Here is a 72,089-nt window from a genome sequence, read left to right as displayed (position 1 = left end):
GATTGGTTTGGAAATTGAAAGTTCTAGTTCCGTTTTCAAGAGTCGAAAGTGATCAAAGGGCAACTAGCCTCCCGCGCCCTCTAAATCCGTCCGATCGAAATTTTGAAATCGCGTTTTGTTCAAAATGGTCCGAAAATTATGTAACAATACCTTCAGGGCTGATAAAACCCACCAAAGCCTGAGGGCAAGGGTTGTAAATTATGCCCCAGGGTGCAAAAGGTTTATACGGAACAGGCGGTCGCATATACTTTGGGGGATTCTTATTTGATTGGAAATTAGAATTTCTAGTTTGCTTTTCAAGAGTCAAAAGGGATCGGAAGGCAACTAGTCCTCTCCCTCTTTTCCGCAAATGCGTCCGACAGAAATTTGAGACAGCCAGTTTTGCAAAATAGTCTAAAGATCATTGAATAATGTCTTCAGGGTAAATGCAATCTCCCAGAGCCCGTAGGCAAGGGTTGTACGTTATGCCCTGGGGGCATATAAGTTTCTTTTTTTATTGAAAGCTCTAGTGCCCATTCTAAGGGTAAAAACTAATTGGAGAGATACAAGCCCTCCCCCCCCCCCATGCCAATCATTTCCCAAAACACATCCAATCAAAATTTTGACAAAGATCTTTTGTTCAGCATAGTTAAAAAGTTTAGTAATAATGTCTTTGGGGATGTCAATCACCCCCCCCCAAAGCCCTCAGGGCAAGGAATGAATGTTAGGCAATATGTCCATTGTTTACATATATTACATGTTTTTGAGAAAAGATGGGCATGTTTGACCATTACTTTCCGAAAAGACGAAGGACATTCAGGTGAGTCTTTCAGAGATTGTCCAGGTAAGTGTTGGACTAAATCAAAGCACATTATGTGCATATGGGTTGTGAAAAGAGCGTAACTCAGGAATAACTGAGTAGCCTACATTACTTTGGAATTTTCGGGAAAGTATAAGGGACATGATCAATTGACCAAAAAGGCAATATTTGCACGCTACTGCAGTAGGGATCTAGGTATTATCGCGGATAGGACTGTGTGCTGCCATTTATAATCGAGTCTAACGGGACAGGGTCAATGATAAGTTTTTCAAGGTCAATCAGGGGATGTTTCTAGGCCTTTTGACGCGGAACGAAGTTTGCACATGCGCACTGAATACTAGCGGTACAATGTTATTGATCAAATAAGGGGACATAATTTATGCATGTTTCTGCTCTGTTTGTTGATGGTTATTTGATGTTTTTTTATGGTTTGATGTTGTTTATTTGATGTTTTTTTCATGGTTTGATGGTTATTTGATGTTTTTTTCATGGTTATATGATGGTTTCTGTTCTGTTTGTTGATGGTTGTTTGATGATTATGAGTGTTGGTGAATTTGTTTGTTGTTTTCTTGGATGTAGACATAAATCCAACAACAATTTCTGGATGTAGACATAAGTCCAACAACAATTGCTGGATGTTTCTTTGATGTCAACATAAGTTCAACAACAATTGCTGGATTATCGATTCTAACGGGAACAGGATCACGTGTCTCTTTCTAGGTCAATCAGGGAGTTAAGTAATGTTTCTATTACATCACAACTCGGCCTTGAGATTTTTTTTATAATGAAAGAATCATGGTTAGTCTAGAGTCAGCAGTGAGAGTGATAGGATTGAAAAATAAATAAATTTGAGAAAGAGAGCATTAGATCGAATCTTGTGATTATGGAAAAACATTTGATTCTGGATGAAGATTTTCTCGACTTATCCGTTCAACGGAAGATATTCTCACAGGGGACACCTGACAATATAATGAAAACTGATTCTCCCCCATTGGACTATTGTATGAAGCTTTTACGATGTGACTCAAATACTTTTACTCAATTTATTGATATATTAATTGAAACAAAGCAGAACAATATTGTTAAAATACTTTTGAAAACATTGCAATAGATTCAATATAGATGGCTCCCCCTTCGAAAGAGGTAATGTCACAGAGTTACTCCTCTCCCATTCCCCTCTGAATTTATCAAATGAGGATCAGTTTCTTTTTAGCTGTGAAAGAGTTTACAACAGAAACCAAAAGAAAATGTTCTATACATGTCCACTGTACATGTACACTCTTGGCAATTGGTTATCATGTGAGAATTGTACAATTATTGATGAATATAATGAAAAGTACAAATTATGCAATCCCTGTAAATTACATAGAGGATATGCAGTACAAATTAAAGGTTGCAATTCATGTCTTGAAGAGATTTGTGACTCTCACCCTAGAGGACATCTATGCTCCAATTCCCACTATGACAAATGTGATCAGTGGGGGAATACTTATCCTGGTATGAATGGAAAGTACCCAAACGTGATTTTAGTTTATTTCTACGAGATTTGTATCGTCGTGGATTCAAATTATTTTTGGAGGAAGAATCAGGACTATGATGCAACTGTTGGGGTAACAAGACAATTTGGTTTCTACGTCATCGTTGTGACGACACTGCATATTATGACTATAAACCTATTGATTTTTATTTGGCAGTTACCGAAGGTGATTCGCCATTTGAAAACACTGTATGTGATATTGCTTCAAATAGACAGATTGAAACACGTGAATTTTACAATATGAATGTAAATAGTATCATTGACTATACAAACAGATATGACAAAAATGAAGTTATATTATACTATAGAAAATGTGACCCTGACTTTGCAGCCAATCAAGATCCATATACAGTGAATTCAAATGATCTACCAGCATTGTTGGTTCACGACAGTTGCCTATACACCGAAGAAGAAGAAATCTAAAGTGAAGAATAAAGACATTGTTATTGAGTATATACATTTTTCATTTATTAATAAACAAATTCAAATACATTTTTTAAGCACTTTAATCGTAGGAAACTAAAATCAATATTATACAGATATAAGAGGATATTTTCCACCATAAAGTCGTTCAGACGTGGATTGTCTACATAAATGTTGAAGAACTGCTTGTAAGTATAGACGCGACAAATGAACACGAAATATAGTAGTGCATGAAAGCCACATTTCTTAGTCGTCAAATCCTGCACTCTCTTCCGATTTTAAATAATAGTTTTCCCACTGCTCTCAATATAGTTGCTGATGTGTGGAGTGTAGAATGTATAGGGTAGGCCAAGAGGATCAAAAAATTCAATCGTCTTCATTGTTTGAAAGATGCACAACCAATGGCCAGTATTCACAGTCGACAGACTGCTATTAACAATGATTAGGGTATTGTTGAAACTTTGAATTTTTCCAAGAAAGTCCGAGGGCAGACAATAGGATCTGTATTTGGACATGTAGGGGTCCATTTGACTGGTGTTCATGGTGCAAGGTTTAGTAGAACACTGCCTTCGGGAGTGATTTCCAAAAAGGTTTCAAATTGATTTAGCGAGATTAATGCGATACTCTCAGGTAATGGGTCGGTAGATGTACACTCTAATCACACACTCCCCGTTCGTAATATACTCATATCCTGGGCGCCAGACAAATCCAATTTAATGATACCATGTGTTTTAGCAAACATTTCTTTGGTTATACCATTTTCAAATAGTTATAAATCATGATTTAGGGTTCGCATGGTCAACTCATACAATTTACAGTACGATTTAGCGGTAGCTAAATATTAGGGTGGGTTTCTATGTATATTGCAGAAAAGAAACAAAAGTTCAAACAGCACAATTTCATTTGAGTATCAAACCCCCAATCCTAATAGGCTTGCACATTTTGGAAACGCCAGGGCCTATTTCGATAGAATTTCGCCATTGATAAAGAATGAGTCGGTGAAGGTAGTCGGTGCTTGACCCTGTGGCAATATGACGTTGATTGGTGATTGTATGAGGAACAAGTACTTTAATATTATTTCCACTGGCTCTCAGTTTTTCACTGCCAAAGCAGCAGAACTCATAACCTGCTGTTTGCGTACATGTAGTATTGCCGAGGTGAGGGAGAGAGTTACATCAGGATTGGCAGGAAGTTCCTTTCGTAAAATGAAATTGGATGGAGCAAGCGTCAATTTTATATCCAATTTAATATTGGGTGGGAACCAATGGGGTATATTAAGTATTTCATGGTATATTTTTCCAACTAGACGTAATTCACTAGTTGTAGCATTTTTAAGTGCATCTGTACTATCGGTATATTAAATATTTCATGATATATTTTTCCAATTGGATATAATTCACTAGTTGTAGCATTTGTAAGTGCATCTGTATTATCAGTATTAGTAATATATACTTATCCATTGGAGGTGCCTCTCAATTTCTTGTATGACTTGGGTGTCATCAGCATGAATTACACATAGCTTGTATAATTTGAGAGATTGTTGCTTGTGCTCACCAGTGTGCTATTTATGTAGACACTGATTTGACCAAATAAATTATATAATATACAATTTTCATAGGATATTCCATCGGCAAGAATTGGAAATGTATTATTGGATTTCCGGACTTTCATTCGTAAATCTATAAATGTCGAAGACATGTCCATAACGTAGTCTTCATTGGAATAAATTTGAAAGTGGATATTATCGTAGAGCGGTTGTTGCGGATAGAATTGTTCATAGTAACCATGTTTTACACTCACATCAATATTTTCTGCATTGAAGAGATTTAAAGATGAAGTGATTGAAGGTTGAGAAACCTTATGCGGTAGATATATAATCTTAGGAAAAGAAATCTAGTTTTGATCTAACAATTCTCTTCATGGGGCTTCTTCTTCTGTTTACTGTACGTGTCGTCTTTTTCTTTCTTTTCTTTTACATGAGTAATGTCTTTCGTTTCTTACCTGAGTTGAGACTGATGAGTGGTGCACTGTTTCTCAACCTTTTTAAAGCTTTTCTATTTTGATGAGATTTCAATTGCTCACCAAGGGTTCGCGTACTGGACCTAAGATCTTCCAAAGCACTTTTTTGAAAATCCTTGCCAGAGCTCCAATCGTAGAGTGTAGAGGATTTAAAATCTATCGTAACCGGTGAAAAATATTTTTTAGCCAGAGGTAGTGCAGAGCGAAACAGCTTAGCCAACCAAATGCCATGACAATAGCTAGACATCGACGAGAGGCCTTTTAATAGTCCATTCCATTGCCCTGTTGTCTTGGGCCAAGAGTATTAACATAGCAGTCAATATCAGAACAAATGAATACCACTTTTCTATTAGACACCTTGCTGTTGAATGGGTCGAAAATGGCATGTAATCACAGCCTAACCTTTTGTTATTGCTAGGGGATCACCTAATTCAGTTCTTAGTGTTAACTGACAGAGTTCCGAATGGGAAGTGTTTACGGGGATATACTGAAGATGATTTATATTTTAGTGCTGAATATGTTCTTGATTAGTTTTTCGTTCAAGAACTCATAGGAGAGGAACATTGCTATTGCCAACCCGGGATGTTTCAACAAATAGAGCGTAGATAAATATACATGTGTCCATGGAGAAGGCAGGCGGGTTGTCAGTAAAAATAAAATTAGTGTTTCCAGCACTTTTACCATTGATTATTTTGAGCTTAAAGCCAAAACATCTTTTAGATTATCATTAAGAATATCCTTTTCATCGGCAATGGGTGAACTAATGTAGATCTTGCCCTCCTCCTCTGAATAGTTGAAATGAAAGGCTCCGTTTTTACGAGCGGAAATTCTTTTATTGATAGAACGACATAAATCATTCATACAAGTGAGTTTTTCGTAGGGTAATTAAATATATGGATAATTCATCCAATTGATCTTATGAATCTGTTCTCGATCACCTGGGGGTGGAGGCCAATCATAGGGTCTAATTTTATATCATATTTGCGATCGTTTATCAGGATGTCAGATGTATGTTTGAGAATACAGTCGACAAGAGCCACTTCATACTTTCCATCGTCGAATTTTATGATGGGGGAGATTTCGTCCAGAAATCAGTTGTTCTATTCAAATCATTGTAGAGAGGATCGGAAACATTGGACATGAATGTCACATAGAAATCATTGGGCATTGTTAATGTCTTTAACTGCATTCCAAGAATCAAAATTAGAGTTGTATCCTAGCCAGCGAATAAGCAACTGTCTCTTAACCCTGCGAGTACGACTCTTTAATATCTTTTCAATTTAATAAATTTTACTAGTGTTTCTACCTTTTTGTAGTTCATATTCATAAAAACCACAGAGAATCTCATCATCTTTGGTGTCTCGCAGTCGATATTTCATGGGTTCAGTGTCTAGAATTTTGGACACTTTAAAAAGTTCAGTGCTCCATAAATAATTCCCCTTTTCAAAAATATTGGTGGTTCTATTAATTCGAACAGTATCACCAACATTGAATTTCTTCTTCACAATTTTTTCTTTTTCACTGGAATATTGCTTTAGAAAAGCATCAAATTAGAAAAGCGTCTAAAGTTAAAATATCAGTTTGCATTATATGCAGAGGGAAAAAGGCTTTAGTTTGTCGATATTGTTCGCCACGAAGCCTGCGATTCCGATGAAGTGTATAACTCGGTTCATTTTCTAGATATTCTTTTGCTCTTTTTAATGTGCTACCATCTATGTTAGAGGCAACTTTAGAATGCTTTTTGGTAGAACTTAGACTTCCCTTTCACCAATATTTTCATAGACATGTTTTAAAACTTCATCCATTTTGAACGAAAACACGTAGTGTAATGTCCACTCCCCTTTTACACGCTGGAGTGTGAATCAAAACGTCTTCGCTTTTGTCTAGCATCCACCGTTGTTGGTGTTATAAAATCATTGCTGCTGCTGCTGCTAGGTATTTTCCAAGATTGAATCTTCTTCTTCTTTTTTTTTAAATGGTGTTGGTGTTGTTTGAGGACTATATTCTCTTAAACTTCTTTAGAATTTGCTTATTGCCAATAAGACTTCTGGGGAAGTTTAATATGTTTAAAAAGGTGTATAGATTATTGTCAAATTATAAAAGTCCTGTACGATTCGTAACCATATCGCAAATTAAATCAACTAGATTATAACTTTTTCCCTGAATTATAATTCGTTTCCCTGTGCTATCGACTTGAACTTGACGACCATAATCACCATCAGTTTCCAACATGAGATATGTTAATACTCTTTTACTCTATTCTCGATCGGTCACTGGCCATAGGTTTCCAATTGATGTCACTATGGAATTCAATTCCTTCTCCTTTGATTGCAATGCTGAATCTTGAATAAATATTTCCTGTTTAGAGAGATCTCCGATGATGACGGTGGGTCTCTTACGATAAGGTCTATGCTTGTGCACACGTCGCAATGCACCTTGAAATAAAACTAGCTTTTTGTCATCGGCAATAATTTTATCATTAGTGAATTTGCTTAGATTGTCTTCAAAATAATCCAAGGGTGAGAGGACAAGTTCAAATGGCGTCAATTTATAGGCTTTAGCCATCTAGAGAAAACTGTTTACAAGTCCTGCAATTATTGGTAGTAAAATTGTGAAAAAGGTACCGCCCGCTTGAAGGGGACGTTTTCTTTTAAAAAATTTTTCCTTTGTTTTAGCGAGCCAAGGCACGTACAGTGGAACGATGTTGCTTTGTCTGTTGTCCAACACCTTCTGGCAAGTGTACATTGCCCTCAGTTAAATTTAAACAAAGTTCATGTATTAGATTAATGAAATCATTGTCAACACCATGTTTGAGTATGGCCTTCCTGAGTGGGGGTTTTGAAGTGCCTAAAACGGAAAATAAATGCCGTTGTTCGTGTAGTTTCTTCAGTGTCATGATGGCAACTAATTGCCTATTCTACTGTTCACTGGAAGATATACATTAATTTTTTTGTCAAAAATATATGTGACTACACGTAGATCCTCGGGTGTATTCTGATCAATATCTAGCAAAATGTACCCGTAGGGCTTATTTGTCGCCTAAGTGTACGCTGACAGCAGAAATTTTGGTGCACCTGGATATATTTGCTTTTTGAGAGGTTATTAACGAGCTAGAATCACGAACAACTCGGTAGATAATATAGATGGTGCAATTCAAAGCAAAGGTTAGCATACATTTGCTATGACTAAACAAATTGTGTAGAACTAGGGTTATGGAAATGTGTTCATGATGAGAGTGAACTTTAAACATTTGTAGCATTTTTTGTGAGAACTGTTCAATTGATTCATCTAAATCATCAATAATCAGCCATGAGTTTGGTTCAATAGTATTGAAAACATAAAGTCCCCGTATGAATTGTATTGGTATAGATGTGGCAATAGCTTTTACTTGATCGTAGGCCTCATGCCAAATACTATAGTAATAATAAATATTCTTTGGATTTTCCAAAAACATTTTATTACAATTTTGAATTATTTTAGCTAAAAGTTTCGTTTTCCCAGAAATTGATGGACCACACAGAAAAGATCTGAAGGGTGTTTTAAATTGATACATACTGCTGTTGACAACAGTTGGACTACAACTAACTGTAAACCATACTTGTCCAATGAATAAATAATAATTTTCCCTTAGATCTATCTAGTACAAGAACAACAAAAATAATATTTCATTCATTTATTAACATTACCACTTTTCTCTACATCAAGAGTAGCACACACTATTTGTTCAACAAGAACAATAGCAACAATATTTCTTTCATTTATTAACAACAACACTTTTCTGTACAGCAAGAACAGTACACACTGTTTGTGCAATAAGAACAATAGGAACAATATTTCTTTCATTTATTAACAAAAACACTTTTTTGTACAGCAAGAACAACAATATTTACTAACAACAGCACTATTGTACAGCAATAGCATTTTTCATTTATTGACAAAAACACTTTTTAGTAAAGCAAGAACAACAATAGTACATTCATTTATTAACAACAGCACTAATGTAAAAAAAAAAAACATTTTTCCTTTATTGACAAAAACACTTTTATGGTACAGCAAGAACAATAATAGTACACACTATTTGCTCAACAACATCAACAACAACATTTTTCATTTATTGAAATCATATTTTGTACAACTTAAAATACAGCACAAATAGCAGTAGCACGCACTATTTGTACAACACTAGCATGAAGAACAACATTTGTTCACTTATTAACATAAAAAAAACAACTTACAACACGAACAATAGCACAGTTGAACACTAAGAAAATATGAGAAACCTGACAATTGACAACTATTAAAAGATGCCCCCCAAGGGCCCCCCACCCCCTCCCGACCGCGGGCCGGCCGCGGGAATGACCACCCCCCGGGGTCGAAGGCCGGTGGAAACAAACTCTATATACAATAGCCGCTGCAGCTTCTGCAGGTTAGGCTAGGTTAGGTTGTACTTTTTGCGCATTTAAGTTAATTTATCAGGTTAGGTTAGGTTGTACTATTTGAGCATTTAAGTTAATTTATCAGGTTAGGTTATATTAGGTTGTACTATTTGAGCATTGAGTTAATTTATCAGATTAGGTTAGGTTAATTTATCCAGACAGAGTTGGTTGTGATATTCTACACATTCAACCCGGTTTGAAATTCGATAGTGGCCGTGGGGGAGCACTTTTACACCATTATGGAGCACAAAGACCTTGTCAGATATACATGACATGGCATTTTTTTCCACTCTAAGAGTATAGTTTCTATACTGCAGTGAGCGAATGTCTAGTGCCAAGAGCACTTGTGCTCTTGGCACTAGACAACTATCTACACAGTTTCTGTAGACACTCATATAGAAATTATTTTTTACAAAATGAGTAGGCACCCCTTCGCACGCTTGCTTTACATCCTTGTCATGTGTTTCTACACAATAAACCTTAGGACCGGGGAACACCCCATTGGATATTAAATCACTCCCCGTCTCTGATTTTAACATTAATAGTTGATTGGGAGCTTGACATTTCACCATCTCGGGGAGTATAATGGGTGGAAAGTATAAGGGAGATGATCAATTGACCAAAAAAGGCAATATTTGCACGCTACTGCAGTAGGGATCTAGGCATTACCGTGGACGGGCCCGTGTGCTGCCATCTATAATCGAGTCTAACGGGACAGGATTAATGACACATTTTTCAAAGTCAATCAGGGTATGTTTCTAAGCTCATTGACGCGGAACAAATTTTGCACATGCGCACTGAATACTAAAGGTACAATGTTATTGATCTACGAAGGGGACATAATTTATGCATGTTTCTTTTCTGTTTGTTGATGGTTATTTGATGGTTTTTTTTCATGGTTTAATGTTGGTTATTTGATGTTTTTTTCATGGTTTGATGGTTATTTGATGTTTTTTTCATGGTTATATGATGGTTTCTGTTCTGTTTGTTGATGGTTGTCTGATGATTATGAGTGTTAGTGAATTTATTTGTCGTTTTCTTGGATGTAGACATAACTCCAACAACAATTGCTGGATGTAGACATAAGTTCAACAACAATTGCTGGATGTTTCTTGGATGTCACCATAAGTTCAACAACAATTGCTGGATTATCGATTCTAAAGGGACCAGGATCACGTGTCTCTTTCAAGGTCAATCAGGGAGTTACGTAAGGTTTCTATTACATCAAAATTCGGCCTTGAGATTTTGTTTATAATGAACGAATCATGGTTAGTCTAAAGTCAGCAGTGAGAGTGATAGGATTGAAAAATAAATCAATTTGAGAAAGAGAGAATTAGATCGAATCTTGTGATTATGAAAAAACATTTGATTCTGGATGAAAATTTTCTCGACTTATCCGTTCAACGGAAGATATTCTCACAGGGGACACTTGACAATATAATGAAAAGTGATTCTCCCCCATGGGACTATTTTATGAAGCTATTACGATGTGACTCAGATGCTTATACTCAATTTATTGAATGTTCTATACATGTCCACTATGCATGTACACTCTTGGCAGTTGGTCATCATATGAGAATTGTACAATTATTGATGATTATAATGAAAAGTGCAAATTATGCAATCCCTGTAAATTACATAGAGGATATGCAGTACAAATTAAAGGCTGCAATTCATGTCTTGAAGAAATTTGTGACTCTCACCCTAGAGGACACCTATGCTCCAATTCCCACTATGACAAATGTGATCAGTGGGAGAATACTTATCCTGGTATGAATGGAAAGTACCCAAACGTGATTTTAGTTTATTTCTACGAGATTTGTATCGTCGTGGATTCAAATTATTTTTGGAGGAAGAATCAGGTCTACGATACAACTGTTGGGGTAACAAGACAATTTGGTTTCTACGTCATCGTTGTGATGACACTGCATATTATGACTATAAACCTATTGATTTTTATTTGGCAGTTACCGAAGGTGATTCGCCATTTGAAAACACTGTATGTGATATTGCTTCAAATAGACAGATTGAAACACGTGAATTTCACAATATGAATATAAATAGTATCATTGACTATACAAAGAGAGATGACAAGAGTGAAGTTACATTATACTGTAGAAAATGTGACCCTGACTTTGCAGCCAATCAAGATCCATATACAGTGAATTCAAATGATCTACCAACATTAGTGGTTAACGATAGTTGCCTATACACCGAAGAAGAAGAAATCTAAAGTGAAGAATAAATACATTGTCATTGTGTATATACATTTTTCATGTATTAATAAACAAATTCACATACATTTAAGCACTTTACTCGTAGGACACTAAAATCAATATTATACAGGTCTGAGAGGATATTTTCCACCATAAAGTCGTTCAGACGTGGATTGTCTACATAAATGTTGAGAAACTGCTTGTAAGTATAGACGCGACAACTGAACACGAAATATAGTAGTGCATGGAAGCCACATTTTTTAGTCGTCAAATCCTGCACTCTCTTCCGATTTTTAATAATAGTTTTCCCACTGCTCTCAATATAGTTGCTGATGTGTGGAGTGTAGAATGTATAGGGTAGGCCAAGAGGATTAAAAATTCAATCGTCTTCATTGTTTGAAGATGCACAACCAATGGCCAGTATTCACAGTCGACGAACTGCTATTAACAATGATTAGGGTATTGTTGACACTTTGAATTTTTCCAAGAAAGTCCGAGGGCAGACAATAGGATCTGTATTTGGACATGTAGTGGTCCATATTAAATACATTGATTATTTGACTGGTGTTCATGGTGCAAGGTCTAGTAGAACACTACCTTCGGGAGTGATTTCCCAATAGGTTTCAAATTGATTTAGCGATATTAGTGCAATACTCTCAGCTAATGGGTCGGCAAACTTACATTCTAAACGCACACTCCCCGTTCGTACTATACTCATATCCTGGGTGCCAGACAAATCCAATGCAATGATACCATGTGTTTTAGCAAACATTTCTTCGGTTGTACCATTTTTAAATAGTTGTGAATCATGATCTAGGGTTTGCATGGTCAAGTCATACAATGTCCTATAGGATTTATCAAAAGATAGATTGTAGAGTGGGATTCAATTTACTTTGCAGACAAGAGATGAAAGCCCAAACATCTCAGATTTATGTTACTTTTTTACTTATGTTACTTTGTTACTTATGTTACTGTAATGTAATTCATGTCTTGAAGAGATTTGTGACTCTCACACTAGAGGATATCTATGCTCCAATTGCCACTATGACAAATGTGATCAGTGGGAGAATACTTATCCTGGTATTATTGGAAAGTACCCCAAACGTGATTTCAGTTTAATTCTACGAGACTTGTATCGTCGTGGTTTTAAATTATTTTGGGAGAAAGAATCAGGTTTACGATTCAACTGTTGGGGTAACAAGACAATTTAGTTTCTACATCATCTTTGTGACGACAGTGCCTATTATGACTATAAACCTAGTTATTTTTATTTGGAAGTTACCGAATGTGATTCACCATTTGAAAACACTGTATGTGATATTGCTTCAAATAGACAGATTGAAACACAGGAATTTCACAATATGAATATAAATAGCATCATTGACTATACAAAGAGAGATGACAAGAATGAAGTTACATTATACTATAGAAAATGTGACCCTGACTTTGCAGCCAATCAAGATCCATATACAGTGAATTCAAATGATCTACCAACATTAGTGGTTCACGACAGTTGCCTATACACCGAAGAAGAAGAAATCTAAAGTGAAGAATAAATACATTGTCATTGTGTATATACATTTTTCATGTATTAATAAACAAATTCACATACATTTAAGCACTTTACTCGTAGGACACTAAAGTCAATATTATACAGGTCTGAGAGGATAATTTCCACCATAAAAATGTTAAGACGTGGATTGTCTACATAAATGTTGAGAATCTGCTTGTAAGTATAGCCGCGACAACTGAACATGAAATATAGTAGTGCATGAAAGCCACATTTCTTAGTCGTCAGATCCTGCACGCTCTTCCGATTTTTAATAATAGTTTTCCCACTGCTCTCAATATAGTTGCTGATATGTGGAGTGTAGAATGTATAGGGAGAGGCCGGGAGGATCAAAAAATTCAATCGTCTTCATTGTTTGAATGATACAAAACAAACGGCGAGTATTCACAGTCGAAGCACTGCTATTTGTAGGGATTAGGGTATTGCTGGAACTTTGAATTTTTCCAAGAAAGTCCGAGGGAAGACAATAGAATCTGTATTTGGACATGTAGGGGTCCATATTTAATACATTGATTATTTGATTGCTGTTCATGGTGCAAGGTCTAGTAGAACACTGCCTTCGGGAGTGATTTCCCAATAGGTTTTAAATTGATTTAGCGAGGTTAGTGCAATACTCTCAGCTAATGGGTCGGCAAATGTACACTCTAAACGCAAACTCTCGGTTCGTACTAAGCTCATATCCTGGGTGCCAGACAAATCCAATACAATGATACCATGTGTTTTAGCAAACATTTCTTCGGTTATACCATTTTTAAATCATGATCTAGGGTTTGCATGGTCAACTCATACAATGTCCTATAGGATTTATCAAAAGATAGATTGTAGAGTGGGATTCCATTTACTTTGCAGACAAGAGATAAAAGCCCAAACATCTCATATTTATGTGGGCATCCAGTCCACGATCCTATTGCACTAGCGCTTTTTACAAATGCCAATGCTAATTTTGACGAAATTTCGCCAATGATAAAGAATGAGTCGGTGAAGGTAGTCGGTGTGTGACCCTGTGGCAATATGACGTTGATTGGTGATTGTATGAGGAACAATTAGTTTAATATTATATCCACTGGCTCTCAGTCTTTCACTGCCAAAGCAACAGAACTCATAAACTGCTGTTGGCGTACATGTAGTATTGCTGAGGTGATGAAGAGGGTTACATCAGCATTAGCAGGAAGTTCTTTTTGTAAAATGAAGTTGGATGGAGTAAGCTTCAATTTTATATCCACTTTAATATTTGGTGGTAGCCATTGGGGTATATTAAATATATCATGATATATTTTTCCAACTAGATGTAATTCACTAGCAGTAGCAATTTTAAGTGCATCTGTACTATCAGTATTAGTAATATATACATATCCATTGGAGGTGCCTCTCAATTCCTTGTATGACTTGGGTGTCATCAGAATGAATTGCATATAGCTTGTATAATTCGAGAGATTGTTGCTTTTGCTCACCAGTGTGCTATTTATGTAGACACTGATTTGACGAAATATATTATGTAATATACAATTTTCATAGGCTATTCCATCGGCAAGAATTGGCAATGTATTATCGGATTTCCGGACTTTCATTTGTAAATCTATAAATGTTGAAGACATTTCCATAAAGTAGTCTTCATTGGAATAAATTTGAAAGTGGATACTATCGGAGAGAGGTTGTTGTGGATAAAATTGTTCATATTAACCATGTTTTACACTCACATCAATATTTTCTGCATTGAATAGATTTAATGATGAAGTGATTGAAGGTTGGGAATCCTTATGCGGTAGATATTACATCTTAGGAAAAGAAATCAAGTTTAGATCTAACAATTCTCTTCCTGGGGCTTATTCTTCTACTGTTTACTGTAAGTGTCTACTTTTTCCTTCTTTTGTTTGACAGGGGTGATGTCTTTCGTTTCTGACCTGAGTAGAGACTGATGAGTGGTGCACTGTTTCTCGACCCTTTTAAACCTTTTCCATTCTCATGAGATTTCAATTGTTCGCTAAGGGTTCGCACACTGGACCTAAGATTTTCCGAAGCACTTTTTTTATAATCCTTGCCAGAGCCCCAATCGTATAGTGTAAAGGATGCGAAATCTTTCGCAGTCGGTTGAATATATTTTCTAGTCAAAGGTAGTGCGGAGCAAAACTGCTTAACATACCAGCAGCCAAGACCATTGCCAGACATTGACGAGCGACCTTTGTTATAGTCCATTCCATTGCCCTGTTGTCTTGGGCAAAGAGTATTAACATAGCATTCAATATCAGGAAAAATGAATACCACTTTTCTATTAGACATCTTGTTGTTGAATGGGTCGAAAATGGCATGTAATCAGAGCCAAAACTTGTGTTATTGCTAGGGGATCACCTAATTCAGTTCTTAGTGTTAACTGACAGAGTTCAAAATGGGAAGTGTTTAAGGGGATATACTGAAGATGCTTTATATTGTAGTGCTGAATATGATCTTGATTAGTTTTTTGTTCAAGAACTCATAGGAGAGGAACATTACTATTGCCAACCCGGGATGTTTCAAAAAATGGAGCGTAGAGAAATATACATGTGTCCATGGAGAAGGCAGGTGGGTTGTCAGCAAAAATAAAAATAGTGTTTCCGGCACTTTTACCATTGATTATATTGAGCTTAAAGCCAAGAACATGTTTTAGATTATCATTGAGAATAACCTTTTCATCGGCAATAGGTGAATTAATGTAGATTTTGCTCTCTTTCTTTAAATAGTTGAAATGAAAAGCCCCTTTTTTACGAGCAATAATTCGTTTATTGATAGAACGACATAAATCATTCTTACAGGTGAGTTCTTCGTAGGGTAATTCAATATATGGATAATTCATCCAATTGATCTTTTGAATTTGTTCTTGATCACCTGGGGGTGGCGGCCAATCATAGGGTCTAAATTTTTTTTATCATATTTGCGATCTTTTTTCAGGATTTCATATGTATTTTTGAGAATACAGTCGACAAGAGCCATTTCATACTTTCCATCGTCGAATTTGATGGTGAGAGAGAGTTTCGTTCAAAAATTACTTGTTCTATTCAAATCATTGTAGAGAGGATCGGAAACATTGGACATGAATGTCACATAGAAATCATTAGGAATTGTTAATGTCTTCAACTGCAACCCAAGAATCAAAATCAGAGTTTTATCCTCGCCAGCAAACAAGCAACTGTCTCTTAACCCTGCGAGTACGACTCTTTAATATCTTTTCAATTTTTTAAATTTCACTAGTGTTTCTAACTTTTTCTAGTTCATATTCATAAAAACCACCAAGTATCTCTTCATCTTTGGTATCTCAAAGTCGATATTTCGTGGGTTCAGTGTCTAGGATTTTGGACACTTTAAAAAGTTCAGTGCTCCATAGAAAATTCCCCTTTTCAGAAATATTGTTGGTTCTATTAATTTGAACAGTATCACCAACATTGAATTTCTTTTTCACAATTTTTTCTTTTTCACTGGAATATTGCTTTAGAAAAGCATCAAATGTATTTTCACTGCAATGAACAACCTGAGGGCTAACATTGGACAGGGATCGATGTGGTCGTTGGTTATATATTTGCATGATTTTATCTAAATCATGAATAAAAACAGCATTATTTTTCAGCGTGCAATATCTTGAAATTAACAGACGAATCGTTCTTATCAATCGTTCAGCCTATGCAGCCTTTATCGGACCGTGACTGTGATACAGCTTTGTATTATATTTCAGTAGAACCTTTTGCACATGAGGATTAACAAATTCACTACCACGATCCGATTGAATTTTTCTATAGCTATCCTGTTCAAGAATACTTTCTAAAGCATGAGCAACTGCAACACCTCTCTTCGATTGCAATGGAAGGGCATAGGCATAGCGACTAAAGACACTGATTTCCACTAGAATATATTTGTAGGGTGTATTGTGACGCCGTTGAATCGCGTCTGAAGTTAAAAGATCAGTTTACATTATATGCAGAGGGAAAAAGGCTTTAGTTTGTCGTTATTGTTTGCCACGAAGCCTGCAATTCCGAGGAAGTGTGTAACTTCAGTTTCGTTTTCTAGATACTCTTTTGCATTTTTTATTGTGTTACCATCTATGTCAAAGGCAATGTTAGAAAGCGTTGTGGGGGAACTTAGACTTCCCTTTCATCAATATTTTCATAGACATGTTTTAAGACTTCATCCATTTTGAACGGAAACATGTAGTGTAATGTCTACTCCGCTTTTGCACGCTGGAGGGTGAATCAATACGTCTTCGTATTTGTTTAGCAGCCACCGTCGTTGGTGTTATAAAATCATTGCTGCTGCTGCTGCTGCTGCTGCTAGGTATTTTCAAAGATTGAATCTTCTTCTTCTTTTTTTTAAATGGTGTTGACGTTGTTGGAGGACTGTATTCTCTTAAACTTCTTTAGAATTTGCTTATTGCCAATAAGACTTTTGGGGAAGTTTAATATGTTTAAAAAGGTGTATAGATTATTGTCAAATGATAAAAGTTCTTTACGATTCGTAACTATATCGCAAATTAAATCAACTAGATTATAACCTTTTCCCTGAATTATAATTCTTTTCCCTGTGCTATCGACATGAACTTGATGATCACCATCAGTTTCCAACATGAGATATGTTAATACTCTTTTACTCTGTTCTCGATAGGTCACTGGCAATAGGTTTCCAATTGATGTCACTATGGAATTCAATTCCTTCTCCTTTGATTGCACTCCTGAATCTTGAGGAGATGTTTTCTGTTTAGGGGGATCTGTGACGGTGACGGCGGGTCTCTCACGATAAGGTCTATGTTTGTCCACACGTCGCAATGCATCTTGAAGTAAAACTAACTTTTTATCATCGGCAATATTTTTGTCATTAATGAATTTGCTTAGATTGTCTTCAAAATATTCCACGGGTGAGAAGACAAGTTCAAATGGCGTCAATTTATAGGGTTTAGCCATCTAGAGGAAACTGTTTACAAGTCCTGCAATTATTGGTAGTAAAAGTGTACAAAACTACCGCCCGCTTGAAGGAGACGTTTTCTTTTTAAAATGTTTCCTTTGTTTTTGCAAGACAAGGCACGTGCAGTGGAACGATGTTGCGTTGTCTGTTGTCTAACACCTTCTGGCAAGTGTACATTGCCCTTAGTTAAATTTAAACAAAGTTCAGATATTAGATTAATAAATTCACTGTCAACACCATGTTTGGGTATGGCCTTCCTGAGTGGGGGTTTTGAAGTGCCTAAAACGGAAAATAAATGCCGTTATTCGTGTAGTATCTTCAGTGTCATGATGGCAACTAATAGGTTTTTCTATTGTTCACTTGAAGATATACAGTAATTTCTCTGTAGAAAATATCTGTGACTACACTTAGATCCTCGGGTGTATTCTGATTAAGATCTAACAAAATGTACCCGTAGGGCTTATTTGTCACCTGAATGTACGCTGACAGCAGAAATTTTGGTGCATCTGGATATATTTGCTTATTGGGAGTTATTAACGAGCTAGAATCCCGAACAACTCGGTAGATAATATAGATGGTGCAATTCAAAGCAAGGGTTCGCATACATTTGCTCTGATGAAACAGATTGCGTAAAACTAAGGATATAGAAATGTGTTGATTATGAGAGCAAACAGTAAACAGGTGTAGCATTTCCTGAGAGAACTGTTCAATCGATTCATCCAAATCATCAATAATCAGCCATGAGTTTGGTTCAATACTATTGAAAACATCAAATCCCCGTATGAATTGTATTGGCATGGATGTGGCAATAACTTTTATTTGATCTTAGGCCTCCTGCCAAATACTATAGTAATAATAAATATTCTTTGGATTTTTCGAAAAATATTTTAATACCATTTTTAATTATTTTAGCTAAGAGTGTCGTTTTCCCAAACATTGATGGACCACACAGAAACGATCTGAATGGTGTTTTAAATTGATTCATACTGCTGTTGACAACAGTCAGACTACGACTAACTGTAACCCATACTTGTCCAATGAATAAATAATAATTTTCCCATAGATCCATCTAGTACGAGAACAACAAAAACAATATTTCTTTCATTTATTAACATCAACACTTTTTTGTACAGCAACAATAGCACACACTATTTGTGCAACAAGAACAATAGCAACAATATTTCTTTCATTTATTAACATCAACACTTTTCTGTACAGCATTAATAGCACACACTATTTATTCAACAAGAACAATAGTAACAATTTTTCTTTCATTTATTGACAAAAACACTTTTTTGTAAAGCAAGAACAACAATAGTACATTCATTTATTAAAAATAGCACTGATGTACAACAACAACATTTTTCATTTATTGACTTCATATTTTGTACAACTTAAAATAAAGCACGAATAGCAATAGCAAACTATTTGTACAACAATAGCATGAAGAACAAAATTTTTTCTCTTATTGACAAAACTTAAAATAGCACACACTATTTGTTCAATAATAATAGCATGAAGAACAACATTTTTCACTTATTGAAATAAAAAAAACTTACAACACGAACGATAGCACAGTTGAACACTAAGAAAATATGAAAAACCTGACAATTAAAAACATTTAAAAGATTCCCCCCCCAAGGGCCCTCCAACCCCTCTGGACCGTTGGCCGTTCCGGCCGCGGGCATGACCAACCCCATCCCCCGGGGTCAAATGCCAGTGGAAAAAAAACTCTATATACAATAGCCGCTGCTGCTGCGGCAGGTTAGGTTAGGTTAGGTTGTACTATTTGAGCATTTAAGTTAATTTATCAGACTAGGTTAGGTTAGGTTGTACTATTTGAGCATTTAAGTTAATTTATCAGGTTAGGTTAGGTTGTACTATTTGAGTATTTAAGTGATTTTATCAGGTTAGGTTAGGTTAATTTATCCAGACCGAGTTGGTTGCGATAGTCTACATATTCAACCCGGTCTGAAATTCGATAATGGCCTTGGGGGAGTGCATTTACACCATTCTCGAACACAAAGACCTTGTCAGATATACATGACATGGCATTTTTTCCACTCTAAGAGTATATTTTCTATACTACAGAGAGCGAATTGCTAGTACTTGTGCTCTTCGCGCTAGACAACTATCTACACAGTTTCTGGAGACACTCATGTTGAAATTATTTTTTTTAAATGTGTAGGCACCCCTTTACATGACTGCTTTACATCTTTGTCGTGTTTTTCTACACAATAAACTTTAGGACCGGGGAACACCCCATTGGATATTACATCACTCCCCATCTCTGATTTTAATATTAGTAGTTGATTGGGAACTTGACATTTCAGCAACTCGGGGTAGAGGGCCGCATTACAGTTAGTGAAATCCGTCCGCGTGCTGATGTGCACCCATTTTCCAAATCACTTAATAAATCCCCGGTTTTAAATTTTAACAGCAGAGAATCTGTGTCCCCATAATAAACTTGAACCTCCCCCTCCCTTGGCCATTGTACCTTGCACACATTGTAAAAAAACGACAACATGAGCTTTTTGGAAATTTCCAGTACTGAACTACCTCCCGCTATATTCTTGTTCAGTGCAACATTTCTTTTCTATCTGTGTAGAAGAACTATATTCGGCTCTATGCTCGTAAATATTGTAAAATTAGGGTCGGTTATAATTCGTGCACATTCTTGGGGCATGGTATGCCGTCACAACGGGGCCTGTTTCGTACGCTTTCACACATTTTGCCAAACGCTGAATTTAAAATGAGCTTGTACATTTCCTTTTAAACTTTACTTTTTGCCATTGAGCGTTTAGCGACAAAGGTATCGATAAACGTGTTCAAGTATGGTTTCTGACTGAATTGCAGGGTCATGTGTATTTTTGTGATCTTGAAACCATTGTTCACCATCCAACGCAAAAGCACATGGGGGACAACAATATTCTGTTTAGGTTCTAGATCTGCAATCAGTTTCTGCTTGGAGGGGATCCAGTGCATGCCCATATCATCAACCTAAGATCGATTGTATGGGCTCAGCGAGTCTTAGGTAACAGATCTATTGACACAGGAGACTACAAAATACTGGACGGAATCGTGAAGTTCCAATGGTATGTGCCCGTCAATTTCAAAGAACCATCCTTGTCGCCCATTGTCCTCGACGGTGTGAATGTCGAGGATTTCACAAGGATTCTCAAGCCATTTATAATTTCCACACGGCAAAGAGTAGTGAGACATTGCCGAGGGGTACAATGAGTTCATGTCAAGGAAAACTGTATTAGCCTTTACACCCGTGTCTTGTCCAATTGGATCTGTTGTTAAAACGCGATCTCCATGAAAAACATATCCCCCCTCATCGATCTTTCTACAAAAAGGTGTTTATCCACATCAGTGATCAACCGTATTTCCTCCCTTCTAATTTTTAAAATGAAGTCGATCACCAGATGAGGTGTGGAAAAATAGTAGCCAATATCTAGTGCAAACTCTGAATAAATTTGATCTGTTTTTTTACAGACAATATCTAAAAGAGTTAAAACGTCACTGGCCAAGTACATTCTACAAAAATCCCACCCATTTTTACAATTACCCTTATTCCAAACCCTCTCGGCAAATCCATATTTCTCGGCAGTGCATTCACTATTGCTAAGTGGATTATAGAAGCTTCAATTGGAGGTCGTTTCTCCTTACTTAACCGTGCGCCAGAACAGTAATAGTCATATACATATATGCCCTTACAGCTCAGTAGGTCATTAATTTCACTTTCTGGAAAGCGCTGATTAAGCAGAGGAAATCTATCAAAATTGTTGCTTTTCTGCACTTGAATCAATTGACTCAAAGCCCTGGGGAAAAAACTAAATAAATCTAAAAACCAGATTTTATTCCAGCACGTATGACCATTATTCACTACCTGCCATTTCAACTCGAGAAGCACCAGCTTCTCAGCTGATTTGGGGATAATATTGTAGGTAAATGAATTGTTTACCCATGGACTATCTACTCCCCCTCCCTCCCAGTGCCTACGTGCCAAAGCCGATAAAATAAATTTGAAATCGTAATTTGAATTGTGAATGAAAATCGACATGAAAAAACTGCTGGCTTACATTCACATTGCACTATTGATGTGCAACACCACGAAAATTACTACCCCCTGACGATATTTCCTGCCACAAGTTATTATGATCCCCGACTTTCCACTTCCCCCTCTTTTTCCCCTAGTCACTTTCCCCTTAATTCCCTCTTCAAATTCCCCCTTACAAACCTAGCATATTTTTTGATTTTTAATCACCAGACGATCCTCTGCGGACAACAACATTGGGTAATGAGTATTTCTCAAACGAGAAATAGCTCCATTTCCAGTGACAATAAATTTAGTCAATGCCTTGATCATGCACTCATTCTCACCCAACGTCTCGACTATTTCTAACAGCTGCATTGTGTTAGAGTTGTCTCTTTGTGCGTGGGCATAGGAAACCGCAATAGCTTGATGTTCTTTGATTCGATTTGGAAATCGAGGGTCATTCAAATCCCCTAGCCTAGCTTCACAATCCAGAGTGATCTTATTACTTTGCAGGAGGGTATTTTGAAAAATTTTTAATCTTAAAATAGCCCTGTCACCCGAAACTATTTCCACTGATTGATAGCCATGACGCCTACAATGCTTCATATGATTTTGTAGTTTTAAATCACTATGAAATCTAGACAGGCATGTTGGACAGTAGAAACTTATCCCATGTATTTTACCCTCCCCAAGAACTCTACTGATATCTGTAATTGGGTTAAAATGGCCAATTCCATTGGGTTCACTAGGTGGTGTATACAACTACCAAACCAAGTGCTTCGCTAATTCAGTCGACGGGCCCGTTACTAGGAACAACGTCCCCTTTTTGTCATAACGTGCCCCATCCTCAAATTCAGTTTCATATTGGATCACAGTAACGCCGATATTTAAATGGGCATTGGCCCGTTCGAAAATGTCAATGGACCAGAGCGTTACTGAAAATTTTTACTCTAAACAAGAGAAATCTGCAGGGGGAAAATCAGATCCCTCCTGCCCATTTACAGCCCAGAATTCTAAATTTTTCTTTGTAGCGTCATCTGCTAGAGGTTCGAATGCTGATATAAGGAAAGCGTATATGAAACATTTTTGGCCTGTTTCAAAAACTATTCGTTGAACACCCTTACATCCTTCTGAATCGGGTTTATATTTTAAAACTGTGCCCTTATCCCTATGCCCCCCACTTAAAATAAAATCTTTTTTTAATTTCGAAATATTAACACTCGAATTATCTTTAAATAGAACTATAGACCCACTCTCATTTTCATTATATTTTTCGAGATACATGTTAATGTCGTCTATCCACTCCATAAAAGCTATTTCATAATTTTCAAAATAAGAATAGACCATCAAGATCTTGGTGTGTACATTATGATCGTACACCTCGCTTTTGCCTTCGTTCAAATAAAATATCTTTAAAACAATTGAAACCTTAATAAAGTCCCTACCCCCCCCTCCACACCTGAATCTGGTTTTCTACCAGGGCACGAATTTCTTCTACATATACATGAACAATATCTATAGGGTCAAATATAAAATTCCCCCCCATAAGTGAATTAAAGGGATCCCCAAAGGCTGCAGTATAAACGACTCTTGTATTTAATATCGAATTTGTTTGATAGAATTCTGGTTGTACTGTAAATTTTATATTGTTAACCTCCCCCTCCTGTATCTTATCACCCCTTCCTCCCCACAGTGTTCAACAGTAGGGCTGTGAGAATCCATTGGATTCATTTCTTTTGTTTTAATAGAAATTTAGTTCATGAAATCTGAAGGGGGAGGGTTCTCGGCTAACTCATTGGTAAAATTACCTGAAATTTGCAATGTATTTGGATATAGAAAATGCAACTCACCCTCTAAGCTAAGTACATTACCCTGCCCAACTGTGAAATTATCTATGATGAAATAATTAGTTAATAGATAAACAATATTACAAGGTATTACAATAGAGTTAACGATACCATGCCATTCGTTGATAGGTGATGTTTCATTGTCCTAAATGTCATGAAACTCCATTGCCCCTTCAATGAGTTCATGACTTGTTTCTTGATCAACTGATGAGGGGGGAGACAGAGAATAAGGAACCAATGCAATCTAAAATAGAAAATAGCTTATTTTCAAAGTGTCTAAATCACCCTATTTTTTAAAATTGGATTATTATTTACATAAGTGCTAAAAAAACGCTTAGTAGTAGTAGTAGCAGCAGTTTGCACATAGTACCATTTGGTTAATTCACTGTTCCCTACTCTAACTACTCTATATATCCTGAAAGTTCCAATTTCCAACTTAATAGCGATATAAGATATTTACAATCTAAAACATGACATAGTAGATTTTGATTTTATTCAAACAACCCCCCAAAAATTTCATATTAATATTCTTTATCTGCTTTGGAAAAAAACGGGGTCTTTACTTGATTTGAAATAGATAGCCTATCCCTTTCAGGCCAATATTATATTTCTTTGGGAGAAAAAATCTTTAGCGAGAAATAATAAAGATACTTACATTTAGGTTTACAGCTTGCATGTTGAGAGCTGTAGGGAACGTATCATTCTCGCCTTGCATTGGCTGTGAAGGGCCCAGTAATGCTTGATAGGGAGCGACCTCACAATCTTGTGCATCAGTGTCGTTATGAGCAGCCATTCACTCTCTCTTTAATTTTCTGCCAGGCTGCATTGGAGCTTGCTCGGCTTGGACTTGGGCAGGCAGCGTGGCAGGTCGATGGTGTGGATCTTGTGCAGGCATCGCTTTTATAGAGGGCCTCGACCAGCGGCCATACTTAACAACTGACGCCTTCGCAGAGGTTTTATCATTAACTCTAGCTCTCTTCAGGAGGAGAAGGGCATTTGTCAGAATTGTCCTTAAGAAGAAGAAAAAATTTAGTATAAAATAACGATTCCCTTTTTACAGGAGAAAAATTAGTACCCCCCTTCTACATAATTTATTGTAAGGCATAATTATGTCTAGAAAGCATCTGCCATTATCCAAAGAAGCCCCTCGCCCCTTTTTTCAGCAAAGCAAAAAGTAAAATTTACGAGAAATATACCGCGACAGTCAGCTGCTCCTATTTTACCATTTAGAAAAAAAAATAAATATACTCCGTGTTGGAAATAAACCCGAAAAGCATAGAAATCCTATTTTTACCATTTAGAAAAAAAAATTAAAAACATGCTTAGAGACGCAGCACATATATTTGCATATTATTCCTCTATGGTCAAAGGATGTGTTTAAATCTTTACGGAAATTTTAAGTCAGGCTAAAGGCTTAATGTCATAAGGGGATCAGTATATTAATATCTAAGAGTTGACGGATGTCAGATTTCACTTTTAGCTAGGATATAGAAAGCATAAAAATTATATATATTTGTCGAGAAAGGAATTAATTTCAATGAAAGGATTAAAATCGTTAACGGGGGTATATGGTAAAAATGAGCGTATTTACGCTTTCTAACGACTATAAACATCTCATAACGGAGATTTTATTGTATTTAGGGGGGGGGTATATCCTGAATTTGAATATGTTGGAGGGGGACTACAAAAAATGTTTTATTTGGAAAAACATAAGAACATTTACTAAACAGAACCCAGAACCCAAAACTCACATTATTAATCGATGTAGCTAAAACTTTCATGTCAACAATATCTGATGTTCTCTCCATGATGTCTTGAGACTCTATGATAATTTAACCTCAACGCATGTCCATTATAAACAAAATCTCAAGGGCGAATTGCGATGTAAGTGAAACCTTACGTAGCTCCCTGACGAACCTAGAAAGAGACACATGATCCTGTCCTGTGGGTGGATCAATACATTTAGAAACATCCTCTTATTGGCCTAGAAAGAGACACGTGATCTTGTCCCGTTTGAATCGATAATCCAGCAATTGTTGTTGGACGTATGTCTACATCCAGCAATTGTTGTTGGACTTATGTCTACATCCAGCAATTGTTGTTGGACTTATGTCTACATCCAGCAATTGTTGTTGGACTTATGTCTACATCCAAGAAAACAACAAATAAATTGACCAACACTCATAATCATCAAACAACCATCAACAAACAGAACAGAAACCATCATATAACCATGAAAAAAACATCAAATAACCATCAAACCATTAAAAAAAGCATCAAATAAACAACATCAAATCATGAAAAAAAAATATCAAATAACCATCAACAAACAGAACAGAAACATGCATAAATTATGTCCCCTTTGTAGATCAATAACATTGTACCGCTAGTATTCAGTGCGCATGTGCAAACTTCGTCTCGGAGTCAATAGGCTTAGAAACTTCCCCTGATTGACCTTGAAAAAGGTGTCATTGACTATGTCCCGTTAGACTCGATTATAGATGGCAGCACACAGTCCCGTCCGCGGTAATACCTAGATCCCTACTTACTGCTACTAAAACTACAACTACCACTAATACTACTGCTAAAACTACTGCTACTACTACTACTGCTACTATTGCTACTACTACTAATACTACTATTACTACTACTACTACTACTACTACTACTACAACTACTACTACCACTACTACCACTAAGACTACCACTTCCGTAGCGAGATCTACTAAGCCTGAGGATATTGAAATGATCATATGAGGAAATGTTGAGGGAAAAAGTTGAACTAAACCAAACATATAAGCAATATTTAAACAGCAATATATTTGGAACCGCTTTACGTACCAAGATGACACTTCTCTGGCATCATGAGGCGGATATTCCACTGACCATAAGCCAACATGTACATTTTACTACTGCTATTAATACTGCTGTTCTGGTGCCCCAGCCCTTTATTATCAGATGGATATTTATTTTCTCCTACAGAAAAATTTTTCTTTAATATAATTTTAGTTACGATCTAAAACCTCTCATAGTAACTAGCCTATTTCAATGGAAGCTTCAAGGTCTTCTTTCCGCAAGAGGTAATAAATCGGCTTGTATTAAAAATTCACCGAAACTCATCTCACAGGTACGTTAAATTTTTGGCCATTTATTCTTAATTTACGGATATTGCAAATTCAATTTTGGTGTTCCATTGGCTTGATTGGATGATGTTGTCAAGTGATGGCAAAAGAAGCAAATCTACCCCTTTCTTGTGATATATATTTAGTTAGTTAGTACCTGTTTCAAACTTGTCGGCAGAGTTCATGTAAGGACTCATCGAGATAATGTTGGATTTGACACACTGGTAAATGTAAGTGTTTACATTTCTACAATTGTTATTGATAATTTTCCTAAGCCCCTTTGGAGTTGGGAAGAGAGCATTTGAAGTTACCACTTTCCCTAACACATGCTGGAGGGCCCATCTCCCTCCGAAGAAATATTTACACATAAACTATTAGTAGAGTGCAAGGTATCAGTTTGCACCAGGAATCCCTATCCATCAGGTCCAATTCCTTTTTTGGTAGGTATTACACCAGAAATCCCTTTCTACCAGGTGCAATTCCTTTTTGTAGGTAGTTTACATCCCAAATCCTATGGGGCAGGTCCAGGCTCTTTTTTTAATTGGCGGTAGCCATCGGTTTACATAGCAAACTCCTATATGACCTACTACGATATATATCTCACCTTTTGTCTTGTAAACATATGTCTTCCTAAGAAACAATCCTTTAACCTGGTTTTAGGCCCAATCAACGATTTTAACATATATTTTTCTAGCTAGGAGACATACCCCCCGCTGCAAACATATGTGTTCTAGAGAGGCATGTTTCTAACCCCATACAGCGGTTTCTAACAGATAATTTTCTCACTGGGTGGTATCCTTTACTTAAAAATATTAAAATCTTCTATAACAAATGTAAAAACATATTCTCCCGTCAGATGTTCTATCCTTAGAATTCCAGGAGATCACATCTAAGCGTGTTTACCGAAACATTTTATATCTTAATACCTGGCTAAGAAAATTTCAGTGTCTTATGAGATGCTGAAGGTTACAGATGAAAAAATGGGTCCTTTATTGAGGAATTTTATCGTGAGTCCTACGATATTTTTGATAATTTTCAGGAATCCCCTCCAGAGATAAAGGGGCTAAATTCAAACCCCAGGTCAGGCAATTTCTATTCTCCATAAACTAGTCATGTTTTACTAGACTTTTTATTCACCCCTCCAACCTCCAGCCCACTTATAGACACTTCAACTTAGCTATTTTTAACAAAATAGCTAACTTAAAATTTTTATTGGATGCATTTGGGAAAAAAGGGATTTTTTTTTTTGGGGGGGGGAGGCTGGTTACCCTCCAATATCTTTTAAAGCTTAAAAAGTGAACTAGAACTTTCAATTTCAAATCAAATGAGCCATCTCTGAAGTTTATACGAGCATTTCTTCCATAAGAACCATAAATGCCCCCAGGGCGTAACTTATAACCCTTGCCCCTGAATACTCTGGGGCAGTGTCCTGCTCAAACATATAATTTCCAGAACTTTTAACTACGTTGAACAAAATAGCTATATCAAAATTTTGATTGGATGTATTTGTGGAAATGGTGGGAGTGGAAAGGGTGTCAGTTGCCTTAGGATCACTTTCGACTGTTAAAAAGGAAATTAGCCATTTAAATTTACAATTGAATGAGCCCTTTCTGATGTTTCTATGACAACGTTGCCTATATAAAACTTTATATGCCCCAAGGGTATAACTTACAACCCTTGCCCAGAGGGCTGTGGGGGAGCTGTCATCCTCAAAGACCTAATTTTCAGAACTTAAAACTACGTTTAATAAAATTGCTATCTCAAAATTTTGATTGGATGTGTTTGGGGTAAAGGTGGGCGTCAGAGCGGGGTTAGTTTCCCTCCAATCACTTTCGACTATTAAAAAGGGCACTAGCCCCTATAATTTCTAATCGAATGAGATTGGAAATTTTGAAGTTTCTTTTTCGAAGTTTTCTTTTTTGAAGTTTCTACGACACGCCTTCTATAAAAACCTTATATGCACCCAGGCCATAACTTAAAACCCTTGCCCTGAGGGTTGTGGCGGAGTGTCCTCCTCAAAAACAGATTTTCTATGAGGAAATCAACTACGCTGAACAAAATGGCTATCTCAAAATTTTGATCAGATGTGTTTGGGGGAAGGATGGGAGTGGGGGGGGCTAGTTGCCCTCCAGTCCCTTTCGACTATTAAAAGGGTATTAGCCCTTTAAATTTCCAATCAAATGAGCCTGTTTTGAAGTTTCAACGACAACGCCTTCTATAAAACTTTATATACCCCCGGGCATAACTTAAAACTCTTGCCCTGAGGGTTGTGGGGAGTGTCCTCCTGAACAACATATGATCAATCTGGAAATGGACTACGTTGAACAAAATGGCTATCTCGAAATTTTGATTGGATGTGTTTGGGAGAATGGGTTGGGGGGGCTAGTGGCCCTCCAATCATTTTCAAAAATTAAAAAAGGGCACTAGAACTCTCTCGATTTCCAATCGAATGAGCCCCCTTTGGAGGTTCTACGACGACCCCTTCAATATGAAGTGCCTCTGGGAAAAAAATAAATAATAAATAAATAAATAAAACACCATTTTTTTACAACGGCCGACTTTTTGCGCTCCTAGTAGCCATAGACATATTATTGTTAATAGACGCCAGACCGTATTGGATTTCAGTGCTTTTGCTTGTGTTTTTTCTTATGAAAAAAAATCTAAGTGGGAATTTCCGACCATTAATTTTTTTTAGATTTCAGGAAAGATAAGAAAATTAAGAAAAATGTATTATATAAAAGGGAAATTCAATGAATCGATACAAATCTTGAAGGACAGTACTTCATCTCACGCAACAAAGATAATAACAAAACGAGAATATGAAAAAGGACAGAATTTGTTAATGCTATTATTACTACACTACTACAAACAATTCACCGCTGCACAAAGCCGCCTGAAGCCATCACAGCCACGCACGCTCCTCCTCCACCCCAATCTACTCAAATTCTCTCTTTTTACATCCTCCCACGAAGCTCCAATTTCCTTTAAATCTTTCTTTTTAACGTCCAAACGTGGCCTAGCCACCTCAACCTTTCTTTCCTTATTAAATAAAAAAACTTTCCGAAAAATAAGTTTTTCAAAGAAAAGTAAAGGCCACTTTAAACTTAATCTCAGCAGATACAAATACCTTTCAAAATTCTCAACTCAAAACGACCAGAAATTACTATTAAAGAATAAATGACACCCAAAACGAACAGAAATTAAATAAACAATCATAGCAAAAACATACAACAAGTAATAATACAAATGAATAAATAAATATTAAAGCGAGTAATGCTTAAATTGAATATCCAAATCAAGCTTAAAACGAACAGAAATTAAATAAACAATCAATGCAAAAAAACATACAATAGATATTAATGTAAATTAATCAATAAATCTTAAAATGAGTGAAAATTAAATTGAATATGCAAATCAAGCTTGAAAATGAACAAAAATCACCACAAACAAGAGTTTGGGTATGACCTCCTTCTCTCACTGTAAAAGTCTAAAACCTACTGCGTCATTAGCGTTTTACTGAAAATCAAATATTATGACACATATTTTTTTTTGTACTTAATATTGAAAATAAACATTAAAATTATAGTAACATTTTGAACTGATCAGCTTTCAGTAATTAATATCATTATACATCAAATATTCAGTTTAATTTATTAGCTCTTATTAAAGCTGTTAAAGAGGAATTTAGTTTCCCTACAAACATGTGTTTGGATACTGCCTCCTTTCCTAACGCTTCATTGAAAGTCATTGGCGCTTAATTGAAAACGGATTATATTACAAATATTTTCTTTTCCAGTTCTTACAACATTGAAAATAAAAAAAAAATTACAGTGAAATAAATTCTTTAACTGATGGATCTTTCAACAATTAATATCATTATACATCAAATATTCAATTTGATGTTGTTTATACTTTTCAAGACTGTTCAAGACGCATACAGTTTTCAGTATTTCAGAGTATAACTTACAACGCCTGTCCCTGGGCCCTGGGGAGTTGTGTCAACCCTGGAGTTTTAATTTCTGATGGTTGAACTAATTTTAACAAAATGGTCACCTGAAATTTTTATCGGATAGGTTTATGATAGGTGGCGACACAGGAGGTTTTCTTATCTGACCTTTGAACTATTTTTAACGAAATAACCATACGTAAAGGAGTTTTTGTTATATGATCTTTGAACTATTTTTAAAAAAATGGCTCCCTCAAAATTTTTACCAGATGTATTTGGGAAAAAAGGGCTTAGGAAGCCAGTTGCCCTCTGATCACTTTTGACTCTTAAAAATGGCACAAGAACTCTCGATTTCCAATCGAATGAGCCCCCTTTGAAATTTATGCGACGACCCCTTCTATATGAAGTGCTTCTGGGAAAAAAATTAATGGAGTGTGGGGGAGGCTAGGTGCCCTCCAATCACTTTTGACTCTTAAAAAGTGAATTACAACTTTCAATTTCCAATCAAATGAGCCCTATTGGAAGTTTATACGGGCATCCCTTCCATAACAACCATAAATGCCCCCAGGGCATAACTTACAACGCCGACCCCCACGCCCTGAGGGCTGTGTTGACACTGGAGTTTCTTGTTATCAGAACTTTGAACTATTTTTAACAAAACTTCTATCTTAAAATTCTTATCTGATGCAATTAGGGCGTGGAGGAGGGGGGGGCTAGTTACCCTACAATCTCTTTTGATTCTTAAAAAGTGAACAAGAACTTTCAATTTCCAATCAAATGAGCCCTCTCCGAAGTTTGTGCGAGCATCCCTTCCATAAGAACTATATATCCCCATAGAGCATTACTCATAACGCCAGCCTCCGGGCCCTGGCAGGTTCCGTCGACACAGGAATTTTTCTTATCTGACCTTTGAATTGTTTTTAATGAAATGGCTATTATAAAAAATTTTATCGGATGATCTTTGGGAAAAAAGGGTGTGTGTGGAGGAGGGGGCTAGTGGCCCTCGGATACCTTTTGACACTTTAATATTTAACTAGAATTTTCAATTTCCAACCAAATGACCCCCCTTTGAAGTTTATACGAGCATTCCTTTCCTAAGAACCATATGCGCCCTCAGGACAACACTTACAACACCTATTCCCCGGGCTCTGGGGGGAGTTTTTTTTTATCTAATTTTGAGCAATTTCCAAATCACTGGCTATCACAAAATTTGTAGCGGACCGGCTTGGAAAAAAAGAGCGTGGGGGACTTGTTTAACTCTCTTGACTCTTAAGAAGTGAACTAGAACTTTCAATTTCCAATCAAACGAGCCCTCTATGAAGTTTATACGAGCATCCCTTTCATAAGAACCACACATGCCCTTAGGGCATAACTTAGAACGCCGTCCCCTGTGCCCTGGGGGTTCTATTGACACCGGATTTTTTCTTATCCGACCTTTGAACTATTTTTAACAAAATGTCTATCTCAAAATTTTCATCAGATGGGTTTTGAAAAAAAGGCGTAGGGTGGGGCTAGCTACCCTTGGATCTCTTTTGACTATCAAAAAGTGAGCTCGAACTTTCAATATCCAATCAAATGAGCCCTCTCTGAAGTTTTTACGAGCATCCCTTTCATACGAACAATATATGCCCCAGGGCATAACTTACATTGCCTGCCCCTGGGACCTGAGGTGTTATGACGACACCTGAGTTTTTTGTTATCTGAATTTTGAGCAATATTTAACTTAATGGCTATCTCAAATTTTTTATTGAATGCAAGGGGGAAAAATGGGCGTGGGAGGTGGCTAGTTGCCCTCTAATCACTTTTGACTCTAAAAACTGAACTATAACTTTTAATTTCCAATCAAATGAGCCATCTCTGAAATTTTTACGAGCATCACTTCAATAAGAACCACATATGTCCCCAGGGCATAACTTACAACACCTGCCCTCTGGCCCTGGGGCGTGTGTTGACCCCTGAGTTTTCATAATATGGTCTTTGAACTATTTAAAGAAAAGCTATCTCAAAGTTCGTTTTGGATGGGGTCGAGGAAAAAAGCACGTTGAGGGGGGGGGGGCTAGGTGCCCTCTAATCTCTTTTTACTCTCAAAAAGTGAACAAGGACTTTCAATTTCCTATCAAATGAGCCCTCTTTAAAGTTAATACGAGCTTTCCTTCCATAAGGCCCATATATGCCTCCAGAGAATAACTTACAAAGCCTGCCCCCGGGCCCTGGGGGTTTGAGTCGACACCGATATTTTTTTATTAGATCTTTGAACTACCTTTAACAAAATAGCTATCTTAAATGTTTAGTGGATGAACTTGGAAAAAACGGGTTTGTGGGGAGGGGAGCTGGTTACCCTCCAATATCTTTTGACACAAAAAGTGAACTAGAACTTCCAATTTCCAATCAAACGAGCCTTCTCTGAAGTTTATACGACTATTCCTTCCATAAGAACCATATATGGCCCCAGGGCAAAACTTATAACCCTAGCCCCTTGAATTTTTTCGCTTCTTTGAGAAAATTCAGAACTGAAGTGAAACTTTTTTCTCTTCTTAGGAAAAATTCAGAATTGAACTGTACCTTTTTCTCTTCTTTGAGAAAATTCAGAAGAAAACTAACTTTTTTTTCACTTCTTTGACAAAGCTCAGAATAAAAGTGGAACTTTTTCCCTTCTAGGGGAAAAATTCAGAAGAGAACTTTAACTTTTCTTCACCTCTTTGAGAAAACTCAGATTTAAAGTGAAATTTTTTCTCTTCCCTGGGGAAAATTCAGAATCGAAATATAGCTTTTTCCATCTTCTGAAGAAAAATTTAGAACAGAACTGAGTAATTGATTCTCTTCTTTGAGAAAATTCGGAACTGAAGTGTAACTTTTCTGTTCTTTGGAAAAATTCAGAATGGAACTGTAAATTTTGTTCTCTTTTTTCAGAAAATTCAGAAGAGAACTTGTGCAATTCTTCACTTTTTAGAGAAAACTCAGAATTAAAATGGAAATTTTACTCTTCTTGGGGAAAAATTTGGAATCGAAACGTAGTAAAGTAGGTTTAAGGTTGTTTTAAAGTAAGGTTATGTTGCCACCCAGCTGTCATCAGCTGGTATAATGTAAGTTTTGGTTGGTACCGTATTACACCCCTTATAGGGGTTATAATTACGGTCCTAAGGTGAGTAAACTTTGGTAGCGTGTCCCAAGAATTTGGTCCTACTTTAATTTCAAAGTTTTGTTCTGAATATTTCCGTAGAAGATAAGAAATGATTTTACTTCGATTCTGAATTTTTCTTCAAGAAGAGAAAAAGTTACACTTTAATTTTGAGTTTTCTCTAACAAGTGAAGAAACGTTCAAGTTCTCTTCTGAATTTTCTCAGAGAAGAGAGAATAAGTTACAGTTCAATTCTAAGTTTTTCCAAAGATTAGAAAAAAGTTCCACTTCAGTTCTGATTTTTCTCAAAGAAGACAACAAAATTTCAAGTTCTCTTCTGAATTTTTCCGTAGAAGATGGAAAAAGTTATACTTCGATTCTGAATTGTTTCACTGAAGGGATTAAGTTCCATTTTAATTCTGAATGTTCCTTAAAGAAAAATAGCAAACTTCTTGATCTCTTCTGTGTTTTCTCAAAAAAGAGAAAAAATTACAGTTCAATTCTGGGTTTTTCCAAAGAGGAGAAAAAGTTCCACTTTAATTCTGAATTTTTCTCAAAGAAGTGAAGAAAAGTTCAATTTTTCTTATGAATTTTCTCAAAGAACAGAAAAAAGTTAAAGTTCAATTCTGAATTTTTCCATAGAAGAGACAAAAGTTCTACTTCAGTTTTGTATTTTCTCAAAGAAGAGAAAAAAAAGTTACAGTTTAATTCTGATTTTCCAAAAAAGAGAAATAAGTTCCACTTTAATTATTAATTTTCTCAGAGAAGAAGAAAAAATTCAAGTTCTGTTCTGAATTTTTCGTAGAAGATAGAAAAAGTTATGCTTCGATTCTTAATTTTCCCCCAAGAAGAGAAAAAGTTCTACTTTAATTTCTGAGTTTTATCAAAGAAGTGAAAAAAAGTTCAAGTTCTCTTCTGAATTTTCTCAAAGAAGAAAAAAAGTTATAGTTTAATTCTGAATTTATCCAAAGAAAAGAAAAAAGTTCTACTTCAGTTCTGAATTTCCTCAAAGAAGAAAAAAACTTCACGTTTTGTTCTGAATATTTCTGTAGAAGAAAGAAAAAGTTGAACTTCAATTCTGAATTTTTCCCCAAGAGAGAAAAAGCTCCACTTTAATTCTGAGTTTTCTCTTTTCTCTACTTTACTTTTTTCCCTTATAATATTGACAAGTTTTTCCGTAGTCCCTATATTTTGGTTTCCAGGGTTCTGAATTTCAACATAGTTTCGATGTTTCGTCAAAGCTTTGTAGTCTTTAATCCTCTTGACGCTTTGCCTTTTGTATTAACGGTTTGGCTACTTGACCAGCTGAAGTTGGAATGTGTTGCTGAAGTTTTGGTTTTCTAGCCTTTCCCCACAGTTTTTCTCTTAAATTATTTTCTTTGAGGGAAAAGGCTTAGGCATATCCGTTTCTTTAGGAGTGTCTGTTTCACAGGCTGTTGGTTCTCTCCTTGTACCTGGCGTTTGTTCAAAAAGCCATTTTTGTGTCAAGACTGCAGGTGAGTTTTGTGTATGATGTTTAGAAAATTCTTGTATTTCTTTCAATTTTTCTGCTTCTTTAATTTCATCCTCTTGTTCATTATTTCTTGAACCGCTAGGTTGTTTTGGAATTCTTATTCGACACTTCCAACACAGCTATCAGATAGGCATTGGACCTTACTCATTTTCTCTTGTTTATTGTGGAAAGTTTGCAGCCAGGACCGGGCCAGATACTCTTTCCATTCTTCCCATTTATTTTGGTCGTTAAAAAGGTCATAGAATTGACATGGCCTTCTTATATAGACTGGTGCAATTGTTTCGTCTTTCTCTTCATCTGAATAAATAGGTTCAGATTTCCATGGTTTTGAAAAGAATCCTTTTTTTAGTCTGTTATGGGGCACTACATCTTCAGTTTTCTATCGTGGTACTTTAAAGCATGTGTTACGTTATTTGGTAGCACTTTTACTATTCTAAGAGGTCCGTCCCATTTTTTTTTGTTCCTTCTAGGTTGGTTTCTGTACATAAACCAAATCTCCTAAAACACATTATGTTTTATTTTGACTATTTTTGTCATATTTTTCTTTTTTTGTTGTCTTTGCATCTTAGAAAATTCTCTTTAACTTTCTTCATAGGTTTTTTTTCATACGAATAATCATTTCGTGCCTCTAGAGCTCTAGATTGCAATATGCTCTATCATTTTCTATTTCATCCATGCATACTCTTGGATCTCTCAAATAGTGTAAAAAAAATGCCATTTCCTTTAAAAGACGTGAATGAGCCGTATTAATTGCAAAGACTATGAAAGGTAAATGGTCATCCCGGTTTTAGCTTTCATGCTTTGCGCGTATTCCCAGCAAATAAGCAATTTCCCTGTGTTTTCGTTTAATTTTTCCGTTTGCAGAATCCATGTATGCGGAAGTGTACAACCGTTTTAAACCCAAATGTTCGTTATTTCGCCTAATATTCCTGCTCTAAAGCATGGAACATTGTCGCTGAGTAGAATCCTAAGGAAAATTCCTTGTTCCAAAAATAGGTGGTTTAGTAAGATCTTTACTATAGTACTGGCTTTTCCATCTTAAATTGGGAAAGCGTACAGATATGAATTTAAATTATCCACTATTGATAACACACGGCGATTCCGTTTCCTGGAAACTGGTTGACCTTCCCCTGCATCCGAAGCGTCTATAGAAACTAATTCTCCTATCCCACGAGTGGTAGGGTATAGACCTAAATTTGCCCTAGGCATCTTTGGTGGTTATTTTTACTTGGCACATTCTTGACAGCCTTGTATGAATATCTATACCTTGGAGTACATTTCTGGAAAACAAAATTTCCCTTTATTCGTCCAATCGCCTTTGCTTCTCCCATGTGGCATCCACATGTCGCATGTGCTATATGTAAAATTTCTATCTCTAGTGATTTTGGAATTAAATGAATAATTTTTAATGCTTTTTTTCTATACTCCTGGGGTGTTCTGTAATATCTTACTAAAAGCTTTTTGTTCTCAACTAAATCAAAATCCCGCTTAATAAAAAGGACTTCTTAGCTGCAAAAAAATCATCATCTTTATCTTGGTGCATCGAAATATTTCTATTTGACAATATTTCCGCATCGACAAGGTCACTTTGTATGGCGGTTATCAAATTTTCTTTCCCCACTAGGTTTCGTGATAAATCATCTGGTAAAATATTGGTACGGCCTTTCATTTAAATCGGGTTATATGAATTCACCTGAAGACGGAGTACCCATCTTGTTAGGTATGCAACCAAATTAGTAATTTTTGATTTATGCGTAAAGTAAACTTTTTTACAAGCAAAAATTAGCGAAAATATTCGGTAGAAACTACAAACCCCAAGTAATCTCTTTAGACACGTTAGGGAATATGATTTTTTTTTCCGTTGAATTTTTTCTGTCTGCCTCTGTCAAAGAGTGGCTAGCATATTGGATTATTGATTCTTCCCCCTCCAAATTTAAATACAGTAGTAGCGCTCCAATTCCGTACGCCAAAACGTCTATTTGCAAATGGAATTATTGTGACCAGTCTGGCAATTTAAATCTGGGAGCCTTCAATAACTCTCTTTTTATTGCATTCAGTGCTTCTATGGCATTTATTGGACATTAAAACTTGCCTCTTTTTTCTAAATTTTTGTCAAAGGCTGAGCTACTGCCGCATAACTTCTAATATACCGTCTGAAATAGCTTAGCAGCCCGCATAATGAACTACAGTTTTTCTCATCCTTTGGTGGTTGCTCTCTCACTGTGAATTTATCCGGATTTGGTGAAATAGTACATTGGTTTATCAAATGTCCAAGAAAAATCAATTTTGGTATCACAATTTTCAGCTTTTCTGGTTTTAGCTTTAATCCTGCGTTCTCTAATTTTCCTAGTATTCTTCTAAGCCCAATTTAATTGGTTTCTAGGTTTTCAGTATATAGTACTACATAATCTAAATAAGCTAATATATCCCTTTTTCTTTCTTGTTCGTTGTCTTTGAATACTAAATTCATTAGTCGGCTACAACAGTTTGGGCTAAATGATAAGCCAAAAGGCATACATTCAAACATGAACGTTCTTCTGTCGTCTTAGATCACTGTTGCCTTGTGTTTTGTTTCTGGGTCTAAGACTATTTGTCAATATACTGCCATCAGGTCAAAACTAGTAGAGTATTTGGAGCCTCCAAGCGAATACAATACTGTATCTATTCGTGGCAAGTTCATAACATTTTTTACCGTGACTCCATTTAGCGCCCTAAAATCTATACATAGTCTCCAGATATTGTCTTTCTTCCTGACTAGTGGAAAACACCACTCGCTAATACCCTCTTTAACTACACCCTGTTCTTCCATTTCTTTTATTTGGTTATGTTGGTGCGATCTTAAATTGTAAGGGTTTTATATGGTGACTTTTGAATTTTCAATTTGATCTGTATGTAAAACAGAAAAAACATATGTGAATGGGCCATTATAATTTTGGACTATGTCCCTACATGGGAGTGCCCTTAGGGTTTTTCCTTTGTCCTTGTAAGTTTTTTAACAATCAACGAAAAAAACTATGATATAACGACTATTTATGAATCTTGATTGCCGTCCCCTGAACTCTGACACCTTCTATTACATAACAACCATAGAAATCCCGAAGAAATTACTAGCTTAAGTAAACAAACGATCCCCTATTACGTAACATACAGGTGCAATATAACAAACAGGTGTAGTATAGCATTGCGCAAGGCCCAGGTGTGCGTAATGACGTCTTGAGGGGCTAGTAACTCCAATAGTATACCCCCTATGGGCCAATTTAAAGTTATTATGGGAATACTACTTTCAACATAGTAAGCCAATTCTTCTGATATGTATATTGATATCAAAGATCCCTTATTCAGAGTTTTGTTTACTATTGACCTACGTCACTCCTTACTTACAGTTCGTTATCACGAACTGTTTAAAACTGACAATAATAACGCTCCAGTTTTTAGATTATGTATTTGTTTTTCAGGGCTAACTGCTTTGGTTACTGGACAGTCTGAGATGATCATTCAATAGCACAACTTGCTACTAAATTTCAGTAAAATCTACATGAGGAACATTTACATAATAATTTTAACAGTAGCCAATCCTTCTCAAACTTCATCGTCATGCAAAGGGATTTTCATTATATTAAGTTTTTTTTTTTAATAAACATAGACACAGCCTAAGCATCTGAAAGCTATGTAATAACTATCAGGTGTCTTTTGTCCCTTCACCAAAGTGGTTTCCAAGCTGAAATTTGTAGAGCTTCTCATAATTCCTTTTTTCTCACCAGATATTTTACCAAAACCTAGTCAAAAAGTCTTCTTGCTTAGTCTTTTAGAAGAAATTCCTGTTAATCTTAATTAGTCTAACAACAGTCGATAGAATTATACATCTTAAAAAGATTATGGGAAAATTTTGGAGAGCAGATTTTGCCTCCAAGTTGAAGAGATCACGTCTTTTTTTCTTCCATCAGTCTTCTTGTTAGTAGGTTTAAGAAGATAAGAAGAGGTTGAAGACTGCTCTCTGTCAAAACAATAGGAATTGTTTTCTATCTCCTGGGTCCTGGGTATGTTCCTGAGTAGGGGCAAATATGAAATTTGGAATTTACCAATGAAAAAATAGCACAAGACGATGGAATGAAAGTTTTATTTTTTTTTACATCCTGGGTGATCGGGGGGGATGTACAACCCGTTGGACATTGAGACTCAACTTCGTGTAATTTTCAAATACAAGTTACAAAATGTCATGAGAAAACATACGATCAACATACATAACACATAAAAACATCCTTTATCATTTATGGAAATCCGAAAAACATTCTCGAACTTGCTTGCCAACCTGAAAGCAGATATAGACACACGCTTCGCAGGACACTTTCGTTCGCATTTTGCATCCAGGCTTCCGGTTTGGGGCAGAATTCTTCAGTGTCGCGTCGACGCGAGGAAGATGCTTTGCATTTGATTTCCTTTCCGGTCTGAAGTGGATCAGCTGATTATAGGGTTTATTCCCTTTGATTGAATCCTGCCTGTAGAGAAGCCAGGCATTCAAAAGAGCCAAATCCATGAAATGGTGAAGAACTCGAACTTGCCATTTATTTGTCCTGCTGCTGAATCTGTAATAACTCACCATGCGGTCACAGAGATCGACTCCGCCCATTTACTTGTTGTACTGTCTTACCACAAGAGGACGGGTGATATCTAGATATTTTCTTTCAGACTCGTCGTATCTTGACACAGGTAGCTCGGGTTCTTTGCCATAGCAGCTTGAAGTTATAAAAATGGGCTTGGTGTCGTGCCACTGTGTAACGGCTATAACCCGATCTTCTCGTGTGAACGTAAAGGACATCCCACGTCCAGTTCTCTTTAGTTCGCGATCGGTCTTCGCTGATAGACCTTCAAATCGATTTTTCATGAGCGTGCTGGTTGCATTTCTGCGCTTTCTGATAATTTTTCAAGCAAAGATATGCTAGTGAAGTACCTATCGAAGAAAAGATAGGAACCTTCACTTAGATCTTGACATAGGTGTTGCAAAGTGGCACTACTTAGACCATTAGATTGTAGTTCTGGCACAAAGGTTGTCTTTTCTTGATAGATTACGAAATCACACACCAGACCTGATAAGCCTGCTAAAACAAAGTTCTTCAAGCCAAGAGGCTTTAGCTTATTTAATACGTACTGCTTCAGGCTGCATCGCCCAGCAAAGGGAATCATTTGCTCGTCAATACAAATAAATTGTTCTCGCTCAAGCGTTAGACACTCATATCACACAGAATTCAGCAAGGGGCGCACTTTCCAAAGATGATCATTTCTTTTGGTATATTCGTCAACCTCGTCCTACATAAGGAACTTCACATTCTGTCTAAGCTTGAAAAACCGATCTCGAGGCATTTTGCCGCAGATGATAGGGACTCAAAATTTCTTGCTCCAAAACATTCGAGGACAAGGAAACTTCATGTTACTCATGACGATGGAAATGCCAAAGAATACTTTCAGTTTGGAGGCCCTAGCGAACAAAGATTTTTTTGTGGCCTTCCTATAATGACAATTCATTACGAAAGCCATTGTTTCAAAAATGAGTCAGGGAAGTACTTCAAAAAGTATTCATGTGGCTTCCAGCTATCCCGTTGACTTAAATCTGAGTACAAGGGAATGTATGAATGATGCTCGTTCAAGGTATCTTAACTGGTCCATATTTTGTTGGGGCTTCGAATTTTTTCTGAGTGACTTGTTGGTACGGAATCAGTTGTGAATGCTGGAATATACTGCGCTATTGGAATTTCGTCCTTTCCTTCGTCGAATAGGACTGAAAAGTCATTGAGATTAGCCCGATCAAGAAAGCCTTGAGACTCCTCTTCACTATCAGAGGACACTTGGTCTGCGGATCTGTTGCACATGTGATGCCAGGTTAAGCACCATTCAGGGTCAGTTTCGTCTCCGTTATCTTCCAAGTCGCTGATATCGCTGTTTTCAAGCAAGGACAAGGCTTTTTCAAAGGATACTACAAAAGAAAAAAAATCTTAGTGCTTTAGACCTCACAGTAGGAAACTTTAAACATACAACAACTCCATTTAAATAGCCTCACTGAAGAAAAGAAATGTTAGGCATAACCAGAAAAAAACTTAGCTAAAAAAAATACAATTTTCCAACCCGTTCGATTTCTAAGGTAAGACCGAATGTACAACCCATTCTACAAGACCGAAAGTCTCTCTGCCAGATGACAGCAATAACAACAAATTTGTTAAAAATCAAACCTGTCAATACTTCGGTCTTAGGGTATATCGCCTGATTTTTTTTCTATTGTCCGGCCTATCTCTTTACATTTTGTATCTAATTTCTTACCTTTTGCCTTTTCTCGTAAGTTGATTTTCTTTATTTCATTTGCTCCTCGTTTGGCCTCCATTACTGTTACTGGACTGAAAAAAATCACAGATGGCAGCAAACGCCTCTTGCAGAAAAGGAGACCATCTTTAAGTCCCGATTTGCATTAGGTTGGAAGATAAAAAATCATAAACGAATATAGAACCGGTTGGACATCAGGTCCCAGGAGGCTATACCTGGGATTTGAATTTCCAAGATTCATCAGATGAGAAAGAAAAATAGTTAGTTGTTTTTAGCATCTTTCATCGCATTAATTTTATTTTTATATTATTTTCCAAAAATGAATGATTATCACTGTCCTGAATCGTCAAGTAAGACGAACTATCCACCAATTTAGACAGATTCTTATATTCTCCTTTGAGTGAGACTGCATTTTATGTTTTCTTTGTAATTCTCTCTTGGATCCAATTGCTCTTTAATATTTTTTCTTTTATATTGCTCTTTTATATATTTTATATATTTAATATATTTCTCTTGAAAATATTTCCCATATCCTATTTTAGAAAAAAACAAGTCTTGCTTTTGTTCATTTATCTTACAGTACAAAGGAGGGACAATCCAGATTCATGATTCTGCTAGGTAAGCGTCGTCTCTACGTTATTATCCAAAATGTGTTAATACGGATCAATGTCTTAGATGATAAAACTGACAAGAATCTGCTGTGTAGGCTTGATAGGTTCTTTTGCTTAATCATGCATCCTTCCAATGTAATAAATCACTTACTTTTGTTTTCTACTTCTGATATTGGTACAAATGGAAGTAGTTTTGCAAGCAGGGCAATACAAGGAACAGACATCTAAGTTCAGAGAACATCCAACTCATTTTGGGAGAAATTCGTCGAATTAATAGAAAAGCCTCGATGTAGGCATTATTTACTGAAATAAAAAAAAATATTTTCACAGCTAAAGGGAATTGAAAGTGAAGAGTAAATGATTTTTAGACTGGCACTTGTTTCTGCTCGTGATGCGTTACATCCCCTCGAAAAAACAATTTTCCTTGAATCCACCAAACTTTGGTAATTATTCCAAAAATGTTCAAGTCTATTCCCATTACTCCCAACAAAGGAAGAAAACTCGCCTACTTTCAAAGCCATCCCTGCCACATGACCCCCATTTTCCCCTATGCAGTGGTACCAAATTGGTGTGCACTTATAATCATCACTTAGGGGATCTCTAATGTAGATTCAGTTTAAAAAAAATCGCCATACGCTTCTTAAATTTGGTTATAAAATCGTAGGACACAAGACATATCTGCAACAGATAGCTGAAAAGAATCGACCGGTCAAAAATATGCAATTCAAACCCACCAAGGATATATGGTAAAATGGTAAACTCTTGCAAAAATTCAGGAAAAAATCACCCGTTTCTGGCAGAAAATAAAACATTTTTAAACTGTTTGTTTGCCTCTTTAAACAAATATTTGGCTTGCTATCTTAAAAAATATTTCTTGGTAAACAAAAAAGGAAATTCGGGACTCTCTAATCGTTTTGCCATATCCAATAGCTAGGCTACTAACAGCTGCATCAGTAAAACTTCATAACATACGGCCTCTTTTAAAATTTAATTTTAAAAAAAAACAAGTTTTTTGAACTGAAAGTAAGGAGTAGCATTAAAACTTAAAAAGGACAGAAATTATTTCGCATATGAGGGGGATTGTCCCCTCCTCAACACCTCGCTCTTCAAGCAAAAGTTTATTAGTGCTTTAAAAAAAACTTCTTATTGTTCTAAATAAACTGCCCTTGTTTTTCAGGAGTCGTTCTTAAGCAATTGAGACAATATACACAATTTACAACTTTAGCGCAAAGAGTGAGTTGTTGAGGAAGAGGCAACCCTCATATACTTGATAACTTCTGTTACTTATAAAGGAATTATTTTCTGTGTTAAGTGTTAAGTATAATTATTTTAAGTGTTTCATATACTTAATAATTTCTTTTCGTTTTACGTTTTAATGTTGCTCCTTACTTTCAGTTGAAAAAAAACTTGCTTTGCTATTTAATTTCCGTAAGCTATTTAATTTAAGTAGTGCCAGGATATCTGGCACCACTTCTCTTGAAATATCCCCCCTCCAGGCGAAAGTTCCTCTAAACAATTCAATACCGGTGAAAATTTAAGCCGGACAATTACCCTTAACTGCTCCACGTGCAAAATTGAGTTGGCAATGAGAAAGCAAGACATATAAAAAGAGTTTTCCATAGGAATTCTAGCAAATTATCCCAGTATAAATATTTCCCCTGAAAATTCAACCCCTTGAAACTTCGCTTCCCCCCTCCCACATCCAAAAAATGTATGTATGCTTCCCAATGACAAATACTGTTAGTAAACAACAGGTAGATTTTTAAAACTTAAAGAACTTTCCCCAGGGCCTGTGGGAGGTCATGTTATCTCCAAAAACATATATTTTGAGCCTTTTAGCTATGCTAAATAAAATGGTTATCTTAAAATCACCCCTGGAAAAATATAAATAGATAATAACACATCCGTGTCCTTTATCTGGCAAAAAAAATACAAAATTCCATATTTTTGCTAACAGGAGCTTAAAAACTCTACAGTTGGGTTTTCTGATACACTAAACCTGATTGTGTGATTTTGATTAAGATTGCTTGATTTTTAGGCGTCTTAATCAAAAACTTTTTCAAAAATTAGGCAAATTTTCTCTGGCTCATAGCTTTTGATGCGTAGCATTAAACTTAACAAATCTTATATATTTGGAATCAACATCATAAGCCCATTCTTTTGATATATCTATTGGTATCAGAATGATGTTTTTTAGACTTTTGGTTACCATTCAGCCGCGTTGCTCCTTACTTACAGTTCGTTACCACGAACTGTTTGATTTCATATAGATTTGTTGTAAATCAATATAACTTTGACAATAAGATCAACGACCAGGCTTTTCCAAAACTTTTAGGAACTATCAGTAATCTCCACGAATTGACGCCACAGTTTTGTGTATACATTATATGGACTTGGCCTACTTTTGTTAACTAAGTCATTTCATTGAGGCAATACAAATCATATGTTTGAAATTTGCTTTGGACTCACAGACTCTTTTCAGAATCTAAATTAACATGTACTAAAATTTCTCTTTATGGCAAATGGCTGCATTGGAAAACCATCTTAATAAGGATTACAACGACATTGGAAAAAATAAAGGCAAACAAAAGCCTTCAAACTAATAAAGTTAAATGGAATGGATGCGAGCTCTGTGCAAAATTAGAGGAAAAGCCCTGATGTCATTTCGTATTTTGATTTTTCTGCATGAAGGAGTCTAATGGTCGAAGCGACGGGACATAAAATTTCGAGAATGTCAAAGCTATAGATTTTAGTTTTAGAATAATTGTGTCAGCGCAAACAATGTAAGTAAACCTTAACCACCCTCACTATTTCTTATAAGAAATAAAAAAAAAATTCAGCAGAAAGTAAGGAGCAACAATAAATTCAAAACGAACAGAAATTAATTTTTTTTAGAACTTTTATAAGAACTTATGATTCTAAGTAAACGGCCCTTCAGTTTCAGAAGTTGTTCCTAAAAGATTGGGACAGACAGTCAAACTTTACCGTAAAGAGCAAGGTATTGAGGAGGGGAGCCGCACCTTTATATACAGAGTAATTTCTTTTCGTTTTGAATTTTAATGTTGCTGCTTACTCACAGTTGAATTTTTTTTTTTGTATTTAATTTTTATCATTTTTCATACAATGAAAGTAAATATGGCTCACCCTCAATGAAAAGTTCCCTCCCCTCACGGGGAATTACTCCGTAGAAACTTCCTACCATGAAAAAATACAAACAGCCCCTTAAAATTCCCTCCTCACAATTTTATCCTTGCTAAAAATCCCCCCTCCATAAAATTTCTTGCAGACGATCCAGTCAGAAAAATTTTACTTAGCATACTTTCATTTGCAAGAGAAGACTTGGAGCTCTAATCATATTTCTGGTTACTCCGCAAATCCCCCTTTCCAATGAAATTTTTTCTCGGAAATCAAGGCACACTGGAAATTTCACCCAGACAATTCTTCCGGAACCTCTCCACATACAAAATTGAGCTGACAAAAAGAATGTAAGAAACATAAAAAGAATTCGTATAGGAATTCTGTCAAACCCCTCCAGTGTAAAATTTTCCCCTGGAAAGTTCACCCCTGGAAATTTTTCTCCCCATGTAAATCCACCTTAAGCACAAAATTCACCCCCTCCCCCCGAAAAATGTGTGCCTACTCCCCAGTAACAAATACTGTACGTAAACAATGGGCAAATTTCATGAATGAAATACCTATCTCCAGGGGCATACGCTGCTACTGCTACTACTACTAAAACAACGGTACTGTGACTTTTACTAAGGCCAAGGGAATTAAATTTTAACTTCATGGAGAGTTAAGGGGAAATTTTATTTGAATCAAAACACATTATGCAAAGACATGTTGTAAAAAGGCGCGTAAGCAATTTCTTAGGAACGGATTAGAGTATTAAGTGCAAACTTTCAGGGCATGATATGGGGGATGTTCAACTGACCAAAAAACGATATGTGCATACTACTATTACTACTACTACTACTACTTTTAAAACTACTGCTACTACTACTACTACTGCTACTGCTACTACTAGTACTACTACCACTACTACTACTAAAACTTCTACTACTACTAGGGACAAGGGTACTAAGGTAAGAATTAAATGAAATATTATGTGAGAAGTCTTAAGAACGACTTAGAGTATTAGGTCAATACTTAAAGGGCATGCTATGGGGGATGTTGAATTAAACACAAGGTAATTTTTGCATGCTACTTGCGGCTACTATTGCTACTGCTACTACTACTACTAAAGCTAAGGGTATTGAGGTGAAAATTTCAGGGAATGTTGAGGAAATGTTAAACTTCTTCAAAACACAGTGCGTGCATACAGATTTTCAATAAGACGTATCAGCAACGTCCCAGAAATTGTTAGTGTATTAATTTGAAATTCTCATGATCAGTTTAGGGGATATTAAATAGAAAAATAAGACAGTGTGTGCGTACATCTAATAATGCTGTTACTGCTACGACTATTACGATAATTACGGGAATATCAGTAATATCTCATGCGACTTAGAGTATCAAGTTGTAACTTTCAGGGCATATTAAGGTGGTCCCACTACTGCTACTACTGCTATTACTACTACTACTACTATTACTACTACCACTACACCTACTAAGACTTCTATTACTACTAGGGCCAAGGGTATTAAGGTAAGAATTAGATGAAATATTGTGCGGGAAGTTATCGTAAGAAGGGCGTAGAATATTAGGTCGAAGCTTACAGGGCATGCTATTGGGGATGTTGGACTAACCACAAGGTAATTTTGCATGCTACTGCTGCTACTGTTACACTGCTATTACTACTACTAAGGCTAAGAGTATTGAGGTGAAAATTTCAGGGAATGTTGAACTACTTCAAAACACAAAGTGTACAGACAGATTGTCAATAGGACGTCTCAGCAACGTCTCAGAAATTGTTAGTGTATTCAGTTGAAACCACAGTTTATATAATATAATTATATAAACTGTGGTTGAAACTCTCATAATAAGTTTAGGGGATATTGAAAAGAAAAAAAAGACGGTGTGTGCATACTTCTACTAATGCTGTTGCTACTTCGACTATTACCGTAATTACGGGTATATCAGTAATATCCATGACCGACTTAGAGTATCAAGTTTTAACTTTTAGGGCCTTTTAAGGTGGATGCTGAAAAAAGTACTATGTCCATACTGCTACTACGAATATAGCTGTTACTTGTGCTAGTTCTACAACTACGACTAATACTACTACTGATGCTAAGGATATTAAAGTGAAACTTTAAGGGAATATTTATGGGAATATTGAACAAAATGAAAACACACTACTTGTTTGCAGGTGGTCAAAAGGAGGCATCAGCAATTTCCGAGGTACGTCTTAGAGTAGTGAGTTGAAACTCTCAGGGAATGTTAAGGGGGATGTTGAGCTCGCCAAAAGGGACTATGCGCATACTACTCCTACAAATACAGCCAGTACTACTACTACTGCTATAACTACTGCTGCTACGGCTACCGCTGCGACTACTACTGAATCTAAGGGTTTAAAGTTGAAACTTTCAGGGCATGTAGAGAGGGATTACTGAACTAACCAAAATGCACTATACGATTAACATTGCTAGTACTGCAACAACTATTATGACTACTACCACTACTATTACTACTACTACTACTACTACTGATATTAATGTTACCAAAACTGCTGCTACCACAATTACTACTAGTACTACTACTACTACTACTGCTACTACTACTACTACTGAGGCTAAGCTTATTAAGGAGAAAATGTCAGGGCATATTGGGGAATTTTGAACTAAATCGAAACTCACAGTGTTGACACAGCTTATCAAAAGGCCGTAACAGCGATATCCTAGGAGCAGCTCAGCACTAAGAGTATTAAGCTGAAACTTTTAGTGCGTGTTGAGGGGGAAGTTTAACTGAGCAAAAGATAATATTTACATGTTTCTACTACTACTACTTCTGCAAATACTACTGCTACTACTACAGCTGCTGCTACTACTACTACTACTACTACTAAGGCTAAGCATGCTAAGGGTATTAAGGATATATTTCCAGGAAATGTTGACAGGGGTGTTGAATCCAATCGAAACACGCTGTATGTGTGCAGGCTGTCAAGAGGACGTATCAAAACAATATCTTGATATTTCAAGAACAGCTTAGGTTATTAAGTTGAAGCTTTCAGGGTATTTTGAGGAAGATGTTCAACTAAAACAAAACACGCTATTTACATAGGGGTTATCAAAGGGATGTATCAACAGTATCCCAGCAACATCTTAGCGTAAGAATTTTTTCCATGACCACACTGCCTTTTTATGACAAAGTAAATAAGAGTTCAAAATAGGGACAGGTCCTTTTTTTTAGTCAGTGAAACAAAAATATAAAACAAAGCCTCTAAATATTTCGATGACATAGTCGGCCATCATCATCAGCAGAGTTACTAACGTATTAAAATTAAAACAAACTACATTTATTCTAAACAAAATAACACTTCAGGGTCAAAGCAAGCTACCGGTCCATTGACTTAAAAAGTTCACAAACTGTTCTTGAATTTTGTAATGCTGTGTTGAATAAAGGTGGTACAATTTTCTTCAAAATTATAGGTCAAAGCAAGTTACCGGTCCAATTACTTAAAAAGTTCACTAACTGTTGTGAACTTAAAAGTTCACTTTTAACTTGAATTTTGTACTGCGTTGAATATTCTGCTAATTGAAAATTAAATAATGCTGAATTTATAGATGCTAAATTTATCATCTTGTTCTTCCAATAGGATATTAAATGTTGCTGATTCTAAAGTTGGTTTGTCATCCCCATATATACTACTTATATATATAGGACGTACAACTTACACATATATTCTTGAGTAACTTATTTCTAACCTCAGAGCCACCATATTTAAGAAATTCATATACCAAACTATCAGCACCTGGAGCCTCATTATTTTTTATCCTTTTAGTACTGTCGCTAATTCTTCGTCACAAAACTAAACTTCCTTCACATCCAAGGTATCACAAACCTTTTTGATTTTTCTGTATATTAATTAAAAAAAACTTTTTCCACAAAATAAGTTTTTCAAAGAAAAGTAAAGAACTCCATTAAATAAAAAATGAGCAAAAATAAAATCAAATAATCTACCAAGCGTGAAATTACCACAAATCAGCATCGATGAATAAATGAAACCCAAAACCAACAGAAATCATAGGCAGCACGCTAGCGCTGCCTAAGTAAAGAATGATGTGGGCACAATGTGTTTGTTTTTTTTTAGTTTTTTACTCCATGCCCGGGCACTTCGTATCGAAGGAGTTGTCGTAGGAAGTTCGAAGAGTGCTCATTCGACTGCGAATTGGAGTGGCTATTGCCCTTTACAATAGTCGAAAGTGATTGGAGGGCAACTAGCCCCCCTCCCCACGGCCATCATTACCCCAAACACATCCAATCAAAATTTTGAGATAACCATTTTGTTCAGCGTAGTTGATTTTCAGATAGAAAATATCTTTTTGAGGAGGACACTCCCCCACATCCTCGGGGCAAGGGTTTTAATTTATGCCCTGGGGGTATATAAGGTTTTTATAGAAGGTGTTGTCATAGAAACTTCAAAAAAGGCTCATTTGATTGGACACTCAAAGGGCTAGTACCCTTTTTAATAGTCGAAAGTGCTTGGAGGGCAACTAAACCCCCTCCCACGCCCACCTTCTCATTTGCCTTTATGTTTAAAAACTAAATGTTGCCTCAAGATTAAATCAAAACGTAATGTGATAATGCGAATTCCCAATAAGGCATCTCAGCAGTATCCCAAGAACAACTGAGGGTATTATGTGCAAACTTTCGAGGCAACTTCTGCTCTTAAAATTTAACCAAATCAAAATAGTGTAAGTGAATCAAAGCTATCAAAGAAAGTAAACAGATTTTTTTGCGAATGGTATCAACTTTTCCATTTCAGGTCAACTAGAGGAGGTATGAAACTAAGTTAAACAGTACTTTTTGTGTCCAGACTTTTAAAATAGTGTGTGTTGTTAAAAAGGGCTGAAAATTTTTCTCCACCATAAAAATAGCAGGCCAAACTATAAAGTCTTGAAAAACAAAAAGATTTAAAGTACTATTTTCTTTTTCCCTGAAAAGACTATTAAACAGTTCGTGGTAACGAACTGTAAGTAAGGAGCAAATCGCCTCAATAGTAACCGAAACTCAAAAAAACGAAATTTTGATACCAATACATATCGCAAAAAAATTAAATTTTAATGATGATCTCAAATATATATGTTTCATCAAGTTTTATAATACCCATCAAAAGTTACGCGCCTGAGAAAATTTGGCTAATTTTCGAAAAAAGGGGGAAAGACCCCCTAAAAGCTATAGAACCTTAATGAAATTCACACCATCATATTCAGCGTATCAGAAAATCCTACTGTAGAGGTTTCAAGCTCCTATCTATAAAAATGTGGAATTTTGCATTTTTTGCTAGAAGAAAGATCACGGGTGCGTGTTTATTTGTTTTTTTTTTCTTTTCCCCAGGGGTAATCGTATTGACCCAGTGGTCCTAGAATATCGTAAGAGGGCTCATTGGAACGGAAATTAAAAGTTCTAGTGCCCTTTTTAAGTGACCAACAAAAATGGAGGGCAACTAGGCCCCCTCGTACGCTCATTTTTTCTCAAAGTCACCCAATTAAACTTTTGAGATACCCATTTTGTTCAACATAGTCGAAAATCTAATAAATATGTCTTTTACGATGACTTAATCCCCCACAGGTCCCAGGGGAAGTGCTGCAACTTATGAACTTTGCCCATTGCTTACATATTGTGTTGGTTATTGGGAAGTATACAGACATTTTCAGGAAGGATTTTTTTCTGGTGGGGGGAGCTGGAGGAGGGTGTTACTCAGGAGAATCTTTCCGTGGAGGATGTTTCTTTGGGGCGCCGTATTTCTATTTCTAGATGTTGAAATCAGTCACCTGTAGGAGCTGGATCATTTTGGAAAGTTTAATTTTCCTAATCATGTAAAAAAAAAACTATCAGATACGCCCTTTTGTTTTGGGCTTTATGACGTATAACTGTTTTGTAATTCATATTTCGCCTCCTTTTTTAAAGTTTGGGGCGCCGTATATCACATTTCTATGAAGGGGGCGCCGTATTTCCAAGCATTATTTAAAAAACGATCAGAAATTAAATTTTAAAAAAACAAGTTTTTTCAACTGAAAGTAAAGAGCAACATTAAAACCTAAAATGAACAGAAATTAGTACGTATATGAGGGGGTTCTCCCCCTAGTCAATACCTCGCTCTTTATGGTACAGTTTTTTTAGTGCTTTCAAAAGAGCTATCTATTCTAATAAAACGGCCTTTGTGATTCAGGGGTTTGTGAATTAAAAAAATTTTTAACTTTTAACGTAAAGAACGTGGTATTGACTACGGGGAGAACCCAATCATATACGTAATAATATATACTTAATAAAAAAAAAACAATAAAAAAAAAGCGATACAGCTCAATAGTAATCGAAACTTTTAAAAACGAAACTTTGATGTCAATAAATGTATCAAATGAATGGGCTTATAATACTGATTCTAAATATATGAATTTTATTAAGTTTAGTATTACTCATCAATGGCTAAGAGCCTGAGAAAATTTACCTGATTTTTTAAAGAGGGGGGAAACATCCCCTAAAAGTGAAAGAATTTTAGTGAAAATCACACCGTCAGATTCAGCATATCAGAAAACCCTATAACATAGGTTTCAAGCTCATATCTGCAAAAATCTGCAACTTTGTATTTTTGCCAGAAGAAAAATATACGAATATAGAAGTTCGTTACGTAAGTTGATTCGTAAATTACGTCAGAACCAAATTTAGAGACAGCCATTTAGCAAAAGAAAAGTAAAATTTTTTTGCAAATTTTGTTTACTTATTCAATGACGGCGAGCCAAAATAAAAGCTGCATTAACTAAAAAACGTTCAGAAATTAAATAAAAAAAACAAGTTTTTTAAACTGAAAGTAAGGAGCAACATTAAAACTTAAAAGAACAGAAATTATTTCGTATATGAAAGGGGCTGTCCCCTCCTCAACGCCTCGGTCTTTACGCTAAAGTTTGACTCTGTCTCACAACTTTATTTTTTAAAACAATAAAAAACTTTAGCGTAAAGAGCGAGGCGTTGACGAAGGGACAGCCCCTTTTATATACGAAATAATTTCTGTTCGTTTTAAGCTTTAATGTCACTCCTTACTTTCAGTTTAAAAAACTTGTTTTTTTCATTTAATATCAATATAAAACGAACAGAAATTAATTAAAAAAACTTTTTTCCACAAAGTAAGTTTTTCAAAGAAAAGTAAAGAAGTCCGTTAAACAAAAATTGAGCAAAAATAATATGAAATAATCTACCAAGCTCGAAACTACCACAAATCAGCATCGATAAATAAATGAAACCCAAAATGAACAGAAATTAAAATACATAACCGAGTCAAAGTCAAAACGAGCAGAAATTAACATAAGTTGAGCGCAAAACCCCTATGCCTTCCCAAGGCCAGAACAAAATTTGTACTTTTCTGAAAAAAATATAAACGTTTTTACTTTTATAACTTTAATAAATCAAATAATTTTAAAATCTTGATTACTAAATATCAGTATATGTATATTAAACTGACAATGCACATTCATTTGTATTTTTTCAGTAAAGTGCAGATTTTGTTCTGGCCTTAGGAAGGCATAGGGTTTTTGCGCCCAACTTATGCTAATTTCTGCTCGTTTTGAGTTTGACTCGGTTATTTATTTTAATTTCTGTTCGTTTTGGGTTTCAGTTATTTATTTATGCTGATTTGTGGTAGTTTCGAGCTAGGTAGATTATTTGATTTTAGTTTTGCTCATTTTTTGTTTAACGGACTTCTTTACTTTTCTTTGAAAAACTTACTTTGTGGAAATTTTTTTTTTAATTAATTACAATAGATAACTGAGTCAAACTCAAAACGAGCAGAAATTAACTTAAGTTGGGCGCAAAACCCCTATGCCTTCCCAAGACCAGAACAAAATTTGCACTGTACTGAAAAAAATATAAATGTTTTTTATAACTTTAATAAATCAAATAATATTAAGATTTTGATTACTAAATATCAGTATATGTATATCAAACTGACAATGCACATTTATTTGTATTTTTTCAGTAAAGTACAAATTTTGTTCTGGCCTTGGGCAGGCATAGGGGTTTTGCGCCCAACTTATGTTAATTTCTGCCCGTTTTGAGTTTGACTCGGTTATTTATTGTAATTTCTGTTCGTTTTGGGTTTCATTTATTTATCGATGCGGATTTGTGGTAGTTTCACGCTTGGTAGATTATTTGATTTTATTTTTGCTCATTTTTTGTTTAATGGAGCTCTTTACTTTTCTTTGAAAAACTTATTGTATGGAAAAAATTTTTTTATTAATTTCTGTTCATTTTTTATTGACATAGTCTTTTCATGAAAAAGAAAAAACACTTTAAATCTTTTCTTTTTTTAAGACTTTATAGTTTGGTCTGCTATTTGAATGCTGGAGAAAAAATTTCAGCACTTTTTAACAACATACACCCTTTTAAAAATCTGGACACAAATAGTACTGTTTAATTTAGTTTCATACCTCTTCTAGTTGACCTGAAATGGAAAACTTGATACCATTCGCAAAAAAATCTGTTCTCTTTTTTGATTGCTTGGATACACTTACGCTATTTTGATTTGGTTAAATTTTAAGAGCAGAAGTAGCCCCAAGAGTTTGAACATAATACCCTCAGTCGTTCTTGGGATACTACTTAGATGCCTTATTGGGAATTAGCATTATCACTGTGCATTTTAATTTAATTTTAAGATAACTTTTAGTTTTTAAAAATAATGGGCGATTGAGTGGGTGGGCGGGGGAGGTGGGATTTGGAAGGGGGATTAGTTGCCATCCAATCACTTTCGACTTTTAAAAAGGGCATCGGCCCTTTTTGTATTCAATTAAATAAGCCCTTTTCCAAGTTCCCACGACAACTCCTTCGATACGAAGTGCCCTGGTCTAAACAACAACAACAACAAAAGTATCACTAATCACTTTCGACTATTAAAAAGGGTACTAGCCCTTTGAATTTCAAATCGAATAAGCCCTTTTTCAAGTTTCTACGACAAAGATTTCAATAGAAACTTCATATACCCCCAGGGCATAACTTATAACCCTTGCACTGAGGGTTGTGGGGGAGTGTCCTCCTCAAAAACATATTTTCTATCTGGAAATCAACTACGCTGAACAAAATGACTATCTCAAAATTTTTATTGGGTGTGTTTGGGAGAAGGATGGGCGTGAGAGGGGGGGGCTAGTTGCCCTTCAATCATTTTTTACTATTGAAAAGGGCACTATCTCTTTGAATTTCCAATCGAATGAGCTTTTTTTCAAGTATTTACGACACTGCCTTCAATAAAAACCTTATATGTCCCCAGGGCATAACTTATGACCCTTGCCCTGAGGGCTGTGGGAGAGTGTCCTCCTCAAAAACATATTTCCTATCTGGAAATCAATTACGCTGAACAAAATGACTATCTCAAAAGTTTACTTGTATGTGTTTGGGGGAATGATGGGCGAGGGGGGGAGGCTTGTTGCCCTCCAATCACTTTCGACAATTAAAAACGGCACTAGCCCTTTTAATTTCCAATCGAATGAGCCTGTTTTGAAGTTTCTACGACAACCCCTTCTATAAAAACCTTATATACCCCCAGGACATAACATAAGTAGGGCATAATTTTGAATGGATGTATTTAGGAAAATAGTGGGCGTGGAAGGGGTGTTAGTTGCCTTCCAATCACTTTCGACTATTAAAAAGGGCACTATCTCTTTGAATTTCCAATCGAATGAGCTTTTTTTCAAGTATCTACGACAACGCCTTCTATAAAACCTTATATGTCCCCAGGGCATAACTTATGACCCTTGCCCTGAGGGCTGTGGGAGAGTGTCCTCCTCAAAAACATATTTCCTATCTGGAAATCAATTACGCTGAACAAAATGACTCTCTAAAATGTTTATTGGTTTGTGTTTGGGGGATGGAGGGGCGTGGGGGGGAGGCTTGTTGCCCTCCAATCACTTTCGACTATTAAAAACGGCACTAGCCCTTTTAATTTCCAATCGAATGAGCCTGTTTTGAAGTTTCTACGACAACCCCTTCTATAAGAACCTTATATACCCCAAGGACATAACTTAACTAGGGCATAATTTTGAATGGATGTATTTGGGAAAATGGTGGGCGTGGAAGGGGTGTTAGTTGCCTTCCAATCACTTTCGACTATTAAAAAGAGCACTAGCCATTTTAACTTCCAGTCGAATGAGCCCTTTTTGAAGTTTCTACGACAACGCGTTCTATAATAACCGTATATACCCCCAGGGCATAAATTACAACCCTTGCCCCGAGGGTTGTGGGGAAGTGTCCTCCTCAAAAACATATATTCTAGCTGTAAATCAACTAAGCTGAACAAAATGGTTATCTCAAAATTTTGATTAGATGTGTTTGGGGGAATGATGGGCGGGGGGGGCTAGTTGCCCTCCAATCACTTTCGACAGGGCACTAGGCCTTTTAATTTCCAATCGAATTAGCCTTTTTGGAAGTTTTTACGACAACACGTTCTATAAAAACTATATTTGCCCCCAGGGTATAATTTACAACCCTGGCCCTGAAGGCTGTGGGGAAATTTCCTCCTCAAAAACATAATTTCTATCGGGAAATCAACTACGTTGAACAAAATGGCTATCTCAAAATTTTGATTGGATATGTTTCGGGAAATGGTGCGCTTGGAAGGGGTGTTAGGCTTTCCGATCACTTTTGACTATTAAAAAGGGCACAAGCCACTCCAATTTCCAATTGAATGAGCCCTTTTCGAAGTTTCTACGATAGATTCTTTGATACGAAGTGCCCTGTTCTAAAGGAAAAAAAATAATAAATAAAACATTGTGCCAACATCGTTCTTATATGCCCTCAGGGCATAACTTAAAACTCTTGCTCCGAGGATTTTGGGGGAGTGTCCTCCTCAAAAACATATTTTCTATCTAGAAATCAACTACGCTGAATAAAATGAATATTTCAAAATTTTGACTGGATATGTTTAGGGGGATGATGGGCTTGGGGGGCTAGTTGCCCTCCATTCACTTTTGACCATTAAAAAGGGCCCTAGCCACTCCAATTTCCAATCGGATGAGCCCTTTTCGAAGTTTCTACGACAACTCCTTCGATACGAAGTGCCCGGCAATGGAAAAAAAAGACATTGTGCCCATATCGTTCTTTACTTAGGCAGGGCTAGCGTGCTGCCTATGATCTTTTCCTGAAACTCTATCTCGGTTTAGCAAATTCTCAAAATAAGCTGTCCATCTCTCTTTAACCGATTACTTATCAATAATTATGGCCCCATTCCTTCTTTATTTGGGATAAGTCCGGATTGACTACTCCCTCTCATTTTATTAACATGCCAGTACAATATTTTACTATTATGCCGTCTAACTGCATCTTCCAGATCCTCGGCAGTTTTATCCATGGCCTCCATCTCACACCTTCTTAATTCATATTTTTATACTTTTTCCACTTTCTTAACATTTCTTTAGTTTTCGTATTATCTATCACTCAGATAATTGCTGTACAAGTCCCTTCTCCTTTCTATTAAACATAAAGATTTTTCACAGATATTCTTAGCAGCAGCCGTAGCTTTCTTCCCTATGATACATTAAGCAACTTCACAAACTATTTTTCTAAAATTATGCCAAGCATCTTTCAAATTGTCAAATTGTAAACTCTTAAGTTTAGTATTCAACTGTTCTTGGAAGGTTTCTCTCAAATTCTTATCCTGGAGTCTACCAACACCATAACTTCCCGGAAGGTAGTTACCCTTCCGAAATTTCAGCTTCAAATTAACCCTAGACATTACTAGATGGTGATTTTTACTTTTAACATCAATAACACTCCTATATACCCAAGCATCTTGTATTGATCCTGCCAGTCTTCGGTTTACTATAACATAATCAATAAGGTTTTTTGTCTTACCATTACGTGAATACCATGTTATCTTATGAGCAAAATGTTATCTTTGGTCATAACTATTGGTTATAACTAGATTGTTATACCGACAAAATTGCAAAAGTCTATATCCATTATTGTTTTGTTTTCCTACACCAAATTTAACCTAGGCTAGGATACCATCTATCCCTGATTCTACCGACCTGGGTGTTAAAATCTCCTAGTAAAAACATCATATCTCTACCTGGAACCCTGTCTATTTGCTCCTGTAACAGTAATTAAAACTTATTTGAGTCACTAGTATCTCCGTCAGTCGGTTCTAAAGGGGCATATACTACTATAACTGATACCCTGAACTTTTTAGTCATAAAATGAGCAGTTAGCATTCTATTATTAATACCTTCCCAGCCTAAACAAGACTTAGTAGCTTCCTTGTTCATCATGAGTCCTACTCCCTGTCTATGTACCCTATCCTTCCTGCCTGAGTAAACAAATTCTATATCACCTAATGTCATGCCCTCTACCCCTGGAATATGAGTTTCTGAAATCCTAATATGTCCAGTTCGATTCGTCTGAATTCGTCAGTCAAAATGTCGATACGATAGTCATTTTTAACGTCGTAACGATTCCAAATTCCAATTTTTATGTTCTTTAAATCATTGCAATTATTTTAGCCTCAGGAAAAGCAATGATCCTGGATACCAGTGCAGGATGAAAATCACATATCTTCTCAAGTCAACACCAATGTGCTTAAGCTGGCTTAGAGCCGGACAGCAAGAAGTCCCTGGGACCTCTAGTTAGAATGGAGGCTTTGTGCAATCCTGGGCACATCTTGGTCATAACATGGTTTTCAGCACTTGGCGATGCTCTTCTATCAACAAGAGTCTAAATTCTGCACAGACAATCTCAAGCCTATTACCTCCGACTCATTATATTCATGCTTACAAACATTATGCTACTACGGGGAGGAAGCCCATAGTAGACAAATTATCTAACCAAGCCCAGAAGAATTATATATTAATCAGAATCCCGTGTGAATGCTGTGTCGTTTACTAGGCTGTAATCTCCTCGAGGGGTGCCACTCCTCAAGTTACCACTATTACAACTTACCACATTACTACTGTTGCTACTACAATTGAACTAACCGCCGAAGACCCAACTTATGAAAAAAGTAAACATCTAATAGCGAAATACAATAAGACGCACAATGACAAAGAAATCCTTACAACAGAAACATGCTTTATAAAGAAAACTCAAAAGAAAAATCTAGAAGGTTTAAGTGCATCGATGTTGTCCAAATGGTATAGATGCAACGTTTTAGGAGTAGAATAAGGTGCTAAGTTTTAGTTTTGGGGAAAGTTTAGCCTGTGTAAAAAAAAAAATCAAAGGAACTATTTTTATCAAGATGGTCAAAAGGGTATATCTGACATATCCCAGTAATAGCTAGGAGTGTTAAGCTGGAAATTTCAGAGCATGTTATTGAAAATTTTAACTACGTCAAACAACTGTATGTCCATCTAAGTTTGTCACAAAGGCGTATTGGTGAAATGTCTAGAATAAACGAAGGTATTAAGTTGAAGTCTCAGGGCCTGTGGAGGGGGATGTTTAAATAAATATCAATGTTAAAAGGGCATATCAATTGTATATTTTGAATGGCAAGGGGTGTTTAGGTGAAACATTCAGGGGATGCTGGGGTGTATCTTCAACAAAATCAAAACGCACTAGATGCATGTTGATTGTCAAAAGGGCTTATCAACAATGAGTCAGGAACGGCTGAAAATATTAAATTGAATCTTTAGGGCTACTAGAAAATCAGTACTTCTACTACTACTACCGCTTAAACTTGTACTTCTGCTGCTGCTATTACCACTGCCACTACTACTACTATCACTACTGCTACTATTACTGTGATTATCTACGACTGTAACTTCTTGCGTTTGCGACAACTTGCGACTAACTTTTTGTCTGCGACTGTGACTACGTGCAGGTTTGACTGCAACAGCTACTTGTGTCTGCAGCTACTTCATCTGTGAATACAAGTACTTACGACTGCTACTGCGATCACTTGACACAATGACTGCGACCACTTGTAACTGTGACTACTTGTAACTGTGACTACTTGTAACTGCTACTACGACTATTGATAGAAGCAGCAGTAGTAGTGGCCCTGAAAGTTTCAAGTTAATACTCTCACCCGTTCCTAAGATATTGATGATACGCCTTTTTAATAACTTGGATACAGATAGTTTCTTTTGGTTTAGCTCAACCTATCCCTCAACATTTACTGAAAATTTGTATTACTACCCTTAGCCTTTTCAAACATACCCAGAAAAACAAAAATCCCCCTCCTTTCCTAATGATAGATTAGCTTTGTTAAAATGGACAAATTGCATAACTTACATCCTTGCCCAGGAGGCTGTAGCGGCATGGCACTCCCAGAGGTAAACCTATTAGACATTTTTACTAGGTTGAATAAATGGTTTTTAAGATGTCTATCAGTGTTAAAGGCAACATCTAAAAGGTCAAGAAGGGGGGGGGGAGTTGTCCTTCGTACCTTTTTCAACATCCCTATCAAGAAGCCTTTACATTTTCAACTAAATACCCTTGTCCATTCCTTAAATATTGCAGTTGTGTCCTTTTGAAAACCATCCTGCGTATAGTGTGCTTTGATTTTGTTTGACATCCTTCTGAACATTTTCTACATTTGTTTTTTCTTGATATTCTTAGCCTTTTTGGAGACTGGGGGTCAAACATACCCTCTTTTCTAAATAACCAACCTTGTCTATAAGCAATGGTCAACCCCCGGAGGCATTGTTATTTGCCCTTTGAACTATTTTGAACAAAATGGCTATCTAAAAAATTTTATCTGATACATTTTGGGGGAAAAAAGCAGTGATTTCTGGTTGCCCTCCGATCACTTTTGACACCTAAAAGAGGCACTAAAAATTTCTATCTCAAATCAAATGAGCCTACTCCAAAGTTTATGCGACGACCCTTCCATAAGAACCTTATCATAAGCATCGCAATAGCGCTGCCTAAGTAAAGAACGATGTTTTATTTTTCTTTTTTTCCATACCCGTGCACTTCCTATCGAAGGAGTTGTCGTAGAAACTTCGAAAAGGGCTCATTTGATTGGAATTTAGAGTGGCTAGTGCGCTATTTAATGGTCGAAAGTGAATGGAGGGCAACCAGCCCCCCCCCAAGCTCATCATTCCCCCAAACATATCCAATCAAAATTTTGAGATATTCTTTTTATTCAGCGTAGTTGATTTCCAGATAGAAAATATATTTTTGAGGAGGACAGTCCCCCACAATCCTCGGAGCAAGGGTTTTAAGTTATGCCCTGAGGGCATATAAGAACGATGTTGACACAATGTATTATTTATTATTTTTTTCCTTTAGAGCAGGGAACTTCGTATCGAAGAAGCTGTCGTAGAAACTTCGAAAAGGGCCCAATCAATTAGAAATTGGAGTGGCTTGTGCCTTTTTTAATAGTCAAAAGTGATCGGAAGGCAGCTAACAGCCCTTCCACGTGCACCGTTTCCCGAAACACATCCAATCAAAATTTTGAGATAACCATTTTGTTCAACGTAGTTGATTTCCGGATAGAAATTATGTTTTTGAGGAGGAAATTTCCCCACAGCCTTCAGGGCCAGAATTGTAAATTATTCCCTGGGGGGCAAATAAGGTTTTTATAGAAGGCATTGTCGTAAAAACTTCAAAACAGGCTCATTCGATTGGAAATTCAAAGGCCTAGTGCCCTGTCGAAAGTAATTGGAGGGCAACCAGCCCCCCAAGCCCATCATTCCCCCAAACACATCTAATCAAAATTTTGAGATAGCCATTTTGTTCAGCGTAGTTGATTTCAAGCTAGAAAATATGTTTTTGAGGAGGAGACTTCCCCACAACCCTCGGGGCAAGGGTTGTAAGTTATGCCCTGGGGGCATATACGGTTATTATAGAACACGTTGTCGTAGAAACTTCAAAAAGGGCTCATTCGATTCGAAACTAAAATGGCTAGTGCCCTTTTTAATAGTCGAAAGTGATTGGAAGGCAACCAATACCCCTTCCACGCCCACCATTTCCCCAAATATATCCAATAAAAATTTTGAGATTTTTCCCACGACGTTCAAAGTTAGGGAAATTATACCTTTGAGCTGCACACTCCCTCCACTGTCTTCAGGGCAAGGGTTATAAGTTATGCCTTGGGGGAATATAAGGTTTTTATTGAAATCTTTGTCGTAGAAACTTGGAAAATGGCTTATTCGATTTGAAATTCAAAGGGCTAGTGCAATTTTTAATAGTCTAAAGTTAATTGAGGGCACCTAACCCTCCTCTCACGCCCACCTTTTCCCCAAGCACATCCAATCAAAATTTTAGATATCCATTTTGTTCAACGTAGTTGAAAATTTTGGAAATTAGGTCTTTAAGAATGACAACTCCTCCCGCCACAGCCCTCGGGGCAATGGTTGTAAGTTATGCCCTGGGGGCATATAAAGTTTTTATTGAAAGCGTTGTCGTAAAAACTTCAAAAGGGCTCATTCAATTGGAAATTGTAAGGGCTTGTGTATTTTTTTAATAGTTGAAAGTGATTGGATAGCAACTAACGCCCCTCTCAGCCCACCATTTTCCCAAACACATCCAATCAAAATTTTGAGATATCCATTTTGTTCAACGTATTTGAAAGTTCTGGAAAATAGGTCTTTTAGGAGGACCCTCAGTGCAAGGGTTGTACGTTAAGCCCTAAGGGCTTATAAAGTTTATATAGAAAGTTGTTGTAAAAATCCTAGGCAGCGCGATCGCGCTGGCTAAGTAAAGAACGATGTTGGCACAATGTATTATTTTTTTTTTTTCCATACCAGGGCACTTCGTATCGAAGGAGTTGTCGTAGAAACTTCGAAAAGGGCTCATTCGATTGCAAATTGGAATGGCTAGTGCCCTTTTTAATAGTCGAAAGTGATTGAAAGGCAGCTAACACCCCTTCCACGCCCACAATTTCCCCAAACACATCCAATAAAATTTTTTACATAGCCATTTTATTCAACGTAGTTGAAGGTTTTGGAAACTAGGTCTTTAAGGATTACAACCCATCTCTACCCCCCACAGCCCTCAGGGAAAGGATTGTAAGTTATGTCCTGGGGGCATATAAGGTATTTATTGAAAGCTTCGTCGTAGAAACTTAAAAAGAGCTCATTTATTTGAAAACTGAAAGGGCTTGTGCCTTTTTTAATAGTTGAAAGTGATTTGAGAGCGACTAACAGCCCTCTCACGCCCACTATTTTCTCAAACACATCCAATCAAAATTTTGTAATATCAATTTTGTTCAACGTAGTTGAAAGTTCTTGAAATTCGGTCTTTTAGGATGATAACACCCTCAAAGCTCTCGGTTCAAGAGTTGTAAGTTATGCCCTGGGGGCATATAAAGTTTATATAGAAAGTTGTTATAGAAATTTCAAAAAGGGCTCATTTGATTGGAAATTGAAATTGCCCTTTTTAATAGTTGAAAATGAGTGGAGAGTAATTAACCCCCCTCTTACGCCCACCATTTCCCCAAAAACATTCAATTATAGTTTAGAGATAGCCAGTTTGTTTAACGTAGTTGAAAGTTCTGGAAATTATGTATTTAAGGATGACAAGCCCCCCAGAGCCCCAAGGGCAAAGGTTGTAAGTTCTGCCCTGGGGCATATAAAATTTTTATAGATAGAGTTGTCGTAAAACTTCACAAGGGGCTCATTCAGCTGGAAATTGAGAGGGCTGGTGCCCTTTGTAATAGTCGAAAGTTATTGGAGGGTAACAAACCCCCCTCTCACGCCCACTATTCTTCCAAATACATCCAATCAAAATTTTCAGATAGCCATTTAGTTCAACGTAGCAGAGAGTTTTTGAAATTAGGTCATTGAGAATGACACCCCCCCCCCAGCACTCAGGGAAAGGGTTGTAAATTATGCCCTGGGGGCATATAAGATTTTTATTGAAAGTTTTGTCGTAGAAACTTCAAAAAGGCTCATTTGATTGGAAATTGAAAGGGCTAGGGCCGTTTTTAATAGTTGAAATCGATTAGAGAGTGACTACCGCCCCTCTCGCGCCCACTATTTCCCCGAGCACATCCAATTAAAATTTTGAGATAGCCATTTTGTTTAACGTATTTGAAATTTCTGGAAATTAGGTCTTAGAGGATAACAACCACCCTAACAGACCTTAGGGTAAAGGTTGTAATTTATGCCCTGGAGCATATAAGGTGTTTATAGAAAGCATTTTAGTTTCAAAGGGCTCATTCGATTGGAAATCGAAAGGCCTAGTGCCCTTTTTAATAGTTGAAAGTGATTGGAAGGCTTAACATTTTTATAGTAAAGATCGAAAAGGGTATAATGTATTATTTTTTGTTGTTGTTGTTGTTTAGAACAGGGCACTTCGTATCGAAAGAGTTGTATTGGGAACTTCGAAAAGGGCTCATTCGATTGAAAATAGAAAGGGCTGATGCCCTTTTTGTTAGTCGAAAGTGATTGGAGGGCAACTAATCGCCCTTTCACTCCCACCCTCCCACGCTCACCCTCCCATTTGCCCATTATGTTTAAAAACTAAATATTGCCTTAAGATTAAATCAAAATGCACTGTGTTAATGCTAATTCCCAATAAGGCATCTCAGCAGTATCCCAAGAACGACTGAGGGTATTATGTTCAAACTTTCGGTACTACTTCTGCTCTTAAAATTTAACCAAATCAACATAGCGTAAGTGTATCCAAGCTATCAAAGAAAGTAACCAGATTTTCTTGCGAATGGTATCAAGTTTTCCATTTCAGGTCAACTAGAGGAGGTATGAAACTAAATTAAACATTACTATTTGTGTCCAGATTTTTAAAAGGGTGTATGTTGTTAAAAATGGCTGAAAATTTTTCTCCAGCATACAAATAGCAGGCCAAACTATAAAGTCTTAAAAAAAATGAAAAGATTTAAAGTATTATTTTCTTCTTCCCTGAAAAGACTATGTTAATATAAAACGAACAGAAATTAATTAAAAAAAACTTTTTCCATAAAATAAGTTTTTCAAAGAAAAGTAAAGAACTCCATTAAACAAAAAATACAAATGAATGTGCATTGTCAGTTTAATATAAATATACTGATATTTAGTAATCAAAATGTTAATATTATTTGATTTATTAAAGCTATAAAAGTAAAAATATTTATATTTTTTTCAGTAAAGTGCAAATTTTGTTCTGGCCTTGGGAAGGCATAAGAGTTTTGCGCCCAACTTATGTTAATTTCTACTCATTTTGAGTTTGACTCGGTGATTTATTGTTATTTCTGTTCGTTTTGGGTTTTATTTATTTATCGATGCTGATTTGTGGTAGTTTCATGCATGGTAGATTATTTTATTTCTTCTCATTTTTTGTTTAATGGAGTTTTTTACTTTTCTTTGAAAAACTTATTTTGTGGAAACAGGTTTTTTTAATTAATATGTAAACAACAAGCGACTTATTGTAAACGCATGAGTTGTAATCCTATGACCTACATATAAGTTGCTGCATTATGACCTACGTCGTAACCCAGGCTGATATGACTCGGGCATTAAATGTAGGTCACCGTTGAAAAGCAGTTCATTTTCCTTTTCTTTTTTATATTTTGTTCATCTAAACTAAACGAGAATCGTGTTCCAGAACCAGAAATTTGTTCGTAGGGTAAAAAAGACGCCTATTTATATATTTTAGTGAAAGCTAGGAATATTAGTGAAAAAGCTTTATGTCTAATAGAGAGGAGAAGGGGCTTGTATAAGAATTATCTGAGTGACAGATCATATGAAACAAAAGGAATGTAAAGAAAGTGGTAAAAGCATTAAAATATGAATTAAGGAGGTGTGAAGTGGAGGCCATGGATAAAATTGCTGAGGATCTGGAAGATTCAGCTAGACAGCATAATAGCAAAATATTGTACTGGTGTGTTAATAATTTCAGAGGGAGTAGTCAATCCAGACTTGTCCCAGTTGAAGATAGGAACGGGGCTAAATTTAGTGATAAGGAAAGAGTTAAAGAGAGATGGGTAGAACACTCTGAGAATTTGCTAAGCCGAGATAGAGTTGCAGGAAAATATATAGAGGAAAATAAGCTGTATCTTTAATAGAGAGGAGAAGGGGCTTGTATAAGAATTATCTGAGTGACAGATCATATGAAACAAAAGGAATGTAAAGAAAAAGGTAAAAGCATTAAAATATGAATTAAGGAGGTGTGAAGTAGAGGCCATGAATAAAAATGCTGAGGATCTGGAAGATTGAGTTAGACACCATAATAATAGAAAATTGTACTTGTATGTTAATAAATTGAGAGGGAGTAGTCAATCCAGACTTGTCCCAGTTAAAGATAGGAACGGGCTAATATTAGTGATAAGGAAAGAGTTAAAGAGAGATGGGTTGAACATTGTGAGAATGTGCTAAACCGAGATAGAGTTGTAGGAATAGAAATAGAGGAAAATAAAAAGTTTGTGATACATTGGATGTGAAGAAAGATTTGTTTTGTGAGGAAGAATTAGTGACAGTACTAAAAGGTTAAAAAAATAATAAGGCTTCATGTGCTAATAGTGTGGTAAATGACTTTCTTAAATATGGTGGTTTTGAGGTTAGAATTAAGCAGCTTAAGATTATGAATATGATTTTTGAAAAAGAGGAAGTACCTAATGATTTTGGGAAAGCCTTAATTAGACCACTATATAAGAAAGGTTATAAGAATGAGTGTAGCAATTATCGAGGTATTAGTCTGGTCTCTGTAGGTACTAAATAACTTAGTAATATGATACTTTTTAGACTGAGAGATGCTGTAGACAAAGTTATTTATAGACAAAGTTATAGACAAAGTTTGAAAAGTCAGAGAATTTGTCGACCAAATTTTCACTCTTAGGTTAATAATTGAGAAGTACTTGAGTTGTCAATCACCTTGGTCCTCAGTTTTATAGATTATTAGCAAGCGTTCGATTCTGTTAATAGAAGAGTTTTAGCAAAAGTCTTATCCTTGTATGGTATACCAGACAAATACATTAAAGTGATGAGACTGGACCATACAACATTTGTCAAATTGGGTAGTGAGAATAACGCCGCTGTGGTTACAGTAGGAAATGAGGTTAGCAGCAGGTTTTGTATTAAATCAGGAGTTAAGCATGGTTGTGTTCTATCCCCCTTTATATGGATTATTTTGATGGACATTGTCTTAAAGAGCGCAGGAAAGGCAATGGGAGACGATGGAATCAAATTGGGAGGAAAAACTCTCCTGGACTTAAGTTATGCTGATGATTTAAGCATCCTAGATGAAAGTGTGAGCAAAATAAATAAACTCTTAGAGTTTTTTTGCGATTTCAGGGTGCTAGAATAGGTATAAAAATTAATGTTAAGAAAACTATGTCCCTAAGGCTAGGAATAAGTGAAGATGAAAAGGTGACACTGGGTAACGAAAAGATTCATCAGTCGGGCAACTTCACTTACCTTGGTTGTGTTAATAGTAAAGAGGGTGGGGGCAGTAAAGATATTAAAAGTAGATTAGCCAAGGCTCAGGGTGTTTTTTACAGTTAAAAAAAAAAATTGAAGAATGGGAAGATAAGTCTGCAAACCAAGATTAGAATATTGGATGCTACAATGATGACAGTGGTCAAATATGGCTCTAAAGCCTGGGCGCTTCGAAAAGCGGAAGATTTACTAGATATTTTCCAGAGGAACTGCCTACGGATAGTTCTGGGTACCCAGCTGACTACCCGTATTTCAAATAGTAGATTGTGCCAAAAATGTGGTTCAACCCCGTTTTCTAGGACTATAATGAAAGAAAGGTTGAGATGGCTAGGGCATGTTCTGCTAATGAAGGATGACAGAATGTTCAAGATTGTTCTTTTCGGCCATCCACCCAGGGCTAAAAGGAAAGCAGGTCGTCCTCGTCTAGGGTTGGAAGATGTCAATAAGAAAGACTTAAAGGAAAATGGGAACTTTCTGGGAGGGTGTAAAGTGGGAGGCTTTGAACAGATTGGGATTGAAGAGGAGCGTGCGTATCTGTGTTGGCCTCGGGTGGCTTTATGCTGCGATTAGTTGTTGGTAGTAGTAGTAGTTTTAATAAATTTTAAACATCATATTACGAGCACTTGCAAACTTGTAGCTTTTTTCCGTTTTTATTCGTCCAATCTAAATACTACTGCATAGTATTTAGTACAATTCATAGTACAATTCATATTTGCATTTAATCTAGATTCATAGCAGTATTTAAGGTCGACGGAGACACAAATCACAACTGGAAAGGAAACTGTAAATCTACGAGGATCTGAAAATCTATCTGTTGTAGTTTTATACTCATATCATATTTTCTATAAACGGTAATGATTCACCGAGCTATCCAGAATAGATATGGTAAAAGGGAACAAAAACTCCATTGCATACGATATTATCATTTATTGCTGCATTAGCTTATTTATGATCGTCTCATGTGAATTTCAATTTCCAAAGGAATAGCTTTTCTCTTTTTCATCTACTTAGCGCTCAGCCTATTCTAGTGAAATTCGTAAAAGCACTTTCAAAGCCTTTGGGATTCTTCTGGATCGTCAATGAGATTTTTTTCTAAAATATTCGGAACGAGAACTTAATTGCAATAAATTAGCTTTAAATTTTTGAGGGTGTAAAAGAAATAAAGCTCTTCTTAATATACTCAAAAAGCCTTTTTAACTGTACTTCCGTAGCTAGTTTTTGTAAAAACACTATTGAAAAAACTAGCTGAAATAGCTGAAAAAATTGTATAAATTTTGAAGATCTGGAAGTGTCAGTCAGATGGTATAATAGTAAAATATTGTACTGGCATGTTCCAGGCTGTATTCAGTGGAGGGGTTAGAGGTTTTGAAGCCCCCCCCCAAAAGTTTGTATGACTCGTAAAACGTAATAAAATGCTTAAAAAGCATTTTAATGCGTTTCTAAAGTTTATTTTGTGAGCCCCCTCTCCCTAAACTGAACAAAAATCCTGGATATAGCCGTGAGCATGCTAGTAAATAGAATTATCGTTAAACTACCTAACTCCATTGTAATGTTAATTTTTCTATGCTATGAAAAGAGATCTTGCCCTATGACCGAACATGTAAGCAAAGTCAATTTTTCCACCAGGTATATTTGGAAGAAAATTTCAAATTTGACCGTGCCGTTTTTTTCTGATTTAATTCTCAGGACATAGAAAAAAAAATCTAAAGTGAAAATATGTTGCTTTTTTGAAAAATATCTGGATCTTAAAAAATGGAAAATTGTAAAAACTTGATAGTACCATAAATTAAAAAAAATCTTTTGAAATTGATTGGCCCATTTGAAAATTCTATTTTTTTAAATTTATTCCTCCACGATGGTTTTTACGTTTTCACAATTTAGACTCTTGTAGGGCTTCTATAAAAGCGACGAAGGCGAAATTGACTTCAAGTTGTATCTTTGTTTTTATTTGGTACATTCCAAGCTTTTCAGCTTTTTATTCCCAGTCTTGATTTTTTTTTATAATTATAAAAAAGAATAAAATTTTAATTTATTTATACTGTTATAAAAAAACCCACAATACACCCCTAGGATGGAAACAAAACCAAGGCTAAGACGGGTCAGAAACATTTTTAATTCGAGTTTGACTGCTGAGAGAATCGCATGAGAATGACTAGGAGAAAAAGATCAACCAAGGATGGCTTAATCTAAAACATGTGCGGTAAGTACATAAATTATACGTAATTTATTGTATAAATTACGTTGTATAAAATACGTAATTTATTGTATAAACTAAATATGCTCTGGGAGCATATTTCCAAGTTGTAGTTTTCACTATTTTGCTAATAAAGCATTTAATTTTCATCATGTTTTTTTTCAATAGGTTTGGTTAGGTTAAAATAGGTTTAGATAATTTCGGAGACCACACTGCCTTTCCATGACGATAAATAAAAGTTCAAATAGGGATAAAATCCTTTTAATAGACAGTGATGATAGAAATTCACAAAAATACCAGATATTTCGGTCACATATACAGTGACCGTCATCAGTAGTAAAACTTTACGACTGTTTTACTACTCAGTTTTACAACTGATGACGGTCACTGTATATGTGACCGAAATATCTGGTATTTTTGTGAATTTCTATCATCACTGTCTATTAAAAGGATTTTATCCCTATTTGAACTTTTATTTAAAATAGGTTTGTTTAGGTTATGTATTTAATATATGCCATGCTTTGCTTGAGAAAAGTTCTTCATGGTGAAATTATCCATGGAAGCATTTTTCAACTGGAACGGGAGGATTCTTTTTTGGTTAGATTAAGAATTTTGTATAATATTTGATCATTAGCGGCCTTATACCTCATAATCTGGGAGGGGGGAGGCAAGGTATGCCACAGGAGTATAAAAATATAAAACAAAAGCGCTGCCCCTCCCTGTCCCGGCCTATAACCGCCAATGTATTGGATTAAGCTAATGAGGGTACCCATTAATTAAATTTAAAAAAAAATCTTAGGGGAGAAGATAGGAGTAAGGAGTACTCATTTTGCGATGAGCAGACTGTAATGGAAGTAACTAACAAAAATCTGTGCCAAGGTCAAATCATGCTTATTTGGATGGTATGTAAAGTTTAGTTTTTAGTCAGAAATGTTTCTAAGTTACAAACTGACACACTATACCTCAAAACCAAACACAGACATGAAACTTTCGAAGTGGGAAACATGTACCCGAAGGGTGTGGGGGAGGGATATGGAATATTAAAAATACCGTGACTTCACCGACTATTACTCCGAATTCTTAATAACAGAATTTTTATAACAATGAACCCGTACAAAAGTCAATTTTTATGCTTATTCCATATATAAATGACTCGTTAAGTTTCATATTATTTGTTTTTCAACTTTTTCATCAATTTTTTTTTGGTTTTTATCCGAAGGTTCAAGTGCCATTTTTATTGAGGAATCACCTACCAGGTGACAAGAGGAGCAGTGGTTCAGTCTGCCTCTGGACAAGAGTGAACTGTATTTACAATTCAGCTGGCCTAGATAAACAAAATGAATACTTTCATTTCTTTTCAAGAGGAAAATGGTTATCTTCTAGTTATTTTTCTTATTTTGCCTCTGATAGGTTTTGTTTTGGAAGTGGTTGTAAATGTACTCTACTTTACTACTGTGTTGTGTTAGAGACTTTTTTAATTTTTTAATCGGAATTCATCTTCAGAGTGCCTGATCCCAGTCAGAAAAGTAACAAATGACTTATGGTGTTATCCCTGATATAATCAAATAAAATTTGACAAGAACGCAATTGACAACCCTGATTTGAAACAAGAGGAGCCGACTAGATTCACTCAAAAACTCAGTTAATTTTTCAGCCCCCCTTTCCCTCTTTTACACATAAATGATTATTGATAATTACACTATTCTAAATACATTTTGTGCGCCAAAAAGTTTAGCTAGAGTGGTACTCCTTTAAATATGGTTTTCGGAAAAACATATCATAATTAATTTCTTTTAAAATTGCTTGTTCTCTCACTGCCTGCTTCGATTACTAACTTACTTTTCGTATTTCAGGTCCTTCCTTCCAAGGGAAACTTCTATTGCTAATGAGTCTACAGATGATACGAAGATTCAGTATCAGATGCAGGACCAGCTTTCATTAAGAAACATAAGAAATGTCCGGAGGGTGTTGATTTGGGGAACATTCCAAATCTCTGCTGCATTAACGAACCTTCTATTTTTCGTTCAAGAGCTTGCTGAATGTTTCCTGCACAAATTTCAGTTTAGAGAAAAAAGCCCCGATATCTGCATCGTTCGTGTATATAATGTTGGCTTAAAAATCACACTAGTGACAGAATGTACTGCCTGTAAGTGGAAAAAACTAGTGAAAAATGAACCTGACCCACACGTGATAAAGATCAAAGACTATTTAACATCTTTTTCCGAAGAAAATCCGAAAGAATCAATTGAACGTTACACAAATGTGCATGGAGACCTCAATTTGAAGACTACGTGAGGTGCCATGGGCTCAGGGGGAGGCTACACAAAATTTTGTGCGATTCTAGGTGTACTAGGTGTGCAAGGCATGTCACAATATTTATTTTTGAAAAATGAACTTTCTGTAAGGAAAGTATGGATGGATACTTTGACAGATGTTTTACTGGAGAATGGAAAACAAACCCTACAGCGTGCAATTCACGAAGATCGATATGTTGATGATACATACTGGACCAAAGGGGTTTGTGATGGTGGGTGGAACAAACGGAGTAAGGGGAATGATTGTACAGCTAAGGGTTGTGTGGCTGTAATCATTGACGCTTACACCAAAAATTGCTGTACGTGGGCATAAAAAATAAATATTGCTATATTTGTTTTCGGGCGAAAAAAGAGGTAAAAACTCCTCTACAACATTTGTGTTTTATGAATTATGATGGCCCGTCAAAGAGTATGGAGACGAATATTCTCACTGAAGGTTTTATAGTGAGCGATGAAATGCATGGACTGCAGTACCGTCGTTTTATTTGAGATGGAGACTCGAGTGTTTTATACAAAATTAAACAGAACAACTCATAAGGTCCTCTAATTGAAAAAGAAGATTGTGCAAACCATGTTGCGAAAAACTACACTTTTCATATATATAATCTAGTGAAAATGAAGAAAGGTGCACATGCAAAATCTTTAAGAAGAGAGATTATACAAAGACTCACAAAATACCTTCGTGGGACAGTAAAAAAAA

Source organism: Artemia sp. Qi Xiang Cuo, chromosome 15 (assembly GCF_049724085.1).
Source record: "Artemia sp. Qi Xiang Cuo chromosome 15, ASM4972408v1, whole genome shotgun sequence".
In the NCBI taxonomy this organism is placed as follows: domain Eukaryota; kingdom Metazoa; phylum Arthropoda; class Branchiopoda; order Anostraca; family Artemiidae; genus Artemia; species Artemia sp. Qi Xiang Cuo.
This window is presented reverse-complemented; position numbering follows the sequence as displayed.